The sequence below is a fragment of the Mytilus trossulus genome, chromosome 6 (genome assembly GCF_036588685.1).
Source record: "Mytilus trossulus isolate FHL-02 chromosome 6, PNRI_Mtr1.1.1.hap1, whole genome shotgun sequence".
Classification (NCBI taxonomy): Eukaryota; Metazoa; Mollusca; class Bivalvia; order Mytilida; family Mytilidae; genus Mytilus; species Mytilus trossulus.
In genome coordinates, this window is record NC_086378.1 from 42,370,045 (window position 1) to 42,442,133 (window position 72,089).

Here is a 72,089-nt window from a genome sequence, read left to right on the forward strand (position 1 = left end):
GAACCTTTGCATAAATTTCCTAAATGAACGTACATTATAGTGTCGAAATCACTATTGTTGCTGCCATGAAATATTTAATATGAATCCGACATTATTTGTAGTTTTTTTAAGACGTCAAGTAATATCACAGACTTTGATTAAAAACAATATGTATCATAAGTACAGTAAAATGCTCTGCTGAACTGTAGAATTTTAATGTTTTGTTTCATGGACCACTGGAGTACTACAACATTCTTATCTTTACTCTTTCTATCGAGTAGTGAAACTTGAGTTTGAAATAAGAAAGATTTAAAAGTGTGCACAAGTTTTATCTGATCTTTTGTGGGTTAATGTTGTTCAAGGTAATTTTCTGTGCAGTTATTTTCTTTTCATTTGTTATTTTTTTCCCCTCTGAGTTACACGACCTTGTACTTTTGTATTGCCCCTAGACATCTCCTGCTTCTGTTTAAACCTTTACCACAAATATCTCATCTGTTTTAAATAAAATACTCTCATTCCCGGAATTTGTTATACAGGAATTCATTTTAATAGAAGATTTTTGATAAGCATATACACTGCTTGGTCTCTTCACATAACTTTCGTTGTGGCAACATATTATTTATACATATACAACTCGTCTAAACATCAACCCAACAATGTTAGATTTGTAAATTTGTGGAAACAATTTTTTTATTTTTCCCTCGCCGGGATTCGAACTCATGCTACTGTGGTATCGTGCCACCAAATCGCCTGCACCACAGCCGTCCCGCTAGACCACACGACCACCTGGGCTCTACCGCAAAAATAAAGCTTACGGTGGCCGTGTGTTACCTTTCCTCGTCAGTTTTAATCTAGCGTCGTAGTTACAGTACATGATATATAAGGCATGGAGATGTTATTTTTACAGATCAGCTCAATTATCTATATAAAAGGATCCTACAAATTACTGTAAGATACAGTCACAGAAAATAGTTATATTTATAAGTACGTCTGAGTCAGTGACAACTCTACAACAGATATATCAATCGGATCGCCATCAATGATGGCGATACATGGCTGTGTAAATTAAGTACCTATATATCTATTCCTAACAATCTAGCCAATAGTTACTAGACTGCCAGTGGCGTAGCTAGGTCATTTTTACGTGCACGCCCGAACCTCGATGAGGGGCCTGAAGGAAACAAGAATCGTACAATAACAGTTTGTCACCCGACATCCGTCAGGACGATATAAATATTTTCAGCTGATCTATTGATTGTTATCCATTAAATCCAATTTATCACAAATAAATCGATATATATTTTGTTTCCGTGTTTGGTTTCAATTAGATATTAATCAAAATTGATAAATGGTTTCATTTGTGTAGTACAGTATCAAATTCATTGGGACACATAATTGAAATAATAAGCATATTTCTTACTGAAGAAATAAGAATGACTAAAAGAATTACAGAACAAAGAAATATAGCAATGGTGACCCCCCCCCCCCCGAGTGACCCCCCAAATTCCTGTTGCCCCAAATCAGACTCTCATTTATCACAGTGACAGATAGTTTTGTTTAATATATTTAACTTGTTTGTCTTCAAAAAGAATATTTTATTTGTATACAATGTGTTGTTAATACATGTAATGGACAATATATACCATGCCCTCTCAGCCGAAGTCGTTATCTCATTTCAATGAAAGCAAGTATTTGAAAGCTTGCCTCCTGTGCAATATGTTATTAAACGGTGATCAGACCAGTCTGATTTAACCATTGGCATGTTAATAGGGCTCTCAAAAAGGAAAAGCACTGATGGATTGTCCTATAGAAGCACATTTTATTAGAATAATAATGGTCATATTTGAAGCGATGCAATTTTTTGATTTAATTTGACTTTTACCAAAAAGGTGTCAAACTTATGGTAAACTATTTATGAAGCTGTAAAAATTGCAACCAATTCAAAGTCCCTATCTGTTCAACCAAAGGAGTAGGTCCTGTAAGGGTCGAATTTAGCCTCAAATTTCAGGTTCATCTAACGAAATATTTTGGACACTTTTTAAACACTAAAGTGTCTATTTCAAGCTTTTAAATTTATGAAAAATCTATCAAATATGCAAACAATCGTCACTTTTCCGATGTTTTTTTGTCAAAAATGAAAGTGGCCACATCTGTGTTTATCCTCAACCTTTATATATGTTATGTATTATCATCAAATACAACTTACATTTCAATATTATGAATGAACACGAATGCGGCTACATTCATTTATGACGGAACACGTCTAAAATTTAACTAAAATGCTAAAATTGTGAAGATTTAAGTAATTTAGCACGACTTAATGATGTAAGTACCCGATATATGTGCATTGTATTGTCAAAAAAGCTCATATTTGTGTAGCAGAATCATTCTACTTTCCAATAAATAGCTAAAAGATTGCATTTTCACAATTTTGTAAAACTGCTATAATTTGGGGCCAAAACAGGTCTTACTAAACCTACTCCTTTTGAAATTTTCAAAGTTTAACTTAAAAAAAACCAGGTATATCCTGAATCGTACATGAATCAGCTTTCTACATGCCAATTTTCAACAGATGTTAATCCTCCATTTTAAATGCAAACTCATAAACAAGCAAATTTTAGATGAAAATGGTCTTATTGCACAAGGTCATGTTTTTCTCAGGCTGTTTATGACGTCTTTACACTAAATTCATTGTATGTTGGATGTGTGCGGATTGATTGCTTAGTCTTATATAGAGGCATGTTTTTTTATTAGTTGTTAATGGCTTTGAACTAGCTGTCAGATAACTGTGAGTACTCTCAGATCTGTTCATTGTGTCTTTTTGTGTCGGGATGTATAAGTACCCGGCCACGTCCACTTGTATATTTTGTCTATCTGATGAGTTAAGCCTTCTTCAACTGATTTTTATAGTTCGTTCTTATGTTGTACTGTTATACCACTGTCCCAGGTTAGGGGGATGGTTGAGATCCCGCTATCATGTTTAACCACGCCACATTATTTATTTATGTGCCTGTCCCAAGTCAGGAGCCTGTAACTCAGTGGTTGTCGTTTGTTTATGCGTTACATATTTGTTTTTCGTTCATTTTTTTTTACATGAATAAGGCCGTTAGTTTTCTCGTTTGAATTGTTTACATTGTCTTATCGGGGCCTTTTATAGCTGACTATCTGCGGTATGGGCTTTGCTCATTGTTGAAGGTCGTATGGTGACCTATAGTTGTTAATGTTTGTGTCATTTTGGTCTTTTGTGGATAGTTGTCTCATTGGCAGTCATACCACATCTTCTTTTTTATATTAATATATACATCTGCCCTTTTTTTTTACCCCCAATCCCCTGGCTAAGATTAAAAATAAATCTGAATTACTTTGTAGTATATTCATTGGCATTTTGATTTGTTTAAGTGAATGAATAGAAATAATTTGCTCAATTTACTTTACCAAGACTGATAGTAACTCTAATTCAAAATTGTATTGGCTGCATACAATGTATCAATAGATGTTGACTTCACTCAAATTTACTGATTGCGTAAACCTCTGAGGGTTTAGGGTTTACGCAGTATATATTGCACACGAAGCATTAAAGAGGTCTTTGTTTCTGCTAGATGCATGGTATAGGATGAATATCATTTAGGTTATCCATACATATACATGATATAATGGAGTTGATACTAGTATTTAGAAATTTAATACATCGAAAAAATATAACAGCTTAATACGATTGACATGATTTATCATATTACAATTTGCTCACTTTATCATATTTCAAGTGTAGCCATATTTTCGATTTACATATCAAGCATATCAATGTTTACAAAATCTATCAATAGCGTGATTTATAATTTTATATGGTACCTCTGGTTGTACATATACCCACTCATTGCTTTTTTGTGCTGGCGAGGAGCTGTACCAACGATCATAATGCACGTCTGCCCAATATGCAAACTGCTGAAAATGAGGGTTAGGGGACCGTTTGTATGAAGATGGAAAAAGTTCGATCATGGTAGATCCAGAACGCAACAATAAAGTATGTCCTAAACCGGCACCGTGAATTCCGATTAGTATAGTAGTTTCATATATTAATTTTATTTGTTCTTCGATTGGCAATAGGTCTATTTGTATTGCATGTATATGCGCCTTTGGAAATTTTTGAACTAGATAATCCATTATCTCTTTTTCATTTGATAATTTCCGTTGCACTTTTCCCTTTGGATTTCTGGGATGCGCTACATAGTCTTTTCGTAAAATAAATGTTACTTTTTGAGATTCAGTACAATTGTGATATAGAGATGAAGAATTTTGAACCCCTTGATACAAGGCATATTTGAATTCTTCGACAAATGGAATGTTTTGTACATACTGTGACATTGGGCCATCTGGAAGGACCCATGCTAGCTTTTTATGGAATCTTTTTTTCTGCATATGTCCTATCCTATATACGTTGCCAAATAAAATACTCCATAAATTGTCTAATTTTCCAGCGGGATGTGCATCCATTAATATGACATCAGTGGTTTTCGGATTTTCACCCAATAAACGAATAGTCAAATACGTATTGAAAAGTTCCATCAATGTCCAGTATAAATTTGCATAGTCTCCTCGTCGTATTAAAACGGTAAATGTAGAATCGTACGAGTTTCCATCGTAATCACCTTTTCGTGTTGAAATACCCGAAAACCAGTTAAAAAAATGAGATCGTTTACGAAACGTCACTTTCGGAAGCTCTTTACAAAGAATGTTGAAAAATCCACTTTGAACGGTAACTTCCTCATCCTTCTCCGTATGGCCAATGACTGATTGGATATCTTCACCTCCTTTAGCAACACTCCTTTTCTTTGAAGGATCAATTATTACATTATTCATCAACATTATTGACCCTTTGAAATTGTTGAAATTTCCAGAACAATGCCTGTCGCCCCATTCAGTCCAGTTTTTATTCTGTAGACCAACAATGACGTCGTGGTTTAACTTTTTGAATAATTTCATCTCAGGAGTTTTCACTGTTCTTGGTCTGATGTCAGGAACTATATTTCTTATATCTTTAACATTATATCGCACGTTAGGATAGTCGTCTAAAGGGGAAATTTCAAAAATATTTTGAACATGACCAAGTTCTAGCTTACTCTTGAGCAGTTGGTGATTGTATAAATGAAATTCCGGGGATGTCCTCATCATTCCCATTATAAATATAGTGAAAGCAAATAAAAAAATGAAGAAGATCGATCTTTTCTTCCGACCCATACCTGATGCTCGTCATTTCAGTATTTCAAAATCTTTAAATGCTCTCATTATGTCACCTGGAAATAAAAATGTAATTAATTCAAAAGGAATGATAGAAGGTTTACTATAGGTTTAGTCCCTTTTTACAGGAATTTACTGGTGTATAAACTCGACCAAATTCACTCCAAAACAAATAAAAGTCCGAAAGGAATTCATTGGTGTATAAACTCAACCAATTCAACCCAAACAAATAACTGTGGACTTTTATGATATATTTGTATGTGACTTGTACCAGTTTATACACCAATATATTTCTCTAAAAAGGCGTTTAATCCTTATAATCTGTTTTTTCCTAATATGAATACCATATAAGAACTATTGCTGTATAAACCGTTGTACCAAGCAAGTCACTCACGAACATATTATACAAGTCCTTCGTACTTTTTTGTTTGTTTGTGAGTGAATTGGGAGAGTTTAGACCACGGGGGGGGGGGGGGGGGGGGGGGTAACTTCGATATTTTTTTGGTAGGGGTGTTCCATTTTTGCCTAAAAAAACGTACCCATTTTAAGTTATAGTTATTGACCAAGCAAGTCGGTATATGGAATTTAATCTGCACAGCACGAGATGACCCAATAACCCGAACGACGTAGGAGTTCGAGTTATTGGGTCATCTCGCGCTGTGCAGATTAAATTCCATATACCGATTTGATTGGCCAATAACTGTTTTAACACATGACGCCATCAACTTACGTGAACGTTTTAGAAATGTTGACGTCAGTCCGCAATCCACGGATCATAGGAAAGTTTCTTGTAGGGTAAAGCAAGGCAAAAATACGACTTTTGGTAAGTTTAAAATTGATAAAAAAAAATATATTTAGACTCATTCTAAAATTGCGATTTAATGGGGTTTTTTTTTTTTTGATTGTTTCTGTTAAATTTATTCCCATTTTTTTATTTAATTGGTGACGATTAAGACTTTCACAAACTGTGTACTTTCAAATCGGTGTATGAATAAAAAAAAAACATAACTGCAAGGGTTATTGAGTTTAAATCAGAATAATTGCTTTTGAATTTCTTTCCCTCAATGATATGCTTACAGAGAAAAAGAACCGAGGAAGATATTATATTACCTAAATTTCAATCTTATTAAAATAAGTTCTCATCACTTGCTCCTCGATTTCTTATATGTCGCCGTGTGACATATAAAAAATCGAGGAGCAAGTGATGAGAACTTATTTTAATAAGATTGCCTAAATTTAAAATGTTAAATAAACAGAAAATACGTTTCTCTTTCAAAACCTTTTACTCCCCGCAACCCCCGCAACCCCCCCCCCCCCCCTTTTCCCCAATTTCTTTTTCTCTTCTGTATTACTTTTTAAGACACATCCATCTAAATGAAGTCTGATTGATCTCAAGCTAATCCCCCTGTTTTAAAACAAACTGAAATATGGTCCTCATTAAATTCGATCCAAAAATAGTTCCTTTATATTCGGATATTCAAAAAGTCGTTATAAATTCCATTGAGTCTGAAACTAATCTAAATCAGATTGATTTATTTATATTCGGATATTCTTAGACACAATTCTTTTTGGGCAGAAATTAACAAAAATTGTTTTAACTTTCTTTTTTACTTTAAAACACTGATATAGATTTACGTTGTACACAAAATATAATAAAATAGTTTATGTCCCAGCTTTAAGATAAAAAAAAATTGAAGGAATGAGAAACATTTCTTTTTCCTATTTTGAAACTACGATGTTTGCACGAAGTTTATCTTTGTCGTAATTTCAAGGCAGATGGCAGACTCGGGGGTGGGGGCGAACAGGTCGTTACATGTAACCCTTGGATTTGACAAAGTATCGTGTTTTAGCTTCAAAACGTCAATATTGTCTTTAGTCTCGCTACACTCGGGGATTTTTTTTTAATTTGATAGAATAACGCCCCTTTCAAAATCCAAGAACCGCCCCTAAAGGTAAAAATAGATTTGAACTGTGCAGTTATCTGAGGTAGTTAATGCACACCTTAGCTGTGCATTATCCAGATTATACCACAGTAAGAACAAAGAGATTTTACTCTTGCCATGTGTTAATATAACATTCACTGAAATTCAATACCTATAGTTATATAAAAATTTAAGAAAGAATGACCTATACTAATATAGAGGGGGGATAGGACCTTTATCGGGACTTCGGGATCGGGTGTTTTTAAACTCGGGATTTTGGGATCAGGACCCCTCCTACCCTCCCTCTATATACAATATTTAAAATATGACCCATGCCTACATAAGCACTAACTCATCATCACTCATAATTCATAAATATACCAGCTACCCTTAAGTTTTTATATATGAATTGACATCGTTTGGTGCACATATATTTTATAACGTAAGATTCTCAATTTAGCATATTTATATATGATATGTAGACCAATACATACCCCAAATCAATATACAGTTATCAAACGTAAATGCATTTTAATATAGGATGTCATTAAAAAGGAGGGTCATTCTTATATAAAATCTCGCAAAATAATGACCCATATTTTTGGCACATCCCCGTATACCCAATAATAGGAAGTTGACCCCCCGTGGTTTAGACACCCATAAATTCCTTTAAAAAGGCGTGTAATCCAATTGTCTTTTATGATTTGCATATTAGGGAATACGTTGATATGATTGGTTGAGACTGAGACTACTATAACACATAGAAGTCTCAGGTTGAGAGGACTTCCGAAAGTTGTTCTGGATCGTTCTTATGTAGCCTGGAAAACCGGACCCAATCATACTGCGTCGATGTAGCGGAGCTAATCATTAGCCAGGACCCCAGGTTACGTTCTTATGTTGTTTATTTTTCGATAGACGGCGTTGACCGAACTTCTTTTCGCAACCAATGTAAGCAAGATGGCGGCGGTAATGACACAATACGGATCGACGTTAACAAAATTTGTTTTCGTTATAAGGCGTTAATCGTTGAATTGAATTATAAATACAAATCATACGTTTGAATGAAAGAAAGAAGTTTATTTCTTATATAATTAAAAGTTACTATACCTATAAAATATGAAGAAGCAAAAAAAAACCTGTTACAAATAAACATATTTTATTTTTAACATAGTAGGTACAATTGAAGTATCATTTAAAAATTGTTAAGTCTTAAAAGCATATTTGTTTTAATAATTTTTGATTGGCTTTAAACTAGCTGTCAGATACTTCTAGTACTATCAGATATGTATACAACATGCATCTGCTGTGGAGATGTATAAGTAGTCGTCAATGTCCACTCTTTTTGTAGTGTATTCTTTTGTTGTATTGTTTCATCACTGTCCGAGGCTATTGGGAGGGGGTATTGGCGCCCTCAAATAAGGTTAACCCCGCCATTTTAGATGTATGTGCCTGCCTCTCCCAGGCTATTGGGAGGGTTGACGCCTTCAAATAAGTGTAACCCCGCCACATTAAGTATGTACCTGTCACAAGTATGTAGCCTGTAATGCAATGGTTGTCGTTTGTTGCTGTGTTACATATGGTGGCCGGTTAAGGCCATTTCGCGTTTTCGCGTTTTCGCGTTTTCGCCCATCATATTATATAGGGCGAAAACGCGAAAACGCGAAATCGCGAAGTCGAAAACGCGAAAACGCGAAGTCGAAAACGCGAAAACGCGAAGTCGAAAACGCGAAAACGCGAAATATTTTTTCTTTCCGATTTCGCGTTTTTTGACTTCGCGTTTTCGCGTTTTCGACTTCGCGTTTTCGCGTTTTCGCGTTTTCGACTTCGCGATTTCGCGTTTTCGCCTTTTCGCGTTTTCGCCTTTTCGCGTTTTCGCGATTTCGCGTTTTCGCGTTTTCGCGTTTTCGCGATTTCGCCTTTTCGCGTTTTCGCGATTTCGCGTTTTCGCCTTTTCGCCTTTTTGTTATATATATACATTTATATAGTTAAGAATCAAAACTACTGGCTACTTAAGGAGCCTGAATCATTCACCCTGCTTTAATGATCATTAATATGTTAAATCAGAATCAGGGATCATTTTAATAGATAGAAAGGGGAATATATAAAAATATAGAAAGACAAAAACATATATGTACATTTTGTGATAACCAAATAGAAGATGAAATCAACTTTTTCTTTTCTGTATTTCAAACAAATCATTAAGACAAGAATTTATTGAAAATTGTAAAAAAAAAAGCAATAAAAATTTAGAGGAATTAGATGATTCAGATAAACTGGTATATATATATGTATTTTAAATATTAAAGAATGTGTGCAGGTTACAAAGCATGTCCCTTTATCAAAAAGTCCTGGTCACTGAGGAAAGTGGACACGGAAACTGCCTAGTCTGAGAAGGATACATTATATATATATATATATATATATATATAAGTACGTCTGAGTCAGTGACAACCCTACAACAGATGTATCCATCGGATCGCCATCAATGATGGTGATACATGGCTGTGTACATAATGTATATACAACTCGTCTAAACAAATCTAAACCAAATCGCCTGCACTGCAGCCGTCCCGCTAGACCACACGACCACCTGGGCTCTCAAAAAAAGAGCTTTCGGTGGCCATATGTTACCTCGAATCCCGGCGAGGGAAGAACCAAAAATTTGCGAAAGCAAATTTACAGATCTAACATTGTTGGGTTGATGTTTAGACGAGTTGTATATACATTATGTACACAGCCATGTATCACCATCATTGATGGCGATCCGATGGATACATCTGTTGTAGGGTTGTCACTGACTCAGACGTACTTATATATATATATATATATATATATATAATGTATCCTTCTCAGACTAGGCAGTTTCCGTGTCCACTTTCCTCAGTGACCAGGACTTTTTGATAAAGGGACATGCTTTGTAACCTGCACACATTCTTTAATATTTAAAATACATATATATATACCAGTTTATCTGAATCATCTAATTCCTCTAAATTTTTATTGCTTTTTTTTTTACAATTTTCAATAAATTCTTGTCTTAATGATTTGTTTGAAATACAGAAAAGAAAAAGTTGATTTCATCTTCTATTTGGTTATCACAAAATGTACATATATGTTTTTGTCTTTCTATATTTTTATATATTCCCCTTTCTATCTATTAAAATGATCCCTGATTCTGATTTAACATATTAATGATCATTAAAGCAGGGTGAATGATTCAGGCTCCTTAAGTAGCCAGTAGTTTTGATTCTTAACTATATAAATGTATATATATAACAAAAAGGCGAAAAGGCGAAAACGCGAAATCGCGAAAACGCGAAAAGGCGAAATCGCGAAAACGCGAAAACGCGAAAACGCGAAATCGCGAAAACGCGAAATCGCGAAAACGCGAAAACGCGAAATCGCGAAAACGCGAAAAGGCGAAAAGGCGAAAACGCGAAATCGCGAAGTCGAAAACGCGAAAACGCGAAAACGCGAAGTCGAAAACGCGAAAACGCGAAGTCAAAAAACGCGAAATCGGAAAGAAAAAATATTTCGCGTTTTCGCGTTTTCGACTTCGCGTTTTCGCGTTTTCGCGTTTTCGCGTTTTCGACTTCGCGTTTTCGCGTTTTCGACTTCGCGATTTCGCGTTTTCGCGTTTTCGCCCTATATAATATGATGGGCGAAAACGCGAAAACGCGAAAAGGCCTTAACCGGCCACCATAGTTACATATTTATTGTCGTTCATTATTTTGTAGATCATGTTGCCATACGTTTTCATGTTTGAATTATTTTACATTTGTCATTTTAGAGACTTTTATAGCTATGTGATATGGGATTATTTTTATTGTTGAATCCCGTATGGTGACCTACAGTTGTTAATTTCTAAGTCATTAGGAGTCTTTGCGAGAGTTGTCTCATTGACAATCATAACACATCTTCTTATTTTGATGGAAGTCTGTTTCTTCTTTTAGTTGGTGAAGTGTCCTGTTAACTGAAAACACAAAGGGTATATATGTTGTGTACAAGTTCTAATGTTAATGTGTACAGATTTTTTGTACAAGTTATAAGGATTTTACTGAACTGCGTAACACAAATGGATGATGCAAGAACACAGTCTTTTGTTTCGCATATTTCTGTGAAATTTTCACAACTTCACGATACAGTCCAATACTGAGCATTGATACAAAAAAACATTAAAATACCACAAAAAGACTTTTTTATGGATAGGAATGTGGTATAAGCATTTAAACCATTCAGGTATCCTCTTTTCACGTTTGAGGACAAGGAGAATGGTACTAAATGATAGGTTGAGGTATATAAATTTAGATTTTAAACTTTAAACTGACACATTTTAAAACTTAAACCTGTATCACCAGGTGCAAGAAGGTATGCGTCAAAAAACTTATAACTTGTACAAAAACCCTGTACAAACTTAAATCTTGTACACAACATATGTTTTTAAAATCAACCTTTAATAGTGATTTTTGAACAGGCTGGTCTGGCAAAATTCCAGACAGCGGCTTCGTTATCATTAAATAAAGTCGTTGGGTTCATGTGAATCTGACGTAGGGTGTTAGCTGTATTCATACAGAGAATGTTGTATCAATGTCCTCTGACTGCCCTAGTAAAATTGCAAATATCAGTGGAAACATCTCTCCATCAACGAGTTCGTGAAGACTGTAAATGAGTTTATACCTCTTTTTTTTAAAATTGCATGCATTATTTCTGTATTTATTTAAAAACTTTTACAGTGAAAAAGCTATTAAAATTACGATATTTGCATTTGTTTTAAAACTTATGTTACATTGTAGATATATTTCATAAATGAGAAATATTATCTTTTTTAAATCGAAAGTGCATTAATCTAATGATTTTACAACGTGATAATTCATCTGTGGTCCTAATATGGTCCGGAACATATATAGACTATACATTTATATGCAAGTATATTTAGAACGTCACAAACAAAACTATTATGCTTTTAAATAGCAGTTAAATTTTTAGTAAGCGAAATAAAAAGTGGCCCGTTTCACTGGTATAAACACGATATCAGACGAACACTATACCTACCGTGGAAATACTGACCATTTAGAAAGAAAAATACTGGTCATTTTAAAAAGAAAATAAAGAACCACGACTACAACTTTTTCATTCAATTTATGCAAAGAGGCGAAACTTTATTATGTTATGAATTTTATCAAGGACTGAACAATTGTTATTGTCTTATTTTTTGGAGGATAATCTAGTTTTAAACACCCTTAACACAATCAATAAATGTTGAATTAAAATGTATAAGTCGGATTTAAATGAAATTCAAACAGACATATAAGTAGTAGTTTTTAATGATTATTTAACATTACACATTACGGGTATAACTGATTTGTATTGTTTGTTTTTATTTTGGGCTGTAATACCACTATCCCAGGTTTGTACCGTATTTTGAATGTGCATGTCCCAACCCAGGGACCTGATTAATATTGAGTGGTCGTTGCCTGTTGTTGTATATGTCTCTGGTTTATGCCCTTTTCAAATTTACACCCGGAAACCTTTATGAGGGATACATTTCTACGGAAGCGTATTAGGGACATAGAAAAAATAAAATTGGCAGTGAACTTTTTTTTTCAAAGTCGAAATTTTGACTTTTCAAATCTCGAAATTTTGACTTTTCAAATCTCGAAATTTTGACTTTTCAAATCTCGAAATTTTGACTTTTCAAATCTCGAAATTTTGACTTTAACTTGAAATTTTGACTTTACAAATCCCGAAATTTTTACTTAAACTTGAAATTTTGACTTTCTAAAATCTTGAAATTTTGACTTTTTGAAAAGTCGAAATTTTGACTTTTTTGAAACTCGAAATTTCGACTTATAAAAAGTCAAATTTTAACTCACAATTTCGACTTATTTAAAACTCGAAATTTCGACTTATTTAAAACTCGAAATTTCGACTTATTTTAGACTCGAAATTTCGACTTATTTTAAACTCAAAATTTCAACTTTTTTAAAACTCGAAATTTCGACTTATTTTGAACACGAAATTTTGACTTATTTTAAACTCGAAATTTCGACTTATTTTAAACTAAAAAATTCGACTTTTTTTTTTAAATCGAAATTTCGACTGTTGAAATCTCGAAATTTTGACTCTTTCTTAGTACTTTTAAAACTTTGATGTTAGTGTTCAAACACAGTTATAACAGTTTTAGAAGGAGTAGACATGGTCGCAAATTATTAAAGCGTCATCCATATATTTTGGCAATTTATATTCAGTTTGGGAAGTTTGCAGTCGTAATATAGGTGTGTCGGAATAGCGGGGTTGTCTTGATACACATATCTGAAGTCTAGACTTCAAAAATGTATTTGAACATGAAACATTTTTTATTTATTCTTCGGCAAAAACAAGATTTTCTATCTAAAATAACCTCTTTAAAATGGTTTAGTTTATTAAAATATGCTTATGAAGTTTATGATGTTTATGGCTATCCGCCTTGCTGATATAAATGACTGTGAATGTGGGAATCGCAAACGTATAAATACTGAGGAAAAGTCGAAATTCTAAAATTAAAAAAAGTCGAAATTTTGAGTTTAAAAGAAGTCGAAATTTTGAGTTTAGAAATGTCAAAATTTACTGCCCATTTTATTTTTTCTATGTCCCTAATACGCTTCCGTAGATTCTCATTTAATATTGAAGTAATCATTTGTATAAAGAACATATAAAAAAGAAGATGTGATATGATTGCCAATGAGACAACTATCCACAAAAGACCAAAATGACACAAACATTAACAACTATAGGTCACCGTACGGCCTTTAACAATGAGCAAAGCCCATACCGCATAGTCAGCTATAAAAGGCCCCGATAAGACAATGTAAAAGAATTCAAACGAGAAAACAAACTACCTTATTTATGTAGAAAAAATGAAAGAAAATGCATGTTGACAGAATTTTTTGAAGTTTGCATTCTTATAACACAACTATCAATCCTTGCCTTTATATATTAAACTGTTGAATAAAAGTATGTCGTATTAATATAGGTGTGTCAGAATAACGGCTTTCCGCCTCGCTGTTATGACTGTGAATGTGATAATCGCAAACGTATAAATACTGAGAAACTTTAAGTTAAAAAAAGTCGAAATTTTGAGTTTAAAAGAAGTCGAAATTTTGAGTTGAAAAGAAGTCGAAATTTTGAGTTTAAAAAAAGTCGAAATTTCGAGTTTTAAAAAAGTCGAATTTTCAAGATTTTAGAAAGTCAAAATTTCAATATCAGAAAAGTTAAAATTTCAAGTTGAAGTCAAAATTTTGAGATTTGAAATGTCAAAATTTCGACTTTAAACAAATTATTTACTGCCAATTTTATTTTTTGTATGTCCCTAATACGCTTCCGTACATTTCCGTTGTTGCTTATGATAATTCGCAAAATGCATTTTTATAGATACCGCATTGTAATGTAGTGGCTCTTTTGCTGTGACATAAATGTTAAATTTCATATAAATAATGTATAATCGGTTATCTTCGATTTTTACATAATATCTTGACAACATTAGTTGGAACCTATATGATTATTACATATTTTTCAATAAAAATCAATTCGTCCTACCTTGTCAAGAAACTACATGTATTATGATTTGTCCAGTGGTCAGTTTAAAAGGCTTGATCGTTTTGTTCAAACTTGTTTACATCGATTTAACAAAAAATCGAATATCAATTTTCACTGGACAGTGTTTTTAAAATAGTATTTGTACACCTACTATTTATATGCAATTAAACAACAATGCTATCCAATACTTTTTGTTTTTATTATGACTGACTGGATACGGATTAAGTGACAAAAAGGTTACATGTAACCTTTTGTCATTACAACTGAAATACAAAAGACCATAATTTAGGGTAGAATAATTCAACTGAAACTTTAACAGATCATAATCAGAGACATATATACACATATATGTCTCTGTCATAATTAAGGGTAGACTAATCTAAATAATACCATTTATATATTCGTGACACAAATAAGATATGAACTTTATAAACTAGGTCGGGTATATAATAAAATGTATATATTATGTTAAACTATGTTAATTGACATACTTCTGTAATAAAAATGATACTGAAAAAAATATATTTTTATTTACAAATTAAAATTTGTGCTTTTATTTTGAAAAAATCTGCTATGATATTTTAATTCAAACGAAGCATGTTTTAGATAGATAAAAAATATTTCGTATTTTTATCGATTTGTCCATTGTTATGTAATAGTCTCTCATAAATCTTCTGAGAGTGGCTCTCGAGTGTTTTAAGATAGTTTTGTACTTTTAATTCAAACATGCTGTATATATTGTATTCATGTTTGTATTGGTCATGTAGAGACTATTATAAAATAGTTGATTTGATTTGTATGATTACACAAGTCACTATAATAAATAATCTACTTATTAACTTACTTACCTACTTAATTATTCCTTTTTTTGAACACATTTTCTTAATTAGACCTCTTTTGTGTATTAGAAACACAATATAGACTAATTATATTAAGGGTTACAAAAGAATGAGTGATGAAATTCAAACACATTTGTACAAAGTCCAGCTGCTCCATACCTTAAACACCACAAACTAACCAGGAAACGAACCAGTCACCTTTACCTAGTAATTTTTATGCTGCTGCCCATCAAACATTGTATGGGACGTATCCAGGCTATCCGTTTACACCTTTTCAACCACCAGCACCCCTTACTACACCAGCAGATATGATGCAGTCATCATCAACAATTGCCGCCTGTTATGATGTCCACCATACCACTATTAACACCATCACCATACCAATACACAAATCCAGACTTAAATAAATTTATGAGTGAAGTGGCAGAAAGACTTAAAAAATAAGATATGCTAGAAGACATACTATTAAAAAAGTGTTGTCTCCATGGAAACACACTGCATGAAAATAGACTGAAGATTCTAACATGAAAGAACAAATAAAGACACATACTAACACTATCTTTAACATTGATCAAGGGCTGAGTGAAATGTCAAACAGAGTACAGGACATGGATGAACAAAATTACTTTCTATTTGAATAAAACAGACAATTAAAAGAGAAGGTAAAAGAACAACAGTAAAGATCAATGAGGAAAAACTTGATAAGGTGTCCCAGATTAATACAATCCAGAAGAGGACACTGAAGCAATTCTAAAAGATTTTATTAAGAGTGAAATTCAAATAGAGCAGGAGATAAACTTGCATGTCACAAGTTGTCCATAGACTTAAACCAAAACAGGACAAGAGTCCAAGGGGCATAGTGGCTAAGTTTGCGCGACGTAAAGAAAGGAATATGATGCTTAGTGCTGTAATTCAAAAACTGAAAAACAAAAAGCAATTTGTTGTCCATAACTATATCCTATCGAAAAGAAAAAGCATAATAGTGATTACAACATTGATTCATATGTTCGTACAAGTTTCCGGTACTATCATCTACTATATTTCACATTTCTACTCGACTAAACCGAAACAAATAATCAGCTCTTCGACTAAATTTAATATAAATTTCAGACGACAAGCATTATCTATAATACACATTGATAACATATGGTGGACGTTTTGACAAAATGACTATATACTTTTACATATATATAGAATTCCTGATGTCTAACCAAAAAGGTTAAGTAATATTCACTTTGATTTCCTGAAAAATTGTTCTGAATATAGTGTTATTATGGTGTAAAATTTCATCCTTTTTTACAGTATGGGACGTAATACTGAGGTCCGTCTTCAAGACTGTCTGTCTGTTAATTTCCCCTAGCGTGCTTGCAAATTGCCAATACAATTTGTAGATCAGGCTTATTGCCCTTCTGTAGGCAGCCGTGTGTATTGCTTACTATTACCGTTCAAAACAGCAACAATGCTGAATAAAAGAGATGTACTATACTGTACAGTCTGTACATGTACCAAAAAGAAACGTGGTTCATAGCAATCAAATTTAGTGTACGTTGCATTTGATATATAACAAGAATGTGTCCTCAGTACACGAATGCCCTACTCGCACTATCATTTTCTATATGTTCAGTGGACCGTGAAATTCGGGTAAAATCTCTAATTTGGCATTAAAATTAGAAAGATCATATCATAAGGAACATGTGTACCAAGTTTGAAGTCAATTGGACTTCAACTTCATCAAAAACTATCATGACCAAAAACATTAACCTGAAGCGGGACAGACGGACGAACGGACGGACGAACGAACCCACAGACCAGAAAACATAATGCCCCTCTACTATCGTAGGCGGGGCATCAAAACAATGTAGATTATGTTTCAACGCAAGCCAATGTTTTTTTTACATGTTTATTTGGACTGTTTGAATGCTGAAATCACTAAATCAGTCAACAAAAACACGAGAGATTTCTCGTGCATCACTGCAGTACAGAATCGCGCCATGCGTTTCTACATGGGTGTGGGTAAATATACCCCAAACGATGCTGTGTCAGGTGACATGGGCTGGAAACCACCATGTGTTAAACAGTGGATAAATATTTTTAGACACTGGTCCAAATGTACAAAAATGGACAATAATAGAATTAATTATAAAGTTTTTAAATGGTCAGTGATGAAAGGTAGTTGTGAATTAAAAAAATTGGTGCTTCAAAGTTATGGAGATGTTGAAATTATTTGATTTTGAAAGATATTGTAAAATAAATGAAAATTTTCTTGATAGTTATAGTATATCTCAGTTAGAAGAGAAAATGTTTGATAATTACAAAAAAGACTGGTAAACAAGAATTTTTTCATATAGTACCGGTTGTAAATTGAGAACATATAAACTTTTTTAAACATACTTATAACACTGAGCAATATTTGCTACAAAAAATGCCACAGCGCCATCGTAGTGCTTTTTCAAAGTTTAGATGTGGTGTAGCACCATTAGAAATTGAAACTGGTTGATATGAAAGAAAAAATCTAGACGAAAAAGTCTGTTTTAACTGCAATATTTTAGAGGATGAAAAACATGTACTTTTAAATTGTCCCTTGTATGAAGATCTAAGACATGCTCTTTTTATTGATATATTGTGTCATAATGATATGTTTTTAAACTTGTCTGATGAAGAATTTATATATATTTAAAAATACCAATATTTGTAATATTGTTGCCAAAACCTGCAATAACATTTTAACAAGGAGAAACAGTATTTTATATCAGTAACTACTGTATTTGTAGTATTTTATAAAATGAATAAGTATTATTTGTATTTTAATAGTCTCTCATAATTCTTTAAAGAATGGCACATACATGTATTTAATTGTTTTATCTATGTTCACTGTATAATTAATTTTATAATTGTTTCTTGTTTTAATCATGTATGTGGTGAGACTTTAATAAACTATTGAATCTGAATCTACCAAAATTTAAAGACACGAGGCAAACTCGGTAATGAGTACTTGATAGATATAGGAAGATGTGGTGTGAGTGCCAATGAGACAACTCTCCATCCAAATAACAATTTAAAAATTAAACCATTATAGGTTAAAGTACGGCCTTCAACACGGAGCCTTGGCTCACACCGAACAACAAGCTATAAAGGGCCCCAAAATTACTAGTGTAAAACCATTCAAACGAGAAAACCAACGGTCTAATCTATATAAACAAAACGAGAAACGAGAAACACGAATATATTACATAAACAAACGACAACTACTGTACATCAGATTCCATATATTTAATTGTGAGATAGGTGTGAGGCAAGGAGAAAATTTGTCACCAGTTTTGATTTCAACTTATTTGAACGACAAAGAAGATTTTTGTTGTTGATAATAATGTAGACTGTCAAGAAAATATTTCAGATTTACGCTAAGAAAAAATATTACTTTATATCAAACTCTTCTTGATAGTGTATGCTGACGACACTGTCATTATGTTTAAAACGCCTGAAGGTTTACAAAAAGCATTGAAATCATTTGAGAAATATTGTAATTTATGGCAACTGGAAGTTAACATTGGTAAAACCATGGAAGTATTATATTGACAGCTCCTGAACGTCAATATAATACTTCCATGGTAAAACAAAAGTAGTGTTTTTAGTAAAGGAAAGATGATGAATTTAAATGCATTTAGGACTAATGATCAAATAATGGAAACAGTGGATTCGAATTCTTAACTAGGGGTTATGTTTAATTACTATGGAACTTTTCCAATCGATAGAAAAAATACATGATCAACCTCAGCAGGCATTAATGCATTTTTTTACATCACTGGGTCGATACCTCTGCTGGTGGACTATCAGTCCCGAGGGTATCATCAGCTCAGTAGTCGTTAGTTCGGTACTGACATGATTTAACAAACTTATCTAAAACTGTCCGTTTATAAATTTTGGAATTATTAAGAAACTAAGGTTTCAACTCCCTCAGTCAAATTTGACTTGGATGAATTTGGCTATTTATTTTAAGTATTTTTGTCATATAGCTCTATAACGGTTTCGGTACCTATAAGTCATTGGATTTCAAATGTTTGGGGGAATTTGAGCGTTCCTGATGAAAAGGTAAACCCTGAAAATCGCTTCGGATGCATCAAATTATTAAACGTGTTGTTGTCAATTTATGCCTTATTTTATAAAGGAGTAGGTCCCATAAGGCCCCTTTTTGGCCCCAAATATAGCAGTTTTACAAAATTGTTAAAAGTAAACTTTAAATTATTTATTGGACAGTAGAATGCTTCTGCTAAATACATATTGGCTGTTTTTGACAATACAATATACATATATCGAGAACTAGCACCATTAAGTCATGCTAGATTACTGAAATCTTCACAATTCTAGCATTCTAGTTGAATTTTAGACGGTTTTCATGTGAAACGAAAGTCCCCGCATTCGTTTTCATCCTTAATATTGAAATGCAAATTGTATTTAAGGATAATTCAGAACATATATAAAGGTTGAGGATGAACAAGAATGCGGCCAATTTCATTTTTACCAAAAACCTTCTGAAAAGTGACATTTTTCGGCATATTTGGTAGATTTTTCATATTTGACCTTGAATCGGATCGTTTTTGATGACTAAATCAGTTAAAATCTTTCACATAAACTAATTGATTCAAATGAAATAGAGACTTTAGTGTTTAAAAAGTGGTCGAAATCTTTTGTCACATGAACCTGAAATTTGAGGTCAAAATTGGTCTTTACCGGACCTTCTCCTTTGAAAATGTTAGTATACCTTTTGATTTACAATTTAAACTTTTTGATTGTCTTGTTGTTCCAGTTTTGTCATACTAATATTCAGCTGAAGTATGGGGTTTTGGAATAAAAATTGTATTGAAAAAAATGCATCTTCAATTTCGCAATAATATATTAAACTAAGTCATAGAAACATCTAACTACACGTTTTATGGTGAAACTGGGAAATATCCTTTAGAAATTGTTATAAAACAAAAAAAGTTGCCTTTTTGGGATGATTTAATGATAAATGATCGTAAATTATCAATCAGCATTGATGTATAAATTAATGTTTGAATATAGTATATAAAACTAATCAGTTCGAGTATATAAAACTGGTTCGATTCCCGTTCGGGAATGAAATTTCAGGAACTGAATTTTCGGCTTTCCCTTGACACCATTTGCGAGTATGGTTTTGAGGAAACGATGATAGTCCGTCGGAAGGGGACGATAAATGGTTTACCCGTGTTAAGAGAGAGCCATATCTTTTGCACGTAAAAGACACCCTAGTAGATTTCGAAAAAGAGTAGACTAATGCCGCTACAAGGCAGCACTCGTACCCACAAAGTGGAAAGGGATTACTATAAGTTGCAAAAACTTGTTTCCCAATCCACTATAAATAAATATGTTTAAACTAAAACTAATCCTAAAAAGTTCAAATGAATTTCGTACAGAAAATCTACTTTGGACGAATGTGGATTTAGTTTTGTTTGGATTTACCAGTCCAGGTACATATGGATAAAAAACCGCGTTAAATTTTAAATTAACTAAAAAAAGATTCATTCAGCATTTGGTATCGCATATTAAAAATTCTACAAAGTGAGAATTCGAGTATGTATTTAAAAACAAGTTTGAATTGGAAACATGTTTGATGAATCTCGAGGAAAACGAAAGGGTATTCATTACTGATTTAAATCTGAGATGAGTATTTAATACATTTCCTATAGAAACTGGAATATGGGCCGGGATACCAAAAGAGAATAGAAATTGTAACCTTTTCAAAAGCGATATCGGGAATGAATGTCATTATCTATTCAAATGTGTATTACCATCATTTGTAAAACTTAGAAAAACATATGTACCTAGTTACTATAGTACAAATTCAAGCCGGATAAAAATGACAAATATTTTATCACTATGTCATGTTCGACTATACAAAAACCTGTCATTGTATCTTTTGATGTTTTAATGACATTATTTGCTTAAAAAGTGTGTTGAGGGGAAACCATGGTATATATTATCAGCAATTTAAAGTTGTGCCATACTTTGATAATAAGCCATGCAGTTCAAATAGAATACAGGAGGAAAAAGCAGAGCTTAGCTATGGTAAAACATTTTCATGCTATTCCGTGGCTGAAGCTCTTACCCTTAAATTAATATATCCGCCTCTGGAATATTTAGGAAACTGAAAAAAATGCAAAAGGTTATGAACATTTATAAGTTTTCATTTTATAAAAAAAGCTTTTATACATCATTTGTACCACATCTTAGGAAACCTTTTTCAAACTAAAGAGGATTGTTATGAGTTGCCTTGATTTAAAACTAGAGGCATTAATGAGCCTGTGTCGCTCACTTTGGTCTATGCGCATATTAAACAACGGATACAGATGGATTCATGACAAAATTGTGTTATGGTGATGGTGATGTGTTTGTAGATTTTACTTAACTGAAAATTCTTGATATATACAAGTATTTCTATCTATAATGAACTTGACCTAGTAGTTTCAGTAGAAATTATTTTATAAAAAATTACAAAATTTAAGAAAATTGTTTAAAATTTATTTTAAAGGGCAACAACTCCTTAAGGGGTCAACTGACCATTTTGGTAATGTTGACTTATTTGTAGGTCTTACTTTGCTGTACAATAATGCTGTTTACAGTTAATCTCCATCTATAATAATGTTCATGATAATAACCAAAAGCTGATTTTTTTTCTTAAAATTACAAATTCAGGGGCAGCAACCAAACACCGGGTTCCCAAAATGGTCTGAAATTTCAGGGGAGATAGATCTTGACCTAATGAACAATTTTGTTTTTGAAAGATTTGCTCGAAATGCTTTGGGTTTAGAATATATCAGTAAAAAAACTGCAGTTTAATCCTGTGTACTATTATTAGCCATATTGGCCATCTTGGGTATCGCAGGCGGGGCCATCAGACACATTTTTTAAACCACATACCCTAATGATGATTGTTTACAACTTTGGTTAAATTCATCTTGGAGATAAAAAGGAGATTTTTGTCAAAGATTACCAAAATTTACGAAAAATTGTTAAAAATTAACTATAAATTGGCAATAACTCCTTAAGGGGTCAACAGGTCATGTTGACTTATTTGTAGAGCTTACTTTGCTGAACATTATTGCTGTTTACAGTTTATCTCTATCTATGATAATATTCAAGATAATAACCAAATACGACAACATTTCCTTAAAATTACTAATTCAGGGGCAGCAACCTAACAACCGGTTGTCCGATTCATTTGCTTTGATTTCAGAGATATAAGCCAAAATCTACATTTTACCCCTTTGTTCTATTTTTACCCATGGCGGCCATCTTGGTTGGTTGGCCGGGTCACCTGACACATTTTTTTAAAACTAGATACCCTAATAATGATTGTGGCCGAGTTTGATTAAATTTGGTCTAGTAGTTTCAGGAGAAGATATTTATAAAAGTTTCAAAAATTTAAGAAAAAATTGTAAAATTAACTATAAAAGGCAATTACTCCTTAAGGAGTCATCTGACTATTTTGATCATGTTGACTTATTTGTAGATCTTACTTTGCTGAACATGTTTGCTGTTTACAGTTTATCTCTATCTATAATAATATTCCAGATAATAACCAAAAACGGTAAAATTGCGTTTAAAAAACATTTTGTAAACTAGATACCCCTATGATGATTGTGGCCAAGTAAAATTTGGCCTAGTAGTTTCAAAAGAGAAGATTTTTGTAAAAGTTAATAGACGACGACGGCGACGGACGACGGATGCCAAGTGATGAGAAAAGCTCACTTGGTCCTTCAGGCCAGGTGAGCTAAAAAAAAAACCAACCTGAAAGTTTCTTTTTTCAGTTCGGAAAAGATCAAATTAATACTACAAGGTAGTACCATTTCCTATGGGAAAATTCAACTAAATTTCGACCCCCAAATAGGGGGGGGGGGGTAAGCCCAGGAAAAAGCATAGATATCGACTAGCGGAGCAAGACACAAACACACTTTTGGACGATATATTTATTTTCTAAAATTCATATTTAATTTGTAAAAAAACGTGGTATTTTTTGGCGATCAAATAGGGAGATGTTCACTATCTACGCTTTTTGGATCCGCAACTGTTTAGACTAGTGTTTTATCATTAAAATTGTTTTTTAACAAATGATCTATATTATCGAATTGATAAAATGACGGAAATAAAGCAGTTTGTACGAAATCTTTAAACATATGCATTTTTTCAATGAGACGAAAAGAATAGCCTGTAAAATAAAAAAATAATTTGTATGATATCTTGAAAACCAACAAAAAAAAAAAGTCTTACCGCCATTAGAATAATAACATAATCCTTGTTGCTGGAATCCGACATTTTTTTTCACTTTCTGATAATTTTATATATATATTACAAATTATACCACGTGTTTTACTCATTATCATATTCGGATTTTTTTTTAAATATGTTAACATGTTGAACCATGGTATATAAAGTCCTTATTCCTAAAAAAAAATTCGAAGTATTATAAAAAAAACCAACATGTATCAGATTGTGTTATGATTGAATTTCAATAGTGTGTTGAAGCATGATATGATTTTGTTCGACTTTATTGTATTTTCTGTGTATTTTTTTCAATCTCGCCGGGCATCATTTATGTTTATAATGTTAGTTTTAATATTGTCCTTATGGTGTTTGATGTTTAAAAAAAAACAGATTTGAATCTTCAATCTGAATAAAATAAACACGTTTACTTTAATTTACTTGATAGTTGTAAAACATGCGTATTAAAAACAAGTGCCAAGTTCAACTGGCTTTGTATTCAAGAAAAACTGTAATTAACATGTAACCCGAATAATTCAGTCGTTATATTCCGCTGATCTACGAAGGCTACTTCGTGTGGGAGAAAATCGGACACGGAAAGGGCTTGAATTATTCGAGTTAAAATTAACATGTGGTTTATTCCCAAATGTCCCACTTGTTTAATTTTTTTTAGAGTTCTGATTGTCCCACATGAAACGTCACAGTCTGATTGTCCCACATAATTTTATGAAGTAATATTTTCTTTAGATAAACAAGGTATCTGTTGTTAATTTTGCTAAATAAACACAATTAATCTCCGGCGCAGAGATCACATATCCGTTCCGTTCAATACTTTGTAACACTACACTCCATATGACCTCTGCCATACCTTTTTTTGCGTACTTTTTTGTTCCCAATCTCTAATCAAAATCTACATTACTGTATATTTAATTAAGATACTTTTATGGAAAAAAACAAAGAATATGTTTATTAACGTAATACTAAAAGTTGCATTTTCGTAAGAGATTAAATTTCTTTCGTAAACACAGCCGGTTTTATAGTATAAGTGAATAAAAATTTATAAAATTTAAACATAAGCTTCAAGACCTTAAAAGAAAGGTTGAGATTGATTATAGGGGTTTTGGTCCAAACAGTTTTTGAAAAAGGGCCCAGAAAGGGGCTCAAATACATCTTTTAAGCAGTTGATTTTGGTTTTGGCTCAATCACTTTAGAATAAGTAAAAATAGAAATCTATGAAATTTAAAGGCAAGGTTTATGACCACAAAAGGAAGGTTGGGATTGATTTGTGGGGTTCGGGTCTCAAAGATCAGGAATTATATAGGGTCAAAAAAGGGGCATAAATAAGCAATTTTGTTGGTTTTCACTCAATAAACTTAAGTATAAGTAAATAGAAATCTATAAAATTTAAACACAAGGTTCATGACCACAAAAGTTAGGTTGCGATTTATTTTTGGGGGTTTTGGTCCCAACAGTTTATGAATAAGGGACCAAAAGGGTCCAAAATTAAACTTTGATCTAAAATTGAAATATATTTGCTTAATTTGATATGCTGAATCTTACTGTGTAATTAGATTTTTATTTTTTTTAATTTTGGTCCTGTTTTCAAACTGGTAGACGAACATTAAGGTCCAAAGGGTCCAAAATTAAACTTAGTTTGAGTTTATCAAAAAATAATTTCTTTGGGTTCTTTGATATGCCAAACCTAAACATGTACTTAGATTTTCGATTATGGGCCCAGTTTTCAAACTCGTCTAAATCGAGGTCCAAAATTAAAAAAAAATTGAATATATGGATATACATTGAAGACTAAAAGGTTCAAAATGGAACTTTATTAGATTTCTTCAAAAACTGAATTCTTGGGGTTATTTCATAGGCTGAATCTAACAATGTATTTTGATTTTGGATGTTGGACAATAATAGGTAAATTTCCAATTCAATTTAAGACCACATTCATTCTGTGTCAGAAACCTGTTTTGTGTCAACTATTTATTCACAATCCAAATTCAGAGCTATATCAAGCTTGAATGTTGTGTCAATACTTGCCCAAATGTTCAGGATTGGACATCTGGGGTCTTATACAGCTGTTCCCTGCAGAGCATATGGTTAAAGTTATACTATTTTATTATTTTAGCTCCTTAGTCTAGTTTGTACAAATTTCTAAATGTTTAGGATTAAGATGACTTTTAAATTTGCAGCAATATTAATTTGAGTCAAATAAGGGTCTTTTATGCCCCTACTCCTTTGAGATATTGAATAAAGTGTTGACATTGAAACGGCTGGATTGACAAACAATGGCATACCATGTATATCCCTTATCTTAATAAAAACCAGAAATTAAAAAGATTTTTTTTTTTTTATTATACTTTCAGATCACAATTATGTTAACCTGATCATAGAAACATGAGAAGCATTACAAACCTGCATAGATTATACACACAAATGGAATAGACTCACTTTAAAAGAACTTACAAACAAGACTTAAGAACTCATAAAAAATGATTCATGTTTCAATGAGTGAATTGGAGTGATTCATCCAAATTTGTGTGCATTTAATACATGTATTAATTACAATGAATTTGCTGTTTTGAAAATTTTGTATGTCTTCTTAAATCTATCATGAACATATTGTTGTTAGAAATTAAAATATAAATAAAGAATACATTTTATCAGTTTTAGCCAAGTAGTATGGAAATATGAATGTCCTTCACATTGTTTACATTTTTAAAACTTCCCAAAAAGCCTTTGCTTTATACTACTCATAACTTCAGTAATGTACAGATAAAACTGATTTGAGATTTAAGCATATGAATTTAAGGAAATAATTGGTATGAGTCAATTGGACAGCATTCCAAAACACAAAAATCTGAATAAAATCCTTCAGTTACAAATAAAGATCTGCCATCAACAAAAAGAAAGCAGTAATAACAGTTGTCTTGCAAATAAATTATAATTGGTTAAATGCATCTCACACCGGATACATGTACATCATGTCTGTGCTGGATTAAATGGTTGTATTGATGCATGAGAAAGTACAGTATTATTACCTTTTACAATGACAATTATTTCATGACCCCACACAATGAACTTGCAGAGGGGGATAATGTTTTTGACCCATGCATTTGTCTGTCTGTCATTCCTGGTCTTCAACAACTCGTCATCACAACTCCTCTGAAACACACTTGTAAGAGAACTTCATATAATTTTATAGATGTGCATATCAACAGGAAATTGTGATTCAATTCTTTTTCTAGAAGTTATTCCCCTTTGAACTTATTGGCCTCAATTATACTTCTACAATATAGTTTTTCATTGCAAATTCTATGAAACCTCACAAGAGAATCTTATTAAGCTTTGTAGACAACAGGGACATAATAGGTAGATGTTTGTCCAGTGACAATGTGGGGACAAGTATGTGAATGTGCTGACAATGGTTTTTGAATTTATTCTGAATTCAATATGGCATGTAAAATGTTAAACTAGATGATAAATTTAAGCTGATGTAGATTCTAGGTTTTGTTGGCTTACTGAATAAAAAATATGAGATGTGTTTGTTGCTAGTGAGACATTATTTTTTTAGCAGTGATATAATGGATCCAGAATTTGTTTCAACTTGAAATAATAACAATTGATTAACAGTACATACATTCATCACTGGTTTTATAAGTGCACATAACTCCAATATCAATTATTGATAATGCCAAGAGTATCAGGACATAATTTGGGTGTAACATCTACCAAGGTATCTGCTAGCTTAAAACCCAGGCCCCAATCATGTATATTAAATAACAGACATTGGTCAATTTCTTCATTTCTAAATTTTTTCTTTTTGCAAAAACTTTGGAACACAGGTACAATTTGCTGGGTTTACTTTTTATCTATACAAAAACCGAAAAAAATACAAGGGTAGAACCCCCTTAGAAACTGTGTTTCAAATCATTGTATCAATTTAATACAATGATTTGAAACACATATAAGACTTTCACTTGCATCATACATGTACTTTGTTTCCACTTAATTTGTCTCCTCAGTGGCGTATCCATATGGCGTATCATAAGGGTCAAAAGTATATTTTGTTGCAAAAGCTATATCTTCAATTGCAAATGCTATATTAAATACTGCAAATGCTATATAATTAGTGCAAATGCTATAATAAATACTGCAAATGCTGTAATTATTATAGCAAAAGGTAAATTACCTGTATTTGTAGCAAATGCTGTTTACTTATGTATCAAAAGGCTCAAAAGTATATAATGGTGCATTTGCCATCACAAATGTAGCATTTGGACTTATAAGTATAGCATTTGCACTAATAGTTTTAGCATTTGCCATCATAGATGTAGCATTTGGACTAATAAGTATAGCATTTGCACTAATATTTATAGCATTTGCACTAATTAAAATACCATTTGCACTAATATTCAGTTACCATTTGCAGTTTAATAATATAGCATTTGCAATAGTTCAAATTATTTAAATTTTCAAGAATTATGGAAACGCCTTGTTTTTTCTTTTTACTTGAGACTCCACCTATTTCTAAATTTACCTCAGCCTCTTTTTAATAAATTACATGTTTGACATTGCAGAATAAGAACTCTTCTGACATTATTCCTGTAAAATTGGTAAACTTCTACAACATGTGCAGCGTTTTTTCGTTAATGGCGTATACAAATAATTTGCACGGATTTCTGAGCGTATTTCAAAACATTTTTAATGACAAAGAACGTGCTTTAGACAATGGCGATGCTTCCATTCATTTTCTGGATGATGCATTGTAAATAAAATTTTCAAAACATCTTTTTGAGCAAGTAAAATACATAAAAACTACTCATTGAAGTATAATTACTTCGAAAAGGAGTTATAAAAGCTTGAATTTTAAAATTAAAAGGTCTATAGTAGAGGGTTAAGTATGTTTTTATTTTTTAAATATAACGTCCATAGTAGGGGGGTCAATGTAAAATACAGGGGTCGCCCCGATATTCCGACACCTCATTAGTCCGACACTCCAATAGTCAAACAAAGTTTAATAACTATACAGTAATAGAAAATCTTCTTCATGAGGGTGTGGATGGTGTTAACGGAACAGAGAATAATGGGTGAACAGATACAGAATAGAGAAAAAAGGACAAAGAAATAAAGAAAAGCATTTAATAAGATGCTAAAATATAAATAAAAATGACCAAATTAAAGTATACAGAAATGTATGACTCCCCTTCAAATCCAGACCCTCCTTCGTAGAATCGTTGTTGACATGGAATTTGAACTACTCTTTTTTATATTAGAATACCACAACAGATACATGTAATACCATACCATCTATCTGGTATTACTATGAAAGATATACCATGACTCGAGAACCTTGCAAGATTTGATAAACATATACAAAATGTGATCTATATGGGAACACGTTGTACTAAGAAGGATATGTCAATAGATGTGGAGATGTCTCTTGTCATAAAGAATAGTGTTCACATTATTAGGTCTCGGACACAGTGTAAAAACTGTAAAAAATGTCATTTTACTATAAAGTGGGACTATTGTCTATTGTATCGAAACATTAATATTTACATTCATCTATTATACTATTCACGAAACAAAGATCAAAAACTTTAAAACAAACAGACAGCTATCGAATTGTTAATTAATAATACGCTCACAAATAGGCAAGTTTAAGTTTAAACTGTGACATCGATAGTAAAATTATCTGTCGGTGACAATTTTTCTATACAAACAAGTGTGGACACAGATCAGTGTGAATAGTACGTTTGGATGTTTGACAATGTTTTCTGACAAAAAGAGTTTTCTGGTTGTCCGCTTTGGGTTCTATGTTGAACTGTTGTGCCCAGCGACAGCCAACCTGTACCAAACACTGAAAATGATAGTCGTACATTCAATATTGTGTTTTACCGTGATCTATATATATAAGAAGATGTGGTATGCGTGTCAATGAGACAACTGTTACTCTCCATCCAAGTCACACTTTGTAAAAGTAAACCATTATCAGGTAAATCAAGCCTGTCATGAAAGAGACACTACTTTTAATCAGTGCTGGCCGATCATATATTTTATTTAGCTAGACATTGCTTTTAATATTAAATCCACATATTTGGAAGAGATATATAGCTGCGTTTTTTCATGTAAGTTATTCGACAAAACTTCACAAATAGATATAGGAAAATGTGGTATGAATGCCAATGAGACAACTCTTCATACAACTAAAAATGTATAACAGTTATAGCTCAAGGGACGACCTTCAACACGGAGCCTTGGCTCACACCGAACAGCAAGCTATAAAGGGTCCCCAAAATTACTGGTGTAAAACCAACTGTCTAATCTATATAAAAACCAGAAACGAGAAACAATTATGAACCACATAAACAGACGACAACCATTGATCCACAAAGTGTGTTCGCTACTCTGCATCTCAACTATTCTAAATCATGTATTAAACGTTGTTTGAGTAAATATATCCCACTATTTTCACTAATACATATCTACCAACCAACCTTGATAAATTGCATTATCTGTTCTTAGTCATTCGATGGACAAGGTCAATTGATTTTAATATATATTTACAATGCAAGTGGATATAGAAATATGATCATTTGGTCTTCTTCCGAATGGCAGTAAACCCTTGCCAAAGTTGAACGTCCATTTGGTTGTGCGGGATGCAACAACAAATGTCATACAGAGTGGTATATATAGAGAGTAACACGCTCTCTGCAGGTTTAGAACCATTGCAACAACTTCTTGAGGGGCTGTCGGTGATTTTTGTCTGAGTATATTGGAGTTGATACACATACTTATTGCAACTGCTCAGTTATCCTTGTTCTTCTTTCGTTGTTTGTGTGTCCACTGTCCTTCTGTGGTGTTCTAGTTCGCTGTTTTTTTTTTATCTTGATCTATTTTCTTTTTACTAGATCTTCGGTTTCCACCCGAGTTTCGTTTCAAGGGATTGATTCATCACTATTAACTACACAAATAAAAATATTCGAGTTGGAAAATTCTATGTACCCGCCTTCTTTGGTCGTAACATTTTCTACCCTTGTACATGTATCACTCATCTGAGTTTTATCTAATTTTGTAGCGAACATTAGCGACTAATGTAGCGTCAGCGAAAAATGATAAAATCAGGAGACAGTTTCAAACCCAGGACCTTAAAAAATTAGATGTGGACGAAATATGTGCTCCAAAAAGATGAGCGATTCCAGATTCTGTCAATTTATTAAGACACCCAACCGTGCGATTTGATGAATATCGTGGTGACCAATCAGACATAGATGACAACACTCAATTTAGGGGTTCCGATTTTATATCGCGAACTTATTTTAAAATTCCCCAAAACATGCTACTTTTATACTGGTTGGGGGAGGGGCAAGGCTTATAAAATACATATAATAACATAAGTTACAAATGCAAGTATGACAGACACGAACCAACGACAACCACTTAACTACCAGCTATACTGACTTTGGACAAGTGCTTTAAGAATGTGGCGGGGTAAGTTATTTGAAGGCACCAACCCTACCCAAACCTGGGAAAATGGTGTAACAGCACAACATCCTGAAAACAAACTATATCAAGAATGTGTCCATAGTACACGGATGCCGAAATCACACTATCACTTTCAACTTAATAAGAAAAACTACCTTCACCAAAAACTTCACCCTGAAGCGGGACAGACGGACGGACGGACAGACAGAAGTAAAACAGTATACCAACACAGAGGGTATAGATTGGGTCAACAGTAAGATCAATCTAATAAAATTGCATTAAGATATTACAATACAAGTATAATATAGTTGTTCCGGACCATATGAGTATTTGGACCATACGCGTATGGTCATGACCATATGCGTATAATCATATGGTCCGACCATACGCGTATGGTCTGACCGTACGCGTATGGTCGGACCATATGAGTATATACTCGTTTGGTTATAAACGGGCCGGACCATATGAGTATTTGGACCATATAGGTATTTTTTTCAATAATATACTTGAGAAAACTTTATAAAATAACAATGATTGCTACATGAAATTGTATTATTTACAATTCAAATAACATTAAATAGTGAAGCCAAAGTTAGTTTTCATCGCTAATTGTATTCTTGCATGGATGCGTAGGGTTACCTTTACATCAACACGGTACCATAGCTTTTCCTGGGTCCTGGGTCATTCCGATGTGTCTAAGGTGAAAAAGCTCTAGATCTCCAATATCGTAACATCATCATGACGGAAGTACATCATATCACCAGACAACTTTAAAAAATAAACTAGTGTCCTTGCCGGTGATGTCATTCATTTTTTTAAACAAAAGTATAAAAAAATTATGAACATTGCATTGCTAATGCTAATCATATAAAGTTTCAAAAGTAAGCAATTTATTAAACTCTTTATCCTGTCGACTTTTGCGTCAGGTTATAGTAAAACGGTTGACTTTTTGTGTAACAGTTCATTCAAATATTTTTGGAAGTTATCTTCCGAGGTCGACATTTTGCCATGCATTCACTCGTAATAACATATCGGTATTAAATGAAACAATATGTACTTACTATAGTTTTGACTAGTGATAAAATTTACTGTGTGAAACTGCTTATTTTATTTTGTTAATCTTGTTATTACTAATTTTAAATGAAAAAATGACCTTTGGTAGTGTCTTTTTAATGACGTGACAACTAGACGGGTTACATAAAGAGGTTTAATAGCATAAATGTACATGTTAATTACCCCGACCATACGCGTACGGTCCGACCATACGCGTATGGTCGGACCATATGAGTATATACCCATATGGTCATGACCATACGCGTATGGTCGGACCATATGAGTATATACCCATATGGTCATGACCATACGCGTATGGTCCAAATACTCATATGGTCCGGAACATAGTCATTATTATATCACCATACGCCTCAGTCAGAGTCGGAGCCAAAACAAAATAGAAATAACAACTAACATATTCGTGTATCAAAGACGGTGACGAAATGTCATCATTTCTTAATTGCGATAATGGAGTTCGGCAAGGAGAAAACCTTTCACCTTGCAGTGTATTTTTAAAAAAGAAGATGTGGTATGATTGCCAATGAGACAAGTGTCCACAAGAGACCAAAATGCTACAGACATTTTACAACTGTAGGTCACCGCACGGCCGTCAATGATCTTGAAGACTTATTTTTAGAGAACGATGTTTCCCACTTGCAATGTCATAAGCCAATTGTCTATGATCTATCAAAGCTCTGTTAGCATTTGAATTTTTTTGTCTAAATGTTGTACCATAAAATGTTCTCAAATCGAACGAATCCGAATTGCATAAGTTTAAATGGATTGAACATGTTTTATCCATAGTTGACAATACTGGATATAGCTTCATATGAAACACTCAATCATTTTTGTAAGGTTTTGACGGTCGTTGTTCTTATTACTTGGAAAAAAAAAACATCATTTTAACTGAAAACTATCCCCTTTTTGGTTCACCTGGCCCAAAGGGCCAAGTTAGCTTTTCCCATCACTTGGCGTCCGTCGTTAACTTTTACAAAAATCTTCTCCTCTGAAACTACAGGGCCAAATTTAACCAAACTTGGCCACAATCATCAAATGGGGTATCTAGAATAAAAATGTGTCCGGTGACCCGACCAACCACCCAAGATGGCCGCCATGGTTAAAAATAGAACATAGGGAGTAAATGCAGTTTTTGGCTTATAACTAAAAAAACAAAGCATTTAGAGCAAATCTGACCAGGGATAAAATTGTTAATCAGGTCAAGATCTATCTGCCCTGACATTTTCAGATGAATCGGTCATTCCGTTTTTGGGTTGGTGCCCCTAAATTGGTAATTTTAAGGAAATTTTGCTGTTTTTGGTTATTATCTTGAATACTATTATAGATAGAGATGAACTGCAAACAGCAATAATGTTCAGCAAAGTAAGATCTACAAATAAGTTTCATGACCGAAATGGTCAGTTGACCCTTTTAGGAGTTATTGCCCTTTATAGTCAAATTTAAACAATTTTTCTTAAATCTTAGTTATCTTTTACAAAAATCTTCTCCTCTAAAACAACCTAGCCAAATCAATCCAAACTTAGCCACAATCCTCTTTGGGATATCTAGTTTAAAAATTGTTTCCGGTGACCCGGACATCCAACCAAGATGTTCGCCACAGCTAAAAATAGAACATAGGGGTAAAATGCAGTTTTTGGCTTAGAACTCGAAGACCTAAGCATTTAGAGCAAATCTGACGAGGTTTATTTGTTTATCACGACAAGATCTATCTGCACAAAAATTTACAGATTGATCGGACAACCTGTTGCTGGGTTGCTGTCCCTGAATGGTAATTTTAAGGAAATTTTGCAGTTTTTTGTCATTATCTTGTATATTATTATAGATAAAGATAAGCTGTAAACAGCAATAATGAACAGCAAAGTAAGACCTAAAAATAGGTGAACATGACCAAAATAGTCAATCAACCCCTTAAGGAGTTATTGTCCTATATAGTCAATTTTTAACAATTTTCACTAATATTTTCCACTAAAACTACTGGACCAAAATCAATCTAATTAAAATATTGATCTCTGATTACGTTATACTGCATATGAGATCTAACAACTATCAATAGAGGTTTCGCTTTTGTGACCTTTTTTTTTTACCCTAGAAAGTATTTATATTGACCAATCAAAATCGTCCAAATGAAAAAATGAAAATACTTAAAAAGTCACGTGAGAAAAAGTCAGAAGTGAAACTACATATTGATAGTTGTTAGATCTCATATGCAGTATAACGTAATCAGAGATCAATATTTTAATTAGATTGGACCAAAATCATTATAGATAGAGATAATTGTAAGCAGCAATAATGTTCAGTAAAGTAAGTTGTACAAACACATCACCATCACCAAAACACAATTTTGCCTTGAATCCATCTGCATCCTTTGTTTAATATTCACATAGACCAAGGTGAGCGACACAGGCTCTTAAGAGCTTCTAGTTGTAAAGTCGCATACGTGTAGTCGAAAAAATCATTTAATGATATAGATTTCCACTTTTTGGATGAAAATTGAAAAAGGAGGAAAAAAGATTCAAACTGTCGATCGTTCTTCAGTAAAAAGGGTATTTATTCAAATTGGAATTAGATATTCAATTTTGTTTTTCCTTGAAAACGACATGCGACCTTTTATCTTGATTTTTAAAGTACTGCACCATGACGACCAAAATAATCTCAAAGTGATTTTTTTTATTATCAGATGTAAATGCTGTATGTGTGTGCACCAAAACCGGTCATATGATTTTTAAAAAGCGTAAAACTTTTATATATTAATTGAAGTTGCGAAAATAAGGTCCACATTAGTCAATAATTATATATATTGATTTCTCTAATTCTATGGAAATTTATTCCTTTCCGAACCCTGATTGTATAAAAAAAAAAATTAATCAACGTGTGGTTGCTGGTGATCTCAATAGATCATTGGATGATTTTAAGGGTCATGACCTTTTTAGCCTAACTGGATGAATCAAAATTTGATAACAGGTGTTAATGAAATTGACAACTTCGTGCAATGTGAAAGGCACTCGAAGGGGATTTTCGGTAAACAAAAAAATAAGAAAATGTCTTTTTAATCATTAGAGAAACAGATTCTTACATAGTTACTCATGGATTATCGGATTTATCCAATCTCGATAGTTAAATTATAAATTATAAAAGGCGGCTCGGACTTCAAAATTGATAATTTAACTATCTCGATTGGATAAATCCGATAATCCACTGGTATCAATGTAAGAATCTATATATATCTATGGCTATATGTATCAAAATTATATGATCTATAAGATATTTATTCAGTCATTTTTTATATATATTTATCATATATTTAGTACAAAATACAGCTATTTTGTATATCTAATAAAGGTTCGTTTTTCCAGTCTGTATCACGTACCCTGTATCGCATACCCCGTATCGCATAGCTAAACCCGTATCGCATACCCCGTATCGCATGGTATAACCCGTATCGCATACCTTTTTCTTTTTTCTTTTTTTTTTTACATATTGGTATGTTACGTCACGAACGGCAAGTTTTCATATTGTATGTGACGTTACGAACATCAAGTTTTTACAACATATTTTTTGGCACACTAAATGCAACTATAAAAAATACTAAACACTCAATTAAATACAATAATAAACAAAATATTTTCAAAACAATTGTAAGGTAATCCAGGTGCTTCGTATAAATAATTGAGCAGTTATTTTAAAGCTTTGAAACAAAACAAAAGCAGAACTGAAGGTAACCCAGTGCTATGAATCAGAAAACAGTTTATACAATTTAATACTCTTCTGTTGAAATATATGATAAAGCGTATAATACATGGCAAAATCCGTATCACATGCCGTATCACCCTCGACCAATATCATCCCTCGGGCCTTAAGGCCCTCGGGCTAATATTGATGTCTCGGGATGATATGACATATGATACAGATTTTGCAATGTATTATTCTCTATATATTATCATTATTATTATCAACTTTTATAATCATATATATTGTATGTTTCTCGTCATTAAAGATTTTCTTTATATACTGTAAATAGTATTTTATTTCATATCATTTAGGGGACAACCATTTGATATTCTTGGGGGGGGGCAGGATGATTTGTTTTTGATCATTTATTTATATTTTTAAACAAAGAGGAAAGACTATTCATTTTCTGCACTGTTGAAGCAAGATTTTTCAGTTTCATTAAAGCAAGGGACTGATTATTCATTTTCACAACTATATTTATGATATGCAAAATCATACAACTTTTAAAAGATTTGTTTATTATAAATAATACATGTATAGTCAAGTCAGTATGTATCATTTAATCAGAATTAATCATTATTCTCTAGAGAAATGAATCTTTCATATCCCCAACTGCATATTACATGTACTGCATACATACATAGTATTAAAGTTTGGTGGTAACTACCCTCTTATAAAAGTCTTTGAAAACATATTTTGCTGTGCGGAGGGTTTTGGAGTCACTGAAGGCCAAAGAAGCTTTAAGAACAAATGATGCAAAATCCTGCTTTCTGAGTGTTCAGAAGAAATATTCATAACTTTGAAAATGCAATGTTTTGTTTTAATCATTTCTTTTTGACAATATTTTGGTCTCGAAGCAAAATGTATAAATTTAGTTTCAGACTTAAGTTTCTAGGGACAACATCAAAAGACCAATGTGCATGATAAAGCAAAAAAGGAAATTCACATAGTTAAGTCTGTGGCTGCTGTTTTTTTTAAACTCATGATCAAGTTTATAACAAACAGAATACAGAGGGACAATCAATGAACAAAAGACAAATAAATAAGAAACATTGATCCCGAAAAATCAGGGTTACATCTGAGGGAAAATTAAACTTGCTTCTTGCAAGGCACTCACTTTGAACACAATTTGATATGGAGACAAGCATTTGGTTTTGAAATTTCCTACATGAGGCATTTGTCTCAATGTAGTTACGGCCATAGGCCTGTTAAAATAAAAGTGAGGTAAGGTTTCCTGAGACAATATATCTCAAGTTGAATGAAACCAATTTTAAGACATTTCAAGTATATTTAAATAATATTTATACTTTTATTATAAAAAAAATTGTGATGTGTTTCCCGATTTTTTGGGGGAAAAATAAATTATGAAGGAATCTGGTGCAATCTCATACTTTCAATTAGACCTGCTGAGTTATTTATTTTCAATACATTGTAAGTCCAGTAATTTATTTTCAAACTATCACATAACAAACCATTTATTTTTGTTATTATCAAGGCTGAGTTTAGTCCTATAATATAAGACTCTGAAGGTTCATATCATTTACATTCAACGTTTTTTATCGGATATTTTTTTTTTACTATCAATGTTGAACCTTTTTAACAATTAATACGGTAAGAAGTTACTTTCATTCATATTTAGGTTGTTCCTAATAGTTTTATTTGTTTTGGCAGTGGATTATTAATTTAAATTTTTGCTACGAGAAAAAATGACAAATTTTATAAGACTCTGAGGTTCAACATTGATAGTAAAAAAAAAATATCCGATAGAAAACGTTGAATGTAAATGATATGAACCTTCAGAGTCTTATATTATAGGACTAGGCTGAGTTATTTATTTTCAGAATTCTCCATAAATACCATAAGATGTAGAAATGTTTAAAGTTTAATTGACCTGACGGGTTAAAATGCACACATAATATACACATGTTACAAGAAACATAAATACATGCACTTGTTAAAATGATTATATCATTAAAGGGCAACTAAAAAAAATCACTAAAGACTGCGATTGGGCATCTTTGTTAATATATGTATTACATGAATAAGGCCATTAGTTTTCTCGTTTGAATTGTTTTACATTGTCTTATCGGGGCCTTTTATAGCTTTATCGCACGATACTGGTGTCACCTAACGTTACAAACTCAAAGACGTAAGACAAAATAAAAACGTTGGAATGCATGTTGTTCAGATGGCTTTTTACAATAAATTTTAAAGGATTGATTTTTTTCCTAAGAAGGATTTTTTTTCTTAGATAAAATATGTTAAGCTTTAGTTTTATTAACAAATCAAAAATAAAAAAGTAACTTGAATTGAAACCATTTAATATATACATTTTAATTATAAGAGCAATCGCTTTCTTTTTATGGAATAACTATGCACTGCAAATGCATTCATTTTTGCACTCCAGAATGTCAAGGCAAAAGGACTACGGCATATCTAGCATGGCAGTTCTGCACAAATATATGCAAGGGAATTATGTATAGCGGGAACACTTATTACAGCTGGTTTTTTTTCTATTAATTTGTATTATAGCGGATTCGACTATTATAGTCCGGAAAACACTTCAGATCCGCGAGGAAATCTCTCTCCCACCCCTTCTTTGTGAATCGGTACAGCTTCAAAATAAAACATTAATTTTAAAGTTTCCTTATTAAGCAACAAAATAAAATAGCCGTATTCCAAATCGTCTGTGAAAACCGCAAGCATGACAACTAGACGGAACGTTAGAAGCATATTTTATTAAATAACGTCAAAATCGTATGTGGGGACATTGTATCGGACATTTTAGTTTTATATGATATCTCGTATACTAGATTTAATTTATGGGAATTTGATATCAAAATAGAGATAAATTTTTGTACTTTTATCTATTATAAAGTTTTTTATGTAGCAAATGGCACTGTATGAAATAAACATCATGAAAAAACAGAAAACGTTACCCTACGTTTAATATTGTTCGAAGGGGACAAAATGTCGGACATTGCTAATCAACTGGAGTAAAAAGAATTTGTTTTAAAAATTCCTGTTTATTGCATGAGGCAAAATTGTGATCTTTGTACAAAATATTAGTATAAGAATTATTTACTTTCGAAATGGGGATTGCTCTGGAATTCTCTTTTTTGGGACAATTTAAAAAAAAATACGGCAACCTTTCGTGCATGGGTACATAATTTGTATCATCTTGATCCCTTTTTCTTATATTTCCGTCTTTTCGAGAGATAAAAATCGACATTACGTCATCGCCCACTAATAAATTGCTTGTTCTAGACAAACTTTTATATCGTTTGTAAAAAAAAATCACATGTTTTTTACGGTATTCAGAATTTCACAAAACTAAAAGTGTAACGCGGGACAAGGAAATCATGTTGCAAAATAAAGGTTTTATTGAGTTTTGATTAATGAAAATGGTCTGTTACATATACAAAATTGCAATTATCTGAAAGAAGAGTTTAAAAGCTTTAAAATGATATACAACACTTTAAAATATCATTGTTTTTGTTTACAAATTAACAAGATGAATGTGTCTTGTCCGTAATTTCACCAAAGTAACACCAGTAGCGTGCGGTATGGGCTTTGCTCATTGTTGAAGGCCGTATGGTGACCTATGGTTGTTAATATTTGTGTCATTTTGGTCTTTTGTGGATAGTTGTCTCATTGGCAATCATACCACATCTTCTTTTTTATATTATCTTAATATTGTCTTAAGATACCTTCGATGCACATGCAGTCTGAGATATATCATAAGACTGTCTTAGGTCTGTCCTATAAGTTGTCCTAAGATATATTCTATGACAAATCTTAGGACACTTTTGATGTCACAGCCCAGGCCCCATTTCTCAGTCCCAGTTTAACTGTATATTATGTTTCATAAATAAAAATTGTGTTTATTAGTTTTATTACTGAAATATCTTTCCTCCATCAATAACTAGATTCCAAATTTATTGAATCGAGAAAAGGGTTAAAAGTCCCCCCCCCCCCCCCCCACCCCAACCCCGGTAAAAAGAAAGTACATAAATGGTCAGTGTCTGATATTAACAAAGTGTTACAAAAAGTTTCTGATCTTTGGCTAGTTTCGGGTATCATTCTGCAATTATTGACACTGCATAGATGACTGACTAACACACCTGCATTATAGAATTTTATAATTGGCAAGAATGTATAATAAAACTAATTCATTGTAATATTTATTATTCATTCATGCTATATTTCACCATTTCATAAAATAAGGTGGATTGTAACATAAATTGATTTTTTTCCTTTGATGTTTTTATGAAACAATTTGCTTAAAAGGTGTGGTGATGAAAAACCATGGTATATTATATGCAAATTGATGTTGTACCATACTTTGCTAATTAAATATACAACTCAACAAGAATCCAAAGGAAAAAAGGCGGAGCTTTAGCCATGGTATAACATATTCATTTTCATGTTATTCCATGGCTGAAGCTCCACCTTCTTTTTGAAAGGTATCCGCCTCTAAAATATTTAGGAAACTGTAAAACGTACTAAAAGGTCAAGATCTTCATTTTGTTTTCATTTTATAACACAACGCAATAATTTATGTGTACCACATCTCAAGAAACCTTTTTCAAACTATATAGGATTGTTACGAATTTCCTTAATTTTGGCAACAATTACTAAATGATTCCCGATTGATTCTTCTTTCAGTTTTGAAAAAAAATAAAACGTAAAAATATCATTTCCCTTGCGAAAATTCAATTAAATTTTGATTTAAAAAGGGGGTACCCATAGGCAAAGGAATAAATATCGGCTACAAATATCTGTGAAAAAAACATGATTTTTTATTTGGTGATCAATTAGGGGGACGTACACTTTCTACGCTCCCTGGATCCGCTACTGTTTAAATATAGTGTTATATGAATTAAAACTGTCTTCTAATAAATAATCTTATAATCGATTTAATAAAATAACGGCAGAAAAGCAGTTTGTACGAAAACTATAAATGTATAAATATGCATTTTTCAATGAGATGAAAATTCCGAAAAATATGATTAATTTGTATGACACCTTGAAAACAAACAAAAAATAATTCTTACCGTCATTAGAATAATTATTTAATCCTTGTCGCTGAAATCCGACTTTTTTTATTACCTCAGTCTGATGACATTATGAAATTACCTGCGCATACAATCATACACGGGGCGCAAAACTAATAAAAATCGGGAAAATCCAAAATGTTCTTTACTTTCTGCAAATTCAGGGGTTCTATTTACGTGAAATACACAGAAGATCATACAAGAGGCGCAAAAGTGACTTGCGCGAGCTTCCATTTCATTGGATAAAAAACTGTAACGTGATCAGTTTCCAATATTAGTTCAAGGTCTTGAAGCTGTCAATCATTTTATTTATATTACAAATGTTATATACCATGTGTCTTACTCATTAACATATTTAAACAAACTCATCCTTCGGTTCGGATTCGTTTGTTTAAATATGCTAACTCGTAAAAACCATGGCATATATAGTACTTATATATTCAAATTTATTCTAATAAGATATAATCATTTAGCAAAAAGTAGGAGGACCTATATATATATTGAAGATTAACCCATTTATTCTGAATGAAATTGCGAATGGTGCAAATGCTACAATTTGTTGCTTTTGCAGTAATTTACTTTTGACCCTTTTGATACGTGAGTTAATAGCAAATGCTACATTTAAAACAAAAATGGCATTTGCAGTTTTAATTTTTGCATTTGGTCTTACAATTGTCGCATTTGCATTTACAATTGTCGCATTTGCTGTTACAATTTGTAGCATTTGCAGTTACAATTATCGCATTTGCAGTATAATTTATAGCATTTGCAGTTACAATTATCGCATTTGCAGTATTTAATATAGCATTTGCAACAAAATATACTTTTGACCCTAATGATACGCCATAATATCCAGAACTTTTATCTGACTGACCAAAGGGAGCCCACTCCAGTCATGCTTCAGCGAATCCCTATAAAATCAACCATTTTTTTTTTCTCAAGAAAAGGGAGGGCCCCTGGATCCGCCTATGCTTCTATTTTAAAATATGTCTATCACGGCACTATGACATGTGAACAGAAGTGTGATTTTTGGGGGTTTCTTATGTATGAACCCGGCAAATTGTAACAAACCCATGTGGAGTACATAGAGCTATACTGAATGGACAACTACCATCCTAGACCAGGATAAAAAGTGCTAACCGAGTGATAAAATACTTGAAAGACTCAAGATTGCCGTAGCCTACATGTAGCCTGTCGGCAAAATTCATAGAATTTCTTCTTTTTTCGCTTCAAATATACTCCTCATAGTTACCAGGATTGAAATTTTGTGTTTGCGTCAGATGCACGTTTCGTCAAAGTAATTTTAAACTTCAATTTGGCGACAATCCTAGTTGAAGGAGATGAAGCGATAAGATGATTCTCATAATTTCCGCCATCGCCACTTTACCTCATTACTCCTAACCTTCCGCAAATATTTTTTTCGACAATCCTCGCTAAATTGTGTATCACGCAAGGGACTTTGCAGAGAATACCAAATGCTTGTCGGCCATGAGGAAATTTCCTCATGGAGTTAACCCGAATAATTCAGTCGTTATATTCCGCTGATCTACGAAAGCTACATAACCTCCTGTGGGAGAAAATCGGACACGCAAAGGGCTTGAATTATTCGAGTTATCATGGAGTCGGACAATGTGTGGCAGAGGTCATATTAAGTGCAGTATTGCAAAGCATGTATGGAACGGATATGAACTCTGCGCCGGAGATTGAAATAAACAAGAATCATTTCTGATTTATCAAATATATCTACAACGTATTATTTACAAATATGTGGTTATTTATAAAACAATGGTCAATACCGTAATTTTAATTTCATTTTCTCTAAATAAATTTAGAAATAATGCATACAAGTTTTAAAAAAAAAGGAGAAAAAAGATGTAAACTTATTTACATTCCACACTCATACACGAACTTGATCTCATTGTCTTTGCAATAAAGTGCATTCAGCAGGACTCGTCATCAACTATAAAGAAGAACCAGACTTCCATCAAGAATGAGAAAAGAGGGACGAAAGATACCAAAGGGACAGTCAAACTCGTAAATCTAAAACAAACTGACAACGCCATGGCTAAAAATGAAAAAGACAAACAGAAAAACAATAGTACACATGACACAACATAGAAAACTAAAGAATAAACAACACGAACCCCACCAAAAACTAGAGGTGATCTCAGGTGCTCCGGAAGGGTAAGCAGATCCTGCTCCACATGCGGCACCCGTCGTGTTGCTTATGTGATTACAAATCCGGTAAATAGTCTTATTCAATAGGTCAAATTCATGAAAGGGGAGGGGATTGTAGTTACGACGTAAGGAACATATCCGATATCATTTGTGAAACGGTTATTCCATAACGGTCAACCAACTCGTGATGGCTGGCGTCCGTAAAATTTACGAAGGGATGATTTCAACTTCACCATTTGGAACTCTTGGTTTAATAGCTTCCTTGTGAGCAGTAACCCTCTATCAAGAAAATCATGATAGGAAATTTTTTGTTTCAATCAGAATGATTCTTTACAAAGTAGGATTTATCCCTCCCTAAGACAAGATACTTGTATCTACGTTGGCCATTCTTTTTTATGAAGCAAAGTAATACCAACTCTTTTAATTTGTCTTTTAGTTTGGAATGTGGAATACTTGTGTAAAGAGTAGAAATTAAAGTCAAATGTTTTAATACTGTTACAAGATGAAAAAGAGTTAGATTGTATGTACTCTTAAACATCTTTGGAATTTTTAAGTATCCACATCTGATTTACGCCACCTCTAGAATAGGCAGTTTCACAATAACTTTGAAGCCCGTCTTTGATTGCTGATAAAATAGATGTTAATAATTTAGAAAGGGGTTTCGTGGAGCACATGGAAGACCCAGCAATATACCGTTGATTGTAAGGACACTTATGTAGTTTAGGTATCCAATACAGTGATGAAACATCCAGTTCTTCATCTTTGGTTGAAATACCAAAGGAACAAAGAACAGACCTTTGATTATCAAGGATTTCCTCTTTGGTAAGTGTCGTGAGGGTATATGTTGGGTTTCCAAGTGAATTGTCTATACCTAATTCGTTTATCAAGCAATTAATGTAATGACTTTTACAGACAAAAACGATGTTATTTGGGGCTTTGTCTGCGGGGACAACAACGTATTTATCATGAAGGTCAGATAGGTGTTTAGCAACATTTGGATCTTTGAAGATTGACGTAGCATGGGCATTGATGGACCCATTCAGTTTCTTAATTCTGATTTGTATTAACGACCTCACTGCCTTAATCCATTCGGATAGAGTGTCTACGTCTTCCTTCTCGCGCTTAGCCCATTGCCTGGCATAATCCTCGACTGAATCCATCAAAATTTTAAAGTTGTATTTCCAATTGATGGATTTAGGCTCACGATATTTCGGACCTTTCGATAACACTTTGCAATAAAGTGCATTCAGCAGGACTCGTCATCATCTATAAAAAAGAACCAGACTTCCATCAAGAATGAGAACATGTGGTATGATTGCCAATGAGACAACCCTCCACAAGAGCCCATATGACTGAGATATTTACAGCTACAGGTCACCATATGGCCTTCATCAATGAGCAAAGAGCATACCACAAAGTCAGCTATAAAAGTCCCTGATAGGAAAAATGTAAAACAATTCAAACTAGAAAAAAAATAATGACCTAGAATTTGTACAAAATAATGAACGAGCGACAAATATGTTACACAGCAACAGCAAAGACCATACCACAAAGTCAGCTATAAAAGTACTTGATAGGAAAAATGTAAAACAATTCAAACTAGAAAATAATAATGACCTAGAATTTGTACAAAATAATGAACGAACGACAAATATGTTACACAGCAACACACGACAACCACTAAATTACAGGCTGCTGACTTCGGACAGACACATGTAAAAGGTAGAGGGTTAAACTTAATTTAAAGCGCCAACCCTCCCACTTACATGAGACAGTGTTGCAACAGTATACAACATTAGAATAAACTATAATTCGGACAACAACGTGATATCATCCGATGGGTACAAACAGAAATACACCTAACAAAAACACAGAGTAAACGTGGATGGCTACTTGTTCATCCACACAACAAAGACACTAAGTACTGACCACAGAGTACTCGCAGTTACTAACAGCTAGTTCAAAGCCAATATTATATATAAAAAAATAATTAAAAAAATTATGCTGCTAATTACACCTAAGACTAAAATGTTAAACCATGTGTTTTTCTTCATATTTTATTAGTAACATTGATTAGAAACATGGGACTAACCTCTTCACACCATAAAAACAAATTAATCACTATCAAAACAATTCCCAATTGTCCCACATTTGAACTTCCCAATTGTCCCACATTTAAACTTCCAATTTGTCCAACATTTGAACTTCCCAATTGTCCAACATTTAAACTTCCAATTTGTCCCACATTTGAACTTCCCATTTGTCCCACATTTAAACTTCCAATTTGTCCCACATTTAAACTTCCCATTCGCCCCACATTTAAACTTCCCATTTGTCCCACATTTGAACTTCCCATTAGTCCCACATTTGAACTTCCCATTTGTCCCACATTTGAACTTCCCATTTGTCCCACATTTAAACTTCCCATTTGTCCCACATTTAAACTTCCCATTTGTCCAACATTTAAACTTCCCATTTGTCCCACATTTGAATTCCCATTAGTCCCACATTTGAACTTCCCTATTGTCCCACATTTAAACTTCCCTATTGTCCCACATTTAAACTTCCCATTTGTCCCACATTTAAACTTCCCATTTGTCCCACATTTAAACTTCCCATTTGTCCCACATTTGAACTTCGCTATTGTCCCACATTTCAACTTCCCTATTGTCCCAAATTTAAACTTCCCATGTCCCACATTTAAACTTCCCATTTGTCCCACATTTAAACTTCCCATTTGTCCCACATTTGAACTTCCCATTTGTCCCACATTTGAACTTCCCTATTGTCCCACATTTACACTTCCCAATTGTCCCACTTTTGAACTTCAAAATTGTCCAACAATCATATTCCCGATTTTCCCACAACATTTCTTAACTTTTTTACCTGTAATTTCAAAAAGTGGGAAGTCACCAACACAGTGTGTCGTCGCCACCAGAAATTGTGAACCAACGAAACATAGAGAGAGGAAAACTGATGACTTGACGTAAATAGCTATAATAGTTAAATGTATTACATGATTATTTTTTCATTTTCCCCCCAAATTGCAGGTAAGTGATTTTTGTTTTTCAAATATCAATTTCATGTACTGATTCAATCGGTGACAATTGCACAAGAAACTGTTTTCCTATGCTGACAAGTTTTCACGTCGAATGAAAACACAGAACACAGAAATTAAGTTTAAAAAGAAGAAAAATAGAAAATAGACAATTCTTATAAGTAAACTTTAGTAAAAGGGCTACATTTTTGTTACAATTGTTTAATAAATTTTGGAAAAAAGAATGACTGTGTACTTTTCAGACAAACATAGCCTCAATCTGCATTAAAACTTTGCAGGTTTAAAAACACATAAAATCATCTGCAATAAAGTTTTGGGGGTTATGGAAAATTGAATGTATCGTATACTCTATATTTTATAATTGCCGTAAAACAATGTTAAAAATGCATTTTATTCGTTTAATATATTATATTATGAAAATTGTGTTTTTGTCTTACCTATTTCAAAGGGATGTTAACAGATTTCCAAGGTATCATGACATTATACTAAAAAATCAATGAAACAATCATCATCTTTTGATTTGTTATTTTCTTTTAAACTCCTGCTGATTTAATCAGTACAAGATGTACACGACACGTCTCTATTGACAAAACGTTGTGATTGATTAAGATAGTAGGTATCATCTGGTAGTTTTATTGTTACGACTATTATATTAATACGTAAGATTGATTCAATTTATATTTATCATTGCCATATAAGAGAGACTACTCAAATACTTTATACTGACTGCGAGAGGGCTGTAAGGTCAGCCAAGGTCGTTATAATATTCCATCATCATCAACTTTATGATTGATTGATTATTGGTGCTAAACGAAAATTGTGTGCTCTTTATTGGTTAAAACAACATACTTATGAATGGCTAAGTTTTACCTTTTAAGAAGTGGTCAACAGATTTTTTTATATTATCAAAATCTTCATAAATGTACCAATATTGAATTATTGACCCTAGGAAATATTAAACGGTATCTTTTCTTTTTAATATTCTTATCAAAAGTATTTAATTCAATCGGAATCAAAGAAATATATACAAATTAGATACCATTGAGATGGGAGCCATCTCTGTGGGCCCCGCTGTCAATAACGTGGGGTAAATAAGTTGTATGGATAATCTGATATGAAGCATTATTTGAAGTTATTACATAAGGGGACGACCATTTGATATTCTGGGGGGGCCAGGAGGATTTTGAAAATAAATAACTCAGCCTTGATAATCACAAAAATAAATGGTTTGTTCTGTGGTAGTTTGAAAATAAATAACCTGACTTGCAATGTATTGAAAATAAATAACTCAGCATGTCTATAGCTTCTTGTGCCTTCAGCGGTTCCAAAACCCTTCCAAATTTTTTTGCCTCGCTCCGCTCGGCAAAATATGTTGGACAATACTTTTCAAAGAGGCTAGGTAAAACTATGTATGTATGACATACATGTATATTGTTTGGGAACATAAATGATTCATTATGTATTATGTGAAGAAAATTATAAAATACTTAAATAAAATCTAATTATACAATTGTCTTTTATAATATTATTACTATGTATTTATGTTTCGTTCGTCCTGTATCACGATGTATTATCTTAAAATGTTTGTATATTATATTGTTCTCTTCTACACATGCAAGTATGTGTCTGAGGTTATCATGGTTATGAATGAAATCTTGAATCTTAAAATTTCTGCAGGGGATAATGATCTTTTCTGATTAAATGGTACATTATGACTTGACTATGCATGTATTATTCATACATGTAACTAACAAATATCTAAAAAAATATATGTTTTCAAATATCATTAATATTGTTGTGAAAATGAATAATCAGTCCCTTTCCTTAATGAAAATGAAAAATCTTGCTTCAATAGTGCAGAAAATGAATAATCTGTCCTCTCAGGTTACAAAAATAAATAACCGATCAAAAACAAATCCTCCTGCCCCCCCCCCCCCCCCCCCCCCCCCCAGAATATCAAATGGTCGTCCCCTAGTCTCGTGTGTGGTTTTATTCTAAGATTTTAAGTTAAAACTAATAAATATTCTCAACTTACTTTCATAGTATAATAGTGACATGACTGCATGATGTGAACTCATTGTTGACTACTCTAAGGTGACTTCTGGATACTAGTATATGGATTGATTTTTGAACAATATGTTTAGAGGTGCTGCCCAATTGATATTTGTCACATATTTTTAGAATTATGCCTTCAATATATTATGACCCACCAAGTATAAAGTATGAAATATTAACGGTTCTCGAGAAGTAGAGCGGACACAATTTGTTAAGAACAACGAACGGATGGACAGACTGACGGACTGACCTTTGACCTAGGATGCTTACATTATGACATATTCTCTGGTGTTGGTCAATATATATGTTAAGTTGAAAATGTTTGTCAGGTATAAAGTATGAAATAATAACAGCTGTCCTCTCAAAATATAGTGTGGATCAAATTTGTTAGCGATGGACAGACCAACAGACAGACAGCCTTTGACCTAGGAAGTTGTACATGCATCATGACACACCCTCTGGTGTTGGTTAAAATGGATGTCAAGTATAATATTTGAAATCATAACGGTTCTTAAGATATAGAGCGGACACAATCTTCACCACAGGACACAGGGTTGTCAACTGAAACCAAAGTTTTTTTGACCTTGACCTTTGACCTAGGATGTTATACATACATCATGACACACCCTCTGGTGTTGGTTAATAAACATCTTAAGTATTAAGTATAAAATCATAACGGTTATCTAGATATGGAGCGGACACAATCTTCACCACAGGACACGGGGTTGTCAACTGAAACCAAAGTTTTTGACCTTGACCTTTGACCTAGGAAGATGTACATACATCATGATACACCCTCTGGTGTTGGTTAAAATGGATGTCAAGTATAAACTTTGAAATCATAACGGTTCTCAAGATATAGAGCGGACACGATCTTCACCACAAAACACAGGGTTGTCAACTGAAACCAAAGTTTTTTTTTTACCTTGACCTTTGACCTAGGAAGTTGTACATACATCATGACACGCCCTCTGGTGGGGGTTAATAAACATGTAAAGTATAAAGTATGAAATCATAATGGTTCTCTAGATATGGAGCGGACACAAAGTTAAAGTGTTACGGACGGACGGACGGACGGACAGACGGACAGACAGACGGACGGACAGACTGATAACTATAGGGCGGCCCGCCTTAAGGCGGGCCCCTAATTATATACTGTATTTATGTTTCTAAAGAAACTAACAATGATTGAAATCAGAATATTTTCACAGTTGCAATTAGGAAATGAAGTATTTTATATATGACGAGATACTCTGCTTTGGCATTTTTGAATATTCATTTGTAATGCCCGCGTCACACTGTCCCGATTTTTACGGCGATGGCAACACGATTATGGAAAATTTCGAAATCGGGACTGATCGTATCCAGATCTGGCTATTTGTAGTGCCATCTTTAACCATCGTTGAACCATCGGCCACTTTTTCTAGCCTTCAGGGACAACTTCGGGAAGGGTTCTAAATTTTTTAACATGTTAAAAAATCCCCGAAGGTGCGTCAGATGTTGAGGGTTCGTATTGAGTTCGTATTACCATCCTCACCATCTTAATGTCACCGGGAATGCATCTTTGAACATCGTATTGCTTTCATGTTTCCATCGTTTCCATCGGTCAGTTTTGACATTACGATGTCTACACGAATGAATCACGAAGCTACCCGAAGGTCTTGCGATGGCAACACGACATCGTGAAGACCTCGTAATCCCGTCGTGTTGCCATCGAATAAAAGTACGAAGGCGACAAGATGGAACTACGACGGCAATAAATCCAGCTAAATGTAAGTTAATTTACGCGCTAAAAAACATTTAAAGTGACATGCGCGATATGCACTGGTCAGTCTAGTACGACAGTTAAGAAAGACGTTCACAAAACATGGAGCTCATATCATATGATTCTACGAGAACGAGGAAGGCGACAGCGTTGCTTCTATTAATTCAAATGGAACAAAAAGAGCAGCTATTACAGACTCAGGATTTACTTTTACAAATAAAATTTTATTTTTTGTCAATTTTTCATATCAAGTAATATAATGAAAATCATAAACGCGCCTAGTACACCAACACTGCAGGTACACGTATATAGGAAAACCAACTTTTTCTTCATTATTCCGATTTTTTATGTATCGTCTGAGTTATTGTCACACGAATGTTTACTCCATAACCATTTTGTTTTCTATATGTCATATTTTGCCGCAATTGTTGTTTTCCCCCACATCCTTCCTTTTGTCTATATTATTATGATATTCTCATGAAAAGAGCTCTTTTTGAATAAAAGGGATCAACGAACCCATTACCTTACCTTTAAGATAGATCAGTAAACATGGGCATAATAATGGGTGATTATGCAGACTAGTGCACATATTTTACAGTTCAAACAAGGCAATGCCGACATCCCCTCGTATGTCACATATTGGGGACAAATATGGACACTATATTTGTATATGACACATACAGAAAATGGTAAATTGAATATGCATATTTGATACATAAACTATTTTTTTAGAAATCAACCAAAACATTCAGTAACTGAAAATACCTTTAATATTGTCTTTAGAACCAGGTTAAAAAATTAGCAATCAATTTCCTGTGTATTATGCTATTTTAAGGAGAAAAAAACAAGTCCATCTGCATGACCTTGACATTTGGCCTTGAACGTTAAAAATGTCAGATCATTACAAGGAGGAGCAATATACATTGTACCAAATGTGGTTAAAATCTTTTGAAGCATATTGGTTTTAGAGTCTCCACAAGGGTGATATTGCCTTGTATTACAACTGCCACTGTGACCTTGACCTTTGAACTTAAAAGTCAATAGCGCTTACGATATTCTTAACGAGTAACACCATACCAGGTTTTGAGCATTTTGGTTCAAGAGTGTCCATAACAATTTTATCTACAAGCAACTTACATGTATTAGGCGAGGGGATAATAAACTAAGTTTTATAAGAATTAGACAAAAAGATCGATTTCCCGCAATGCATGGCAGACTTGTACAGAAACGATATGTTGTCGAAATTCTGTTCGTATCATAAAAAAGGTTGAAACAGGTAGAACGCATTTTTAGATCGTTTGTATACTTGTATTATGTACATACATGTATTTTACCATTATTTATCTTGTTTATTTTCGCGCCATCATCGTAATCCATCGTATAGCCTTCGTAATCCATCGTGTAGCCTTCGTAATCCATCGTGTAGCCTTCGTGATCCATCGTGACGGCTTCTGCTGAGATATGAAGCTTAAATACCTGTCTTCGGTTAACCTTCGTATGTCCATCTCTTGCTATCGTACAAAATTTCGGCACCATCGTATAGACTTCGTTATTCGTCGTACCTGCTTCGGTCACTATTTGGTATTTTAACAAGACCGGGACCAACGAACTTACAATTTTCGCATTCGGGTGTCCATCGTATATAAAAATCGGGACAGTGTGACGCGGGCATAGAGGAAACATAAATATCAAATCTAAATAAATTCTTACATCCTACAATAATCATTATATTTCTACGTTTATTATTTCATACCATTTTAGTATTTAGGTTTCATGAGTATTTATTATTTATTTTTTTGTATTGTAATATAAAATGGAAAGAAAGATAAATTTATTATTTTTTTAATTCTAAACGTCGTGAATAAAATACGTGTGTGTTTTCAATTCATAAAGCATGATTTTAAATCATTGCAGCTCACAACAACCGTAAAAATAATTTACAATAATCACATTTAAATTTAATTACAACCATAATGTTGATTATTTTATATTGTTTAAGTATGGATTTAGAAGTCTTTGTATAGTAATATTATTCACATAATGGAATGTTAGAATTTAAAAATTGATTCATTCGATAAATAAAATGTCCAGCCGTAAATACTACTAGACTCAAGCTGGCAGCCACTTTTATCGGCCAATCAAGATAGCAGCCACTTTTTTCCAGCAGCCAATTTTGGGGATATGTCTAAAAACCAAAAAACTGAATGAGACGCAAACGTTCCAAATATCGCTAAATATTAGTTAAAAGTTATTTTACACCGGAAATCGACAATTTCACGGCTTGTACTGGTTCTAAAAGCATTTCATTCCGTTTAAAATATGTATGTGAAGCTAGCAGTCCATTCATTATTTGTTATTCGATAATTGATATTCGATATCCAATCGGCCGCTAGCAGTCGGTTAAATATTCAAATTTCGTTGAAAATAATTTAAAAGCATGAGGGAAGGCTACGCCGGAAATCGTTTTATGACCCCTTCAAGCTGTCGTAAATTTTCGTTGTCCTCGAATATAAACCATTATATAAGTTTAATATTTGTCTTTATTTTATATAGATTTTTATCAATAAATCGACACCAAAGATGTAATTTAATATATAATAAAACAAACAAAAACAAAAACCATCACGCCAGAAACATTTAGAAATAAAAATAATAAATATGTATGGAAAGCCAAAAATACAAAAACAGAAATGTATAGTGAAAACCTACCGAGGACTGCTTAAATAAGGTTAAACCCGGGAGATTTTGAACCTCTGTGGTGGCTAGACGGGCCCGGATCCCAGAAAAAAAATTAAAGTGGGGAATAGCCTGGGTCAATACCTTTGAAATGAGCTAGGTCCAGTTCGGAACTTTGCCGTAGGTATATGCCGAAAAGTACCGAATGTGTGTCTGGTATGGAAAATACGTAAATGGACGACTTTGAACCTCTGTGGTGGCTAGACGGGCCCGGATCCCAGAAAAATATTTAAATGGGGAATAGCCTGGGTCAAGACCTTTGAAATGAGCTAGGTCCAGTTCGGAACTTTGCCGTAGGTATATGCCGAAAAGTACCGAATGTTTGTCTGGTATGGAAAATACGTAAATGGACGACTTTGAACCTCTGTGGTGGCTAGACGGGCCCGCATCCCAGAAAAATATTTAAATGGGGAATAGCCTGGGTCAAGACCTTTGAAATGAGCTAGGTCCAGTTCGGAACTTTGCCGTAGGTATATGCCGAAAAGTACCGAATGTGTGTTTGGTATGGAAACAACGTAAATGGGCGACTTGAACCTCTGTGGTGGCTAGACGGGCCCGGATCCCAGAAAAAATATTTAAGTGGGGAATAGCCTGGGTCAAGACCTTTGAAATGAGCTAGGTCCAGTTCGGAACTTTGCCGTAGGGATATTCCGAAATGTACCGAGTGTGTGATTAATAATGAAAATTTGCCATAAGGGCAACTTTGAACCTCTGTGGTGGCTAGACGGGCCCGGATCCCAGAAAAAAATTAAAGTGGGGAATAGCCTGGGTCAATACCTTTGAAATGAGCTAGGTCCAGTTCGGAACTTTGCCGTAGGTATATGCCGAAAAGTACCGAATGTGTGTCTGGTATGGAAAATACGTAAATGGACGACTTTGAACCTCTGTGGTGGCTAGACGGGCCCGGATCCCAGAAAAATATTTAAATGGGGAATAGCCTGGGTCAAGACCTTTGAAATGAGCTAGGTCCAGTTCGGAACTTTGCCGTAGGTATATGCCGAAAAGTACCGAATGTTTGTCTGGTATGGAAAATACGTAAATGGACGACTTTGAACCTCTGTGGTGGCTAGACGGGCCCGCATCCCAGAAAAATATTTAAATGGGGAATAGCCTGGGTCAAGACCTTTGAAATGAGCTAGGTCCAGTTCGGAACTTTGCCGTAGGTATATGCCGAAAAGTACCGAATGTGTGTTTGGTATGGAAACAACGTAAATGGGCGACTTGAACCTCTGTGGTGGCTAGACGGGCCCGGATCCCAGAAAAAATATTTAAGTGGGGAATAGCCTGGGTCAAGACCTTTGAAATGAGCTAGGTCCAGTTCGGAACTTTGCCGTAGGGATATTCCGAAATGTACCGAGTGTGTGATTAATAATGAAAATTTGCCATAAGGGCAACTTTGAACCTCTGTGGTGGCTAGACGGGCCCGGATCCCAGAAAAAAATTAAAGTGGGGAATAGCCTGGGTCAATACCTTTGAAATGAGCTAGGTCCAGTTCGGAACTTTGCCGTAGGTATATGCCGAAAAGTACCGAATGTGTGTCTGGTATGGAAAATACGTAAATGGACGACTTTGAACCTCTGTGGTGGCTAGACGGGCCCGGATCCCAGAAAAATATTTAAATGGGGAATAGCCTGGGTCAAGACCTTTGAAATGAGCTAGGTCCAGTTCGGAACTTTGCCGTAGGTATATGCCGAAAAGTACCGAATGTTTGTCTGGTATGGAAAATACGTAAATGGACGACTTTGAACCTCTGTGGTGGCTAGACGGGCCCGCATCCCAGAAAAATATTTAAATGGGGAATAGCCTGGGTCAAGACCTTTGAAATGAGCTAGGTCCAGTTCGGAACTTTGCCGTAGGTATATGCCGAAAAGTACCGAATGTGTGTTTGGTATGGAAACAACGTAAATGGGCGACTTGAACCTCTGTGGTGGCTAGACGGGCCCGGATCCCAGAAAAAATATTTAAGTGGGGAATAGCCTGGGTCAAGACCTTTGAAATGAGCTAGGTCCAGTTCGGAACTTTGCCGTAGGGATATTCCGAAATGTACCGAGTGTGTGATTAATAATGAAAATTTGCCATAAGGGCAACTTTGAACCTCTGTGGTGGCTAGACGGGCCCGGATCCCAGAAAAAAATTAAAGTGGGGAATAGCCTGGGTCAATACCTTTGAAATGAGCTAGGTCCAGTTCGGAACTTTGCCGTAGGTATATGCCGAAAAGTACCGAATGTGTGTCTGGTATGGAAAATACGTAAATGGACGACTTTGAACCTCTGTGGTGGCTAGACGGGCCCGGATCCCAGAAAAATATTTAAATGGGGAATAGCCTGGGTCAAGACCTTTGAAATGAGCTAGGTCCAGTTCGGAACTTTGCCGTAGGTATATGCCGAAAAGTACCGAATGTTTGTCTGGTATGGAAAATACGTAAATGGACGACTTTGAACCTCTGTGGTGGCTAGACGGGCCCGGATCCCAGAAAAATATTTAAATGGGGAATAGCCTGGGTCAAGACCTTTGAAATGAGCTAGGTCCAGTTCGGAACTTTGCCGTAGGGATATTCCGAAATGTACCGATTGTGTGATTAATAATGAAAATTTGCCATAAGGGCAACTTTGAACCTCTGTGGTGGCTAGACGGGCCCGGATCCCAGAAAAATATTTAAATGGGGAATAGCCTGGGTCAAGACCTTTGAAATGAGCTAGGTCCAGTTCGGAACTTTGCCGTAGGTATATGCCGAAAAGTACCGAATGTGTGTCTGGTATGGAAAATACGTAAATGGACGACTTTGAACCTCTGTGGTGGCTAGACGGGCCCGGATCCCAGAAAAATATTTAAATGGGGAATAGCCTGGGTCAAGACCTTTGAAATGAGCTAGGTCCAGTTCGGAACTTTGCCGTAGGTATATGCCGAAAAGTACCGAATGTGTGTTTGGTGTGGAAACAACGTAAATGGGCGACTTGAACCTCTGTGGTGGCTAGACGGGCCCGGATCCCAGAAAAATATTTAAATGGGGAATAGCCTGGGTCAAGACCTTTGAAATGAGCTAGGTCCAGTTCGGAACTTTGCCGTAGAGATATGCTGAGAAGTACCGAATGTGTAGTAATTATGCCTCGGGCCATTATAGACATCCTCGACCATTAAAACAGACCTTGGACATATAACAAGGCCATTATAAAAACACCCTTTCATTAAAACTATAATTCAAAATACGCTTAATATTGGCAACTGTAAACCTCTATTGTGGCCAGACAGGCAAGGATCCCAGAAAAAATTATTTAAGCAGGTAATAGACCGGGTCAATACCTATATATTGGGATGGGTCTTGATAGAACATTTTCCGTAGTGATATCCCGTGAAGTACTTAATGTGATGTTGGTAAGGACAGTACTTCTAGGGGAAGCATTGGTCCCTCATAACAAGAAATGTGTCACGGTCAAATTTGCATTACAAACGTTCATCACACCATCATGGGTTGTTCCAAAGCTATGAACAGATAAAGGTGCTGAACTTTGCAACAAAGAGGCTGAAGAGTTTCGTCAGAAACACAACATTGAACTGTACTCTACCGAGAAAGAAGAAAAATCAAGTTTCTTTGAATGTTGGATGAGAACAATGAAAATTATCTTTTTTAAATACTTTTGGCTTATTCTACGCGTACTAACATCGATGTGTTGAATAATCTCGTTCATCAGTATAACACCTCCAAACATAGATCCATTAGGATGACTCCTTTTAATGACAGTTAAACTGAACACGAACACAAAGTGTACGGAACTTTTATGGTAATCTTCTTCCATTAAAACAGGGTAAATTTAAAATAGTCGATACAGTTTGAAGTACTTTTTAAGAAAAGCGTGTTTAAAAAGGAATACATCCTTAGGTGGACCGAGGAAGTCTTAACTTTTTCCCACGTATAGAACACTCAAACCCAAACGTATCGTACCATGGATTTTAATGAAGTCTACGTAAAAGGGTCCTTTTATGAACCTTAACTTCAGAAAAACAAACCAATGGTGGTTTGAAATAGATCTTTCTTCAATGGAAAATGTACTTTTAGTCCTTTAATTCCTGTATTTAACAATCAGATTTGCAGTAAAAACCTTTTAGCAAGTATAGTCTTTGGCAGTTTGCACAAGATCATAAAGGCTACTTTCCCTATGCGAGCAATATGGTGAAGGCTTAAACATCTGGGTTATATCTTTACCAGGTGAAGAACCACCTAGGGTTTTTGATCTCACACCAGTATGTTTCAATAAATCACAGATCATCAGACTCTCTCGATCTTTCTTGTTTTGCTCTTAAGCTTCCATTGACAATGGACGTTCCAAGAGTGCATCAATGTTTTTATGGGTCAAGTTTTTAATCTTATGTACCTAAAGTTTTTGTTGCAGAGTGGTCTTAAACTCATCTACCTTATTCTCAAGTTCTTAAATGGTTGTTATTAAATCTTTCTCTAGTCGTTTTATATCCGTCTTAAATAGGTTACACTGGGATTGTAATGTATTTCTCAATTTCCATAGAATCCAAAATTGTCTGTCATGTGTTGTAGCAGATCTTGATTTCAAGAAATTTACCATTAAGTAGGGAGGGAAGGAAGTTTTATGGTCGGGTTGTTGTTTCTTTGACACATTCCCCATTTTCATTCTCAACTTTATTTGCTTGTTGTCGTCCAATGGGTTACACGTCCCATAACGGTAGGATAAAAAGGTTTGGAAAGTAGGGTAACCCGCATTAACAAACTTCTCAAATATGAACAGTTTTAACTGTTCTCTACAATTTTCCATTGAGAGTGACTTTTTTGGAAGTAGAATATTGTGTACACGTAACACTTATTTTAAGTTTTCGAGCCTCCAAACGGGCGCGAAATTGCAATCATCTTTCAATATCATTCATATTATTTGAACATATGATAAATGTTGTTGTTCCTTATATAACAATATGTTATAGAGGTTTGATGAATCCAGGCATTGTTACTTCTATCACCATTCGTCTCTTAGGTATTCGTTTTCAATTTGAAAATGTCCATGTGATTCCATCTTTTAAAACGTAACGTGTGTCATCTTGTGTGTTAGTTTCTTAAGTCATCACGATTTCAAGGTAACTGCGAATGACGTTCATTTTTCTATGACAACTTTGGTAGGTCATAAAACACGGCTGGTAATGGTTACACGGAATATTCTGTCGATTGACCTGTTTGGTTTTTCCTTAAGCTTTCCTTGGGCTTTAACCATCTTTCATTCGATATTAAAACATCTTGTACGAAGCCCTACAAACTCAGCAATCATTTGACCACCAAACGTATTTTCAAACACACCAATCACTATTTGCTGACGTTATTTGGAATTCAACGATAGGTTGTTCGTACAATAGTTAAGTGTGTCAAACTTGTTTGAATTTGAGATACCATGTCTTTAGAAAGTCGTCAGTTTGAATTTAATAGACTAGATTATCAGTGTCGGTAAACAATAGTCGAACTTTGTTTCCGAAGGTTTCATAATGAATGTCGTACATTAAAATCTTTGAAATGTTTAAGATGCATGCTCCCAAATACACATGCTTGTCAAATTTGAGTTCGGTTTTCTTCATGTGTACGATTGTTTTTCGGTAGTCACTTTTTTTATATTCATCCGTTTGAGTATGTGTACCATGGTATTTCCAAACTTTGTTCATCAGTTTGAAAAAAAATGGGGTTTTTCTTCAGACAGGGTGCTATCGGTAGTTATGGTTATAAGGTGTCAATGCAAATTTCAAGCCTACATGATTGTTTAAATTTTAACACATGATACACTTTTGTTAAAACCAACCCATTTGAATAACTCTGTTTCAAATTTCTTAATCCACCATTTTCTACATTTGAAAATGCCTGTACCAAGTCAGGAATATGACAGTTCTTGTCCATTCGTGTTTGATGCGTTTTGATTTTTGATTTTGCAAGGTGATTATGGACTTTCCAGATTGATTTTCCTCTGAGTTCAGTATTTTTGTGATTTTACTTTTTTCTATCATAAAGAACATACTGTACACCTTTGTCGGATTTGAATACGGTACCAACTTATGAAACTTATTAATTTCTGTTTTCATGTGAAAACTATACATCGTTAAGCTTATCGTAAAGGTCGACTGAGTAACCAAATCCCATTCAATTATGTACCCAACCTCATCCTCCTCTTTCCACATGTCAATGACTTCAAAGTCGTCCACTAATTCAAAACCCTTGTTGGCTACGGTTCTGACATGGCCAACACATACTCATAGTTAGTACTACTAGTTAAGTATTCCAAAAAAAGTCATTGGGAAGGTTGTGGAGGGTCGCATTCACTCATGTATTTGTTGTTGGCCACCCAATGTCCATGGCTTATTTGAGCACAGTCCCCATCTCGTGTTGCTTATTTAAACAGAAGTAACATGTCTGGGTCGTGTAACAATTGTGATCTAACTTTGCTTATATTTAACGCCGAATCGTAAGCTATCCCTGGTGTGTGTAATAATGAAATACATCAAGGCCCGTAAGCTTTTAAACAAATGACACTAGTTTTCAAATATATCATCGAATTGCACAACGTCTCTTCTCCAGTACACATCACGCTAGTCTTGTAATGTTTGACAATTAAATCTAGTTAACACATGTTTTGCTTGAGCATAGTCAGCCACACTAATGTGTTCATTGTTAAGTCGGTTGTAAAACTGGTCAGCAAATGGTAGTCGTATTTTCTTCTTCTTATGAGGACCCTTCATGAAATCGCAAGGGTACACACTTTGTTTATCATTCATTCATAATGCTCCTAAAACAAGACTTCAATACCTTACATTGATCCAGCTTTACATGGCTAAATATATAAAATAACATAAACATACACTAATCAATGAATAGAATGTCTTACCCATCATATTTCTTAGAAAGACTAATGTTCCCTTCATCGGTATTTGGAATGCAGTTCACTTCAAAAACAGTATACCCCAATGCCTTTACGAACAAGTGGGCGTCAAACATTGTTAACTTGTGAAATATAATGGAAACATAGGTAAGTAAGTTTAAGTTACATTAATTATCTGTGCTGCATCACGATACTTACGATCAAGTGGTCGCGATCACGCACTTTGTCTTCCCCTAATTCACCATCGTACATGTGACAACGTGAACTCGCTTTAAAACATTGGGGATTTTCTTCAGTCATCACCAGGTCTTTTTATCCATGTACAAGTCTGCAATGTCCTTCATCTCCTCTTCCTTACAAGCCACACATATATAACCATGTCACCCCCTGGGTACACTTTTGTTTCTTTGTATTTTCCATCATCATACCTGACGCGGTAGTAAAAAACCTGAAGGTGTATTTTGTTGGTAAGCATTTGTGTGAGCTTTTGACTTGTCAGGTTGTCATGTGTCTATATGTTATAAGTAACATTAAACGTCACCATAATTAACATAAGGAAATCGCATTTTACTTTTACAGTTGTATATCTTATAAAGGTATCTTCTTCGGGTATCTTGATTTTCACTCCAGCCCTCTAATCCAAATACAAGTACTATGAATTTTCGTCTAAAATGTCTTCTCTCAAAAAGTGCTTCTTACACTTTCGATAAAAATACCTTAATATTGTAGATGACACTTTGGCTCTGAACAATAGTTATCAAAGGTACCAGGATTATAATTTAGTACGCCAAACGCGCGTTTCGTCTACATAAGACTCATCAGTGACGCTCGTATCAAAATATTTATAAAGCCAAACAAATACAAAGTTGAACAGCATTGAGGATCTAAAATTTCAAAAAGTTGTGCCAAATACGGCTAAGGTAATCTATGCCTGGGATAAGAAAATCCTTAGTTTTTCGTAAAAAGTATAGCATATTGTGATAAACTTTTTTTATCTATCAGTAATGTTGTTTAGTTACATGTCTGCGTGGGTTCTGTCCTTTCCGATGTTCTTTGAAATTTTTCTCGGGTTCTTTATTTTTCAATCGTTGTTGTTTATTTCAACACCATCATACCCAAACACGTTGATAGAAAAGCTAGTTCTAGTATTTAGCCTTTAGAATTGGTCAATATGTTTCAAACACATTGGGGAAACTAAACCCTTATGGTTCAACTCATTTTCACGTGGTTTTTTTATATTGGCGCACTTTGTGTGTACTATTCACCTCTTTATGTGTACTCTTGATAAAACAGCTCACGTTAATAATGGCGTTCTTTTGTGCTAGTTTTACTGAAAGGCGAATGTAAGATTTGCCCTTTAGGGGTACAATTTATCCATATGAAGATGTAATTCTACAATATGTCTTAACGGTCACCCCCTTCAATCACGCATGCAATATGCTATACTTTCATAACTTTGAACGTTAGTTAAGTGTCTTAGTTGGTTGATTCAGTAAAAATAACTTCAGTTAACCAAAAAATGGAACAACTTTCACCTGTTACGGGGTTGGTTTTTACCAACTCTACTCGAAGCATCTACTGTACCTTCGATGCCTTCTTAACTTGTGTGCTTCTGACATTTTACTAATTACTAATCAAGTGTATGCAAAGCACTTCGACTTGCCTAAAAATAGTTCAATGGTCACTGTGGTAATTTTCTACCATCTTTCGCCTTAATAACAGATTCCTTTGCTATGTCTTGTTGAAGTCGTATTTCCTTAATCTAGATGTATAAGGTATTCCACGTTTTTTTGCTTGCAGTATAAATTCATTTTTAGGAAACACTTCTGTACGGGTTCACATATGATGCGTTGACATCAATAAGGTTTACCAGCACTTCCTTTGGTTTTCTACTTTATCCTTTTAACCCAAAATCCTTTTCATGCAAAATGTGACTAGTCTACCCAACTCAAGGTGGTTTTTAAAAAGTTCCTCTTGTACATATTCCTGCAAATATCGAAATGTTTCGAATTGTATTTTTTTAAATTGTGCCTTTTTGACTTGGTATTCTGGAAAGTAATCGCTGTCATACCCAATCTAATGCATCATTTTTCTAAAAACTTTATTTATTTCTTTAACTCAACATACACTTATATATTCTTTAAAGAAAAGAAAATTCAATAGTAAATTATCTTGAAAGGGTTCTATGAAAATATGACTCTGTTTTATTAGCTAGGTATGACATCAGTTTTACTCAGATTTTTGTCATTTTAGGTATTTTTTTATATCTTGTATTGATGCAATAAACTTACAGAACTTAGTGTAAATCAACAGCAGTCAGAATGTCACGTTTAATATAAACCCTGAAGTTTAAAGAAGCATCTCAGAAAACTTCGCATATTAACAACACATTTTGTACTTCTCAAAAACCAAACCTAGCTCATTTCAATGGTATTAACCTGGACTACTCCTTGCTTAAGTATTTTTTTGGGATCAGGGCACGTCGGCCATCGTAAAGATTCAAAGTTGTGTTTTAACGTACTTTTCATTTCAACCACACAATCGGTACTTTTCGGCATATACCTACGGCAAAATTCCGAACTGGACCTAGCTCATTTCAAAGGTATTGCCCCAGCCTATTCCCAACTTAAATATTTTTTTGGGATCGGGGCCCGTCTAGCCACCACACAGGTTCAAAGTTGCCCGTATAGCAAATTTTCATTTTTTATCACAAACTCGGTACATTTCGGCATATCCCTACGGCAAAGTTCCGAACCGGACCTAGCTCATTTCAAAGGTCTTGTCCAAGTTTATTCCCCACTTAAATATTTCTCTGGGATCCGGGCCCGTCTGGCCACCACAGAGGTTCAAAGTTGCCCATTTACGTATTTTTCATATCAACTACACATTCGGTACTCTTCGGTATATCCCTACGGCAAAGTTCCGAACTGGACCTAGCTCATTTTAAAGGTATTAACCCAAGCTATTCCCCACTTAAATATTTTTCTGGGATCCGGGCCCGTCTGGTCACCACAGAGGTTCAAAGTTGCCCATTTACGTATTTTTCATATCAACTACACATTCGGTACTCTTCGGTATATCCCTACGGCAAAGTTCCGAACCGGACCTAGCTCATTTTAAAGGTATTAACCCAAGCTATTCCCCACTTAAATATTTTTCTGGGATCCGGGCCCGTCTGGTCACCACAGAGGTTCAAAGTTGCCCATTTACGTATTTTTCATATCAACTACACATTCGGTACTCTTCGGTATATCCCTACGGCAAAGTTCCGAACCGTACCTAGCTCATTTTAAAGGTATTAACCCAAGCTATTCCCCAATTAAATATTTGTCTGGGATCCGGGCCCGTCTGGCTACCACAGAGGTTCAAAGTTGCCCATTTACGTATTTTTCATATCAACTACACATTCGGTACTCTTCGGTATATCCCTACGGCAAAGTTCCGAACCGGACCTAGCTCATTTTAAAGGTATTAACCCAAGCTATTCCCCACTTAAATATTTTTCTGGGATCCGGGCCCGTCTGGCCACCACAGAGGTTCAAAGTTGCCCATTTACGTATTTTTCATAGCAACTACACATTCGGTACTCTTCGGTATATCCCTACGGCAAAGTTCCGAACCGTACCTAGCTCATTTTAAAGGTATTAACCCAAGCTATTCCCCACTTAAATATTTGTCTGGGATCCGGGCCCGTCTGGCTACCACAGAGGTTCAAAGTTGCCCATTTACGTATTTTTCATATCAACTACACATTCGGTACTCTTCGGTATATCCCTACGGCAAAGTTCCGAACCGGACCTAGCTCATTTTAAAGGTATTAACCCAAGCTATTCCCCACTTAAATATTTTTCTGGGATCCGGGCCCGTCTGGTCACCACAGAGGTTCAAAGTTGCCCATTTACGTATTTTTCATATCAACTACACATTCGGTACTCTTCGGTATATCCCTACGGCAAAGTTCCGAACCGTACCTAGCTCATTTTAAAGGTATTAACCCAAGCTATTCCCCAATTAAATATTTGTCTGGGATCCGGGCCCGTCTGGCTACCACAGAGGTTCAAAGTTGCCCATTTACGTATTTTTCATATCAACTACACATTCGGTACTCTTCGGTATATCCCTACGGCAAAGTCCCGAACCGGACCTAGCTCATTTTAAAGGTATTAACCCAAGCTATTCCCCACTTAAATATTTTTCTGGGATCCGGGCCCGTCTGGCCACCACAGAGGTTCAAAGTTGCCCATTTATGTATTTTCAATACCCATAATCCAAGATCCTTATAGTCACGTTAATCTCTACACCCAATTTTATATACTACAGAGTCTATAATATTGTTGCATTTGGTGTATTAAAACACCAGGGGTATAACTGTCATCTGAGCAGTCTCCCGTAGGTTTTCACAGTAAATTTATTCCTTTTTTGGCTTTCCATAGATATTTTTTTTATATTTTGGAATGTTTTTAGAGTGGTCGGCTTTAGTTTTAGTTTTATATATTATATGTTGAATTAAATCTTTGTTGAATCTCTCGTTTTATTGATAAAAATCTTTATTACATAAAGACAAATATGCAACTTACACAAGGGTTTATATTCGAGGACAACGAGAATTTACGACAGCTTGAAGGGGTCATAAAACTATTTGCGACGTAATTTTTCACTCCTGTTAACTATGAAATCATATTTTTGATGTTGAACCGACTGCTAGCAACCGGTTGTATATTGAATATCGAATATCAAATAACAAACCGGCAGCTAACTTCACATACATATTCAAAACGTAATTAAATGCTTTTAGAAGCAGTACAAGCCGCGAAATTGTCGAATTCCGCTGTTAAACTTTATTTAACTAAGATTTAGCGATTTTTGGAACGTTTGAGTCTCATGCGTTTTTTTGGTTTTTAGACATATCGTCAAAATTGGCTGCTGGAAAAAAGTGGCTGCTAACTTGATTGGCCGATAAAAGTGGCTGCCAGCTTGAGTCTGGTGTAAATACTTCGTGTTCGTGTTCATTGATATTATAAAAAAAATACTAACAGGAACGTTCAATTTTTGTTTGTATGTTTTAATTGTTTAACCTTATAGCATCTACATATTTGTACTATTGTACGGTTCTGAAAATTGTATTCATTGTGTTGAGCAACTATCCTACACGTCTATAGATTCATTCACATTATAGGTCACATTTCAAAAGCGCACTATCGTTTTGCGTTCTCAAAAAATCCGGATAAAATGTCAATAAATCCGGAGTCAAAACATTTAATGTAGGCCGTTTGACATTCGAATTATTAGATTAATATATGTGATGACACAAATGCGTATTCTTCCCTGAGTATCAGTGAGATGCTTTTTATTTACTTTTTCGTGCGCTAAAAGAGTATTTGCATGCAATACTATAAAATTCACTCGTGAAAGCTTATTTTCGTTTTCGTTATCTAAATTCAGGACACGTCAGAAAGAGCTTTACATGTGACTTCCAAGCACGGTCATCATTACTAACGGTATTCTGACTTCGAGTTGTTTCTATTTTGTTTCTTTTTGAGTCACTGTCCTATTATAAACTTTGACCTTTACAAAAAGCTAAGGATTGTCTACCTAAGGAATAGATTACTTTACTTTGTATTATATTTAGCCTTTTAACTTTTTTCATTCGGTCGTCACTGATGTTATTTGTAGACTTAACTCGTGTCTGGCATACATCATTTTAATTCTGGTATCTTTTTATATCTATATACCCTTTTATATAAATTGGTTATTTTGAAAGTGTGTACAGGTATTCATAAACTTCTGAATTAAGAAATTCTTCGGCAAAACTAAGTTTCCCTGTAGAATGTTTGAATTGATTTAAGTAAAACCAGGAAATCCTTAAAATTTGAGATGTTTTATGAGATTAAAATAAGTCTCTTCATAAGAGCTCCCAATCAATTGCATGTCACAGGTTTCACCGCATACAATATCTGCCATGAGTAAAGATAGTGTTACGAATTTGCAGTTTAAGAAGGTTATAATAGTTCTACAGTTATATATTTTCCGATATCTCTATTAGTTTCCCAAATCATCCGTTTATCGTTGAAAACTGTATCTAAAATCATCCCTTTATCCTTGGTTGCTATCAGACGCTTTACCTGTACAGTTGTTACTAGGGTGCTCTCTTCGAGGTCCGCGTTAGAAGTATAAATAGTGGGTAGCTATCCAGTGTAAATTGTCATTCTTATCGGAGACATCGGAAGAAGAAGTTTGAAAAGGTAGGACCGTTAATATTTATAGACGAGTAGCAGGATAAGTCAAACAAAGTGGAGTGTTTGAAACCTGTTGAGAATATATAGATAGTTTCGGTTTCGTAGAAGTTGTATAAACAGGATAAGTGCGAAGGTTTTGCGTTCCACATCTCTCACTATTGCAGTGAGTGTTTGCTGTTAAACCATACCTTAGTGCTGCCCTGTTTCAACAGCTTTTATAAATATATGTTAATAAAGTTTCAAACATCGAAAGTTACAACAGTTTGAATAGTTTCCATACATTCGTTTTATTTAGGTTCCAGACAGGTTTCAAACAATAGTTCCAAACCGTCTGACCCGTTTCAAACTTTTAGGTTTCAGACAATAGTTCCAAACCGTCTGACCCGTTTCAAACATTTAGGTTCCAGACAGGTTTCAAACATTTAGGTTTCAAACAATAGTTCAAAACCGTCTGACCCGTTTCAAAGTTTTAGGTTTCAGACAATAGTTCCAAACCGTCTGACCCGTTTCAAACATTTAGGTTCCAGACAGGTTCCAAACATTTAGGTTCCAGACAGGTTCCAAACATTTAGGTTTCAGATAATAGTTCAAAACCGTCTGACCAGCTGTTTCATACATTTAAGTTTCAGACCAGTTTTATACATTTAGTTTTCAAACCAGTTCTATACATTTATGTTCCAGACTATAGTTTCAAACAGTTCGTTTAAACAGTATAGGACAAGTTCGGGTTAGGTTGATAGGTGTTGAAAATCGTTTTATGTAGTAAAGTAGTTGTTTCATATTTGATAGTGATAGTGTAACTTTTTATTGACTTTATAACTTTTGAATTGCTTTTCAAATCCAGGAAACTGGTACGAACCCGAGGATAAAAACATCTAAACGTCCCCGCCCGGTTACACGTTACAATAGCTTTAAATACGAGTTGAGAATATAAAGTCATTCATGTAGAAAACAAAATATAAAGATATGATAGATAAAATAAATGCATCAATAATTCCAGATTATAAAGCAAACTGAGTGCATAAATTTATATTGCGATAGGTTTGTGCCAAAGGGTTATACTAGTAATCGGAAAAAAATATGTACATTCCCATGCAAGTAATAAATAAAATAGTCGAGCTTTAAAATAACTATTCAAATAGAAGCTGTAAATGTATACTTTCAACTGGATTCTTTTATTCACAGTCAATTATTTCAATTCAAAAGCAAACACAAATTCAGCAACGATCTTTTGATAACCCGACAGTCAGCGGTCTTAGGTTCATGTATTGCTTTTCTTTTTATTTTTTAAAGAAAGCAACTTGTTTCATTTTCATCTTAAAGATTGTTGCTCCTCTGTTTTTTTGTTTTTTTCCATTTATTCTGGATTTATCCATGTAGTGACCATAACAAAAAATCCCCACTAACCCATGCTTTGGTTTTCATAATTTATTACATATAGTTTTGACTCGGAGTCTAGAGATAATTATTTCCCGCCAAATTTTCAATTGCGTTTTTCGAAAACAAGCACACCGACCTTTCATTTTTTTTTCTGCTCTTTTAATTCGTTCATTTATATACCATTAATTAATAACAGTCTAATACAAAGCTAGTTTGTTTTAAACAGAGTATCGAACATCGCAACTGCGAGACCTCTCATAACTTCGTACACCGCACAGCGCAATATATAAGAGAGGGGAGCAAGAGGTTTAGCTGTTATGCTGTTATGGGGCATTTTTATTCTTTGTTATCTGTTATTCTGAAAATAAATTTTCTGTTAGCTGTAAGTTAGTGACGGACAGTAACAGTTATTGACTTATTCTTTGCATGCGCGTAGCTACGTTTACGTCAAAATGCCCGGGCGTACATTTGAATTGGGTAAAAACTGAAATATTTTTATCTAAATCGAAAAAAAAAGAATTGGTTAACATTACATCAACCTTCTAAGTCTTTCTTCAATGGCTTGTAATTGCGAACAAAAGTGACGAAAATTAGTATCATAGTATATATTTGTTCATTTTCTGTCAAATTCTAAATCTACCGTGAATTCGAATTCTATTCCTCCATGGTTAATTTCAGTAGCAATTTATTTTCGTTCATTTTTCATTTTTATACCGTCTTATCTTTGCGCAATTCAAATCAGAGTGAGACTGGTCTGGTCACTGTTAAATAACATATTGCACAAGCTTTGAAATACTTGCTTTCATTGAAATGAGATAACGACTTCGGCTGAGACACATCTTCGCTATCCAAGGGTTACGATCCACTCCCGCTCTCTTCGTGAAGAGAGTGGGAGTGGATCGTAACCCTTGGCTAGCGAAGATGCGACTGAGAGGGCATGGTATATATTGTCCATTACATGTATTACAAATAAAATAAAAAATATTCTTATTGAAGACAAAACAAGTTAAACATATTAAACAAAACTATCTGTCACTGTGATAAATGAGGGTCTGGATTGGAGGCAACAGGGATTTTTTTTTTTTTTGGGGGGGGTCATCATTTTTATATTTCTTTGTTCTGTAATTCTTTTGGTCATTCTTATTTATTCAGTAAGAAATATGCTTATTAATTCAATTATGTGTCCCTTTTCAATTTGCTACTGTACTACACAAATGAAACTATCACGGAAAAATATATATATATTTCGATTTATTTGTGATAAATTGGATTTAATGGATAACAATCAATAGATCAGTTGGAATTAGTTATATCGTCCTGACGGATGTCGGGTGAGAAACTGTTATTGTAAGATTCTTTTTTCCTTCAGGCCCCTCATCGAGGTTCGGGCGAACAGGTAAAAATGACCTAGCTACGCCACTGCTTTGTTAGCTGTTATTGGGCTTTTAGTTTTTTTGTTATCTGTTATTGTGATAATGTATTTTGCTGTTAATGTATTTGCTGTTAACTGTTATTGAAATTGGAATGTTAGCAAATTTTTTTTTGAATGAGGATAATTTTTTCTTGTTTCCCGTACGCACATATCAAATTAGAATAATTCTTAATATGACAAAAAGGAAAGCATATGGCCAGGCATATCTGACAAGGATCTCAATTAAGGATTAGGTCCTTACAACCAGTTAACCTTTTATATTATATGGTACATAGACTTAGCTCTTTTCAAAGCAGAACCAAATACATTGTACAATGACAGTTCCCACCATGTACTGGGTTCAGAAGCTGCACACAACTCATTACAAACAAAGATTTATTTCGTCTTCAAGCCATTGTTCCCCTACTAAACTATGTATTCTACTTACTAGTAGACTTGATGCAATCAAAAACCTGATTAAAAATTGTTCAAATAAGGCCTTTGAAAATAGTGGAATAAATTACTTTTGGAGTGTCAAAATTGGTTCGAGGTACTTGATAAATTGCATGCTTATAATTGGTGCTTTTGATTTTTCTACCCTATATACAACTTTGCCTCATTGTCTTATTCAAACTCTTTTAGGTCATTTTTCAGTAGCAAAAAACACAAGAACTATGTCAATTGGACCTGCTTTGATGCCATAACGGCCCTTGAATTTGTACCAGATATCTTTTTTGTCTCTTTGGCATATTCCTCATTTCCATTCTCAATTTTATTACACACTACTCCAAAATTACAAGCATGTGTGAGTTTCTATAACTGTACAAAAATGAATGCTGAAAAAAGTATTATATAACAAATAAACAGTTACGCCATGAGCTCGTGATACGCACGTCACCTTTTTGAAATATTCGATAACTTCTCAATGTCATATCAGCTATTTATAAAAATCAGTCAATATATCATGTATATAAACAATACTTCAAAGTTTCATGAGAACTGCTGAAAACATTTTTGAGTTACATGTATTGTCCGAAAACTGGAAAATACCATCTGTTTTAATTAAGAAACCCCTTACCTGAATAACATAAAATCAAAAATTAATAAAAATTGAAAGGGAACTCATGTTAATAGATATAAACAATTCACCAAAATTCCTTGCAAATTTGTGAAAGGATTTTTGAGATATTATTAGAAAACTAAAAAAAACACCATATTTTATTACTCAGAAACTTAAAATCTAAAATTTATAAAAAACGATAGGGAACTCACGTCAATAGATATAAACAATTTCTTAGAGGTTTTATGTAAATTTGTTATTAAAAGAGTGTTTGAGTTAATGTCCGACATGTCGACGACGGACGGACAAGAATATACCAAATACATATCTAGATACCTAATTCTGAAAACCATGTTCATAGAAAATGGAATTCATTACAAATTATTATACCCGTAATAAGAAATACTGGATTTGTCAAGAACCCGACTTATTTTAATATTTCATTTACTGTTATCTGTTTTTGTCCATTTCAATTCCTTGTTATCTGTTATAAGCCAAATCAATTTGCTGTTTTTCTGTTTTTGGGACCCCCCTTGCCCCCCTCATCCTCATAAGAATAACATAACCAGTATAATGCCAACAACTATTAAATAGAACAAGAAATTCATCAACGTATACACTTGACAGCAGATCTTCCTCTAGGACCACATGCATAATGCTTCCGGTTAAATGCACTAGAAGACATTCGGACTTAACAGAAAATATCGGGTATCCTTCAATTTACGGACCAAGTCACAACATATTGGATTAAAAGAAGCATGCAGCCATGGAACCAATACCAAAACGAAGGACAAAGGACGGCAAACAACCTCAAAGGATTGCAAAACAGCTTGAAAATGGTGATCTTAGTACCAAACCCAAACATATAATCGCAGCAAACGAAGTGAATACCATTCATTACCCAGCCGTTAGAGTACGACAAAAAAAGTGTAGGACATACAAAAAAAACCTTAATCAACGCCTACATAAGAACCCAATGATTTTCTTCAGAATGGTGGAGTTAGTGTTTTTCAGTATGGTAACACATAGCCTCTTATCTGTTACACACCTATGGACTAAATTTGTTGAAATTATATGATGTGTTGTCATATAACTGAAAATTGAAACGTAGATTGTATAAAGTGACAACAACTAGACAATAGAGCAGAAAACAGCCTAAGGACTCAAGGGATCTTCTTCACACCGAGAAGATCACACACCCGGATGAGCTTCAGATGGCACACACACACACATTAGTAGTTCAGTCAAAATGAGCTGAACACTAAACTCCAAAACATGTAAATGAACTAATATTTAAAAAAACAAACAACAACAAAGACGAGAGGTTCCTGACAGGAACAAAGAAGCAGCGGGGTTAAATGTGTTGAGAGTGAAATCCAACCGTTCCCTATACATCGATCTATAGCCAATATAGAGTAAACGAACACACAGCAATACGCACAACCAAACGCAGCTTAAAAGAGGTCCGAGTCCGATGCAGAGTAGGTAACAGATAAAAAAACAAAGCAAAACAGCAATGATACATAAATTAACAAAGGAATACTAGCAGTAACAGACATGCAGCTCCAGACCTCAATTAAACTGATTGAAAGATTATTTCTTCATCATATGACAATCAAGCACAATCCCTTACGTTTGGGAGTATAGTACCATCATAAAACATATAAGAATAACATAATCCTTATTATGCCAAAGACTGGCTTTAGGAGAAAAAAGTGTTCATTGTGATGCAAATCCTATATCCATTCTTAATATACTAGTCAACAAAAGAAACGATACAGACTTTTTTTCAAATTAAAGATAAAGTTTTCTGTTCATTGGACCAATATTAAAGGAAGTTATACTTAATCGTTATGGAAATATAAATCCGTTAAAAAAAATTTTTTTTTTTTGCTTTAATGACGTTTTTTCGCGAATTTGTTTTTTTTTTTTAAATTTACATAAAACGACAATTTTAAAAACAGAAGTTCCAACTAATGATGCCAACCCCTCATTTAAAGGTAAAGACAGTGTTTGCCATCAATTTGTTTTTAAAAATCATACAGTTTCTTCGTTTATTTGTGAAGCAAAGTTCGGCCCCACGAGAAATCGTTAAAATGTATACATTATCAACTGATTTACCTTAGACAGTATGTGTAGAGCGATATTCAAAAAGCGATAACA

The 72,089-nt window shown here is 34.0% G+C and overlaps 1 protein-coding gene across 4 annotated transcripts; it reads right to left on the minus strand.

Moving 5' to 3' along the window:
* Nucleotides 1–3,642: 3,642 nt before the first annotated feature.
* LOC134721367 (uncharacterized) lies at nt 3,643–46,994 on the minus strand. Of its 4 annotated transcripts, none has more exons than XM_063584322.1 (2): nt 46,849–46,994; nt 3,643–5,270 (listed from the first exon to the last, which is right to left on the minus strand). In XM_063584322.1, exon 2 carries the CDS (start codon nt 5,212–5,214, stop codon nt 3,778–3,780), a length of 1,437 nt encoding a protein of 478 aa, XP_063440392.1. In that variant the 5' UTR covers nt 5,215–5,270; nt 46,849–46,994; the 3' UTR covers nt 3,643–3,777. The 4 variants fall into 4 exon arrangements, with proteins under 4 accessions (XP_063440392.1, XP_063440389.1, XP_063440391.1 ...); XM_063584319.1 differs by lacking the exon at nt 46,849–46,994 and adding an exon at nt 14,712–14,917; XM_063584321.1 differs by lacking the exon at nt 46,849–46,994 and adding an exon at nt 12,189–12,209.
* Between the last annotated feature and the right edge of the window lie 25,095 nt (nt 46,995–72,089).

What these genes read in the sequence shown, in the direction of transcription:
- LOC134721367 (XM_063584322.1), bottom strand. Translation starts at nt 5,214, where the DNA reads ATGGGTCGGAAGAAAAGATCGATCTTCTTCATTTTTTTATTTGCTTTC.